The 72,089-nt window shown below is 39.0% G+C and overlaps 3 protein-coding genes and 1 long non-coding RNA gene across 6 annotated transcripts; all 4 read left to right on the forward strand.

The window, feature by feature from the left end:
* The first annotated feature begins 5,562 nt into the window (after positions 1 to 5,562).
* Positions 5,563 to 6,681, forward strand: LOC141706100 (uncharacterized). Its single transcript, XR_012568627.1, has 3 exons — positions 5,563 to 5,724; positions 5,810 to 5,867; positions 6,638 to 6,681. It is a non-coding gene; the product is annotated as an uncharacterized LOC141706100 (long non-coding RNA).
* Positions 6,682 to 42,634: 35,953 nt separating this feature from the next.
* Positions 42,635 to 45,546, forward strand: LOC141707914 (uncharacterized). 3 transcript variants are annotated; one of them, XM_074511359.1, is made up of 7 exons: positions 42,635 to 42,938; positions 43,740 to 43,895; positions 44,003 to 44,135; positions 44,222 to 44,261; positions 44,925 to 45,068; positions 45,177 to 45,259; positions 45,347 to 45,546. In XM_074511359.1, exons 1-5 carry the CDS (start codon positions 42,699 to 42,701, stop codon positions 45,010 to 45,012), a joined length of 657 nt encoding a protein of 218 aa, XP_074367460.1. In that variant the 5' UTR covers positions 42,635 to 42,698; the 3' UTR covers positions 45,013 to 45,068; positions 45,177 to 45,259; positions 45,347 to 45,546. The 3 variants fall into 3 exon arrangements, with proteins under 3 accessions (XP_074367460.1, XP_074367459.1, XP_074367461.1); XM_074511358.1 differs by having other exon boundaries at positions 45,177 to 45,546; XM_074511360.1 differs by having other exon boundaries at positions 43,752 to 43,895; positions 45,177 to 45,546.
* Positions 45,547 to 50,060: 4,514 nt separating this feature from the next.
* Positions 50,061 to 50,741, forward strand: LOC141694408 (uncharacterized). Its single transcript, XM_074499216.1, has one exon. It carries the CDS (start codon positions 50,061 to 50,063, stop codon positions 50,739 to 50,741), a length of 681 nt encoding a protein of 226 aa, XP_074355317.1.
* A 376-nt stretch (positions 50,742 to 51,117) lies between these two features.
* LOC141694424 (uncharacterized) lies at positions 51,118 to 51,735 on the forward strand. The gene has a single exon (XM_074499217.1). It carries the CDS (start codon positions 51,118 to 51,120, stop codon positions 51,733 to 51,735), a length of 618 nt encoding a protein of 205 aa, XP_074355318.1.
* The last annotated feature ends 20,354 nt before the right edge of the window (positions 51,736 to 72,089 follow it).

The raw sequence follows: 72,089 nt of genomic DNA on the forward strand, positions 1-72,089 counted from the left end.
ACGCGGCTTACTCGTAAGACTGAGAAGTTCGAATGGACAGAGAAATGCGAGAACAACTTTTAAGAACCGAAGCAAAGGTTGGTGACGTTCCCTATGTTGGCGTTGCCGGATGGAAAATGAGATTTTGTGATTTGTAAGTGACGCTTCGCATAAGGAATTAGGGTGCTTCTTATATAGCACAGCAAGATAATCGCGTCTGCGTCAAGACAATTAAGGGAATTTAAAATTCGATATCCCCACCCATGAGCTTGGGCTAGTGGCAATAGTTTTGCCCTAAAGATTTGAGGCACTACTTGTATGGAGAGAAGTGTGAGATTCACAAACCATAGGAGCTCTAGTACATTCTTACGTAGAAAGAGCTCAACATACGCCAGAGGAGGCGGTTAGAGCTAATCAAGAATTATGATTGGGAGATTCTTTATCATTCGGGGAAAGCCAATATGGTGGCTGATGCCCTTAGTAAAAAGGAGAGACTCAAGATGATAATGTCTTTTGGAGAGTTTATAAGAGATTTTGAAAAAATGGAAATAGTAGTGAAGGTAACCGGAGCCGGTACCGAAAAGCTGTTTGAGATAGCAATACAGCCCGAAGTATTGGAAAAGAACATATTGTGCCAGTAAAAGTGATGAATGAAGGCAGAGAGCCAACAAATAGGTATGAGATTAATACCGAGAGTGATGATAAGGGAATAATGAGGTATTCCTATAGAATTTGGGTTCCAAAGGTTTAAGAGCTTAAAGATGAAATCTTAGATGAAAGCTAGTTTGAGGAATAAGAGTTAGAGCAAACCCTGAACGTGATAGTCAGGGAGGTTGCCACCAAGACAAAAGGAACCCATAACATCATGAAGTGGAAAATGAGGATTTAAATTATGTAAGATGACCCCAATTATGGGGAGTAGGAAGAAATATTTAGTCTGAGGAAACAAAAGTCGAGTAAGGACAGGAGACCCGAGATGGTACCCCTATACGGCAATTCATGGACCTGTCTAAAGAGAACTTAGACTATTATCCCCAACCACCACCCTGAGGAGACAGTGCGGTGGGAAATTCTTTCATGACCTTTAAGTCGCTAAGCTCTCAGAGTTCCAAGGAACAAGCTGACCCAGTCGAGGCAAGAGCCTGGCTAAAGGAAATAGATGAATCATTTGAGATTCTAAATGATTGACGAACCACAAAAGACTGTTTTGTCACTTACCCTCCTAAGAGAGAGACCACCCGCTGGTGAAAGGCCAAGGAAGGCACGGAGCAAGAGATTATAATAAACTAATTTAAGTTCAGTCAATTATTTTCAGGAAAGTACTTCCCAAGGTTATGGAGATAGTGTAAAAGCTTAAGAGCCAGAACAAAGGCAGACGAGTATGATGAATTATGAATCTAAGTTGTAAAAGTTATCAAGATTCGTTCTGAAGACACGAATCCAGAATGACGGGATGTTTGAAATCAATGCTTATGTTGTGTTGGTTCATGAAATAACGATAAGAGAAAGGAATATAAAGGCAAGAGAGTTTGAGGAATGATAAGGGAGTTGGGTATGAGGAAACCCTAAAGACTCGTAGAAATAGAAATAGAAAAGTAGGTAATCGTCCGGATGAGAGTGATTCACCATGAGTTAAATTGATGGTTGAAGGTATAAGAGATACATATATTTTATCCCCTGTAAGTTGGGAAGATTCGAGGAAACCTTGAGATAATTCGAAGGATAAATAATGAGACGCGGATAGACTGAGGAGACAAGAAAGTAAGAAATTAAGAAAATTGGGTGAAGGAAGTGACCTTCAAGAAGGTAAAGTGTAAGACCGGTGGCATGATACCCAGAAAGGGAGACGCCAGATATGAAAGATATCCCAACATTGAGATGACTGTTGAGATAAACAACAAAAGTAAATAAGGAATTATTAAGAAGAAGTTCACGTTGAACATGACCAATATCTTCCAGAACATCCATGTTATCATTACCAAATCAAGAAAGAAAAGTGGATGACCATTGTTATCTTTTGGAGGCCATATGGATTGACCTCAATTTGAATAAGGATGCTATTATGAAGTTAGGTATAGACTATCGAGGTGGGAATGATTGAATAAGACACCCTTATCTGGGATATATGACTTGATTTATCCATGGAAGGATGCAGGTACCTTTTAAAGGTGGAATTAAGGATAGAACATCGGTAACTTAAAATGAATCCTAGGGGAATGCATAAAGGTTGGAATTTCACCCTTAATAGGGACAATATGAGTTTTGACAGTATGATTTGGAAAGGGTTAATGTAGCAACAACCTTTAAGAATCAGTGGAGAAATTTTTCAGAAGTATATAGATAATGGTTCTAGTAATAGTAAATGGTATTTTAATATGCCCTGTATCTAGGGAATACAGGAGGAACGATTGAAGGATAACCTTACAGGTTTTACAAGGAGAAAGGTAATATTCAAAATTTTCAAGAATAGAAATGTTGATAAAGGAAATATGACGTAATTATAATGTTGCCAAGTGGGGCACGTGTTAAACCACGAGAAAGTATGGATCGAACCAGTAATGGTCGAAATTATTCAGGGCAATTAGGACTTAAGATAAAAGATGTTCTAATTATGATTGAGAGTCAGTCATGACAGTGATTAACCTCTAAAGACTGAGGCAATAACTTATGGAAAAATGGTGATTTTTTTTTTACTCATCAGATTTTAAGGAAAGCATTTTCACATAAGCTGTGATTGAAATAAGGTAGAAAATTTATTTGGAGATGGTTAAAGTGACATTGACTGTAAGGAAATTTTACTATCAGGAAAGGCCAAAGAGGTGGCCGACACTTTAAAGGTAAGAGGATAATTATAGGCGCTTGTGCCAAAAGAATACAGTGATGATGGTTAAAACTGTGAAGGTTGTATTATGGTTTGGAAGATTGACATTCCTTCTGATGACTGTGCAATACCCAGCCGTAATAGTAGTTGGTAAAGGTTTAATTCGTGTAATCGCCATGAGCGGGCTATCTATCTTAGAAGGTACTATCTTGAGAATGAGCCTGGACCATATTTTAAAAGGACTAAACGAACCTTTGAGATCAGGAGTGTTCTTCATGAATCAGAAATGGTGATTATGTTACCTCCTTAGAAGGATTTGATACGACATGTATGGACTCCGTATGGTTAGCTATTAAGATTTCATGGAAAGTGAATGATGACAGTGGGTCAGTGGTGGACCATAGTAAGGCAGCAATGATTCTGCGAGTAACGAGCTGATTACAACCGTGAGAGTTGTATTGGAATGGATGTTAAGATTGAGTACCACTAAACGGGTCGTGGTAGTGTATAAGTTATCATTGATAGACTAATTAAGTAGAGTATCTACCTATTGAATATTTATTCCCTCTTATGAAAAGAGAGTCGTATTACTATATGAGGAAGGTTGCGGTGCAAGCATAGAACTCTAGTAACGGTGATGTCTAAAATGAGATCCCAGGTTCGATTTTCGAAATCGAGGGAGTTTCAAAGGTGATTGTGTATAAGCTCGAGGAAGAGCATGGGTCCATAGAATGATGGACGGAATAGAAATATTTAGGCATGGGAAATACGATGCTATAATACTTGATGTTGATATAAATACATATATGTTTTGTTCTCCTATGACAAACCTCTATAGTTCAGAGGTAGATTCCAAGCCAGATATTTTGTGGCAGTATATTTTTTTTTTCTTCATATATACAATTCTCTTCAGTTCGTTCTTTTCTCTTCTTTTCATTTCATGTAAGCTGAGAAGAACAACCCTTCCAGAAAGGGGAGGTATTGCCGAATGACTATCTATCTGTGTGATAGAAGCCTAGTAGGATACCAGCTATTGTTTAATTGCTTGTCAAGTACTAAAGGCTGGCCACCTTCTGTACTAACTATGCGATATAACAAGTGTTCATGATCTTAGTGATCTCTCAACAAATTCCTTTACTTCTATTTGATTGATCAAATTTTGGAAAATAGAAGCAACTGAAAAAGGAGTAATAAAGTGGTGGTAGTATGCGGAATGGGAACACATTCGTGATACTAAGGTTGACGTGGTTATTAAAAGGTTATAGAACGCTAACGAGCAAAAGTATAACCAGTATAATATTAGGAACGGAAGGTAGTAGCGATTACGAACTGGAAAAGAATGGGTTTTGAGAAGCAGAAGCTCTAATGTTAAAAGCAATAATGAGAGTCTGTGCAATAGACTTGAAAGAATTTGGAATGATCACTTAATTCGGATTGAGTTATCTTACGACAATAGATCATATGTCATTATCGAGATGTCGCCTTATGAGATCATTGAGGGAAGACAATGTCGATCTCCCTTATGTTAGGATGAAGTTGTAGAGCGCAAGATGCTCGGACCCGCAGTAGTCCAAAGGACCAAGAATATGATAGATCTAATCAGAGGACGGCTGGTAGTAGCCCAAGATGGTCATGATAAGTATGTTGATTTGACACGAAAGGATAAAGAGTATGAAATAGGGGACCTAGTAATGTTATAGGTATCCCTTGGAAAGGATTGATGAGGTTCGGAAAGAAAGGAAAGCTAAGTCTACAATTTGTTGGACCCTTGGATATATTAAGACGTTTGGGAAGTTAGCATATGAGCTAGCCCTACCCCCGAACCTGTAGCAAGTTCATAACGTGTTCCACGTATCAATGTTATGGAAGTGTAATTCGGATGCCAGACAAATAGGGGCATATGAGCGCATAGACATGCAACCAGACGTAACCTATATGGAGCAACCAGGAAGGGTATAGAGTAAAAAGGAACGAGTGCTTAGGAGAAGGGTTATCAAACTAGTAAGAGTTTGATGGTAGAACCACAATGTGGGAAAATTTACTCGAGAGTTAGAAAGTGCAATGCTAAGAGAGTATCCCTATTCACTTTCTATCTGATTCCGGGACGGAATCCTTTTAAGGAGGGGAGACTGTAATAACCCCAATTTTTGGGAAATTTTTGAAACCCTTATGAATAGTGTTTTTGCTGAATGAGAAAACTTTTCATGCCACACTATGTAGGGGTTCTGATATGGATATTCTGAGATTTTATTAGTACTTTATATGGGATATAAGTGTATGTAAAGATCGTCAGAATCCAAATCCGAACACTTTGATTTTTCTCGGAAATTCACAAGATACGGAGAGAATTGAGTATAAGGTAACAGGATAAAAAGGATTTAAATTAAAGGATTATAGGAGAGGATCATAAAAGGAATATAATATATTGAGAAAGGTTAAGGGAACCTAAGTAATAAGATCCCGGGTATGATCCCTCAAACGATAAACGAGAACGAAAGATAAGCGAACCGTAAAACAAATAAGTGATCAAGAGACAAGCTTGTATAAGAAGCCAGGGATTGTGACATCATCAAACCACAAGGTGTGGACAAGTGGGAGCATTATGACATGTGCAAGGTGACATAAGCATGACATGGGAAGGAAGGAGGTGTGGTGGCTTTGTAACCACACAAATTCAAGGGCAAGAAGGTAATTGACTAAAGCAAGCACAAAAACCAAGCAACCAAGCCAAGCAAATCATTTTTCATCAAAATCAAAAAGAAACCAAGGCATTGTTCTTCATGCTCTCGGCCAAAACAGAATCAGAATACTAAAACTGCTGTATCTCCTTCATTTCTCACTCAAATATTGTGTTCTATAGCTCATTAGAAAGGTATTGAGATGGCGTACAACTCTTGTTCACAAGTCTCGTCCAAATAATCATGGTAAGACCCTCATTTTTACAGTTCTTTAAATCGGACTTTTAGAAACTTCAAAGCCTAACTTTGTGTTCTTGATTTCTTTGGAAAGATCAAGCTTGTAGGAGGCTCCCTAAGGCTTCCTAGCAACTTAACGCCTCCCAAGGAAGGTATAAACTTCAAACCCTAGCCTTTACTTTATTTGTTAGTAAGTTTAATGGTTGGTGTTGTGAAATGAGAAGCATGGATTGTGATTATTAGTAGTTTGGTTTGATTTGGAAGTGTTTTGGTAATTGAAGCTTGATTATAGTTCATAGGTCTTGATTGTGGTTGTTTGAGTTGAAAACCTTGGAGATTATGGACTGATGTGGTATGGTTTAGGTGAAGTTTTGTTGTATTGATGGTTATGAGTTGGTTGGTGGTTAATTGGAGTAGTTTAAACATTGGTAATCGCGTAAACATAGCCGTCGTAACGTCCGATTTTCTTTGGACTGTTTTTGTGCATAACATTAGGACCCGAGAACCCCCTGCTAGATTATGACCACTGCCATGATTAGATAGCTCATGTTACGAGCTTCGTTTTGATATGTAGTTCGTTCGATTCCGATGCACGGTTTAGGAGAAACGACCGTTTCAAGTAACGGCGTTTCGCGAACGAAACTTTTCCCCTCGCCTTACTTTGAAACATAGGTTAAAGACCAAAAAGGGTTAATTAATGCATGAAACATTTATGGTAAGTGTGTTAGGCAGTTGGTAAGACACTCGCGAAGGAATCGCCTTAAAACTCGTAAAGGTTAAATTATTAAAAATGGTGGAGCCGAGGGTACTCGAGTGACTTAAGAGAATCAGTAAGCGCAAAACGAGCGTTAGAGTCTGAGTTGGTTAGAGTATAGATTTACAAGTGACTTTGGTTTAATTCCAACTTACTTGTTATTTATAGGTTACCAGACTCGTCCCGAGCCATTCGTAACCCCAGTCGCTCAGGCAAGTTTTCTACCCGTTATACTGTTGTTGTGATGTAAATATATGTATATGCATTATCTTGTGATATTGCATGATTGTTATTAGCAAATTTTGTGATATATTGGAGCATGCTAATATGGTATATATGCATGTCTGTTTCGTAATCTGGTTATCTATCTGTTAATTTCAATGCTTATAGTTGCATAATACCTATGCTAGAAATAAGCAAGTAGTTGCGTATACCCTTAGTATAGGGGATAAAAGGTGAACATATTTCTAAACCGGGAGTCGATGTTCCCGAGTATATATATATATATATATATATATATATATTTATTTATTTATATATATATATGGATATAGTTTTTAAAACTATTAATCGAATAAGGTTTGTTCGATAACTTTAACTTTATTTTATTATTGAATATTATTTCAAATATTATTCGAAGGCGTATGACTCCTTTACATTATTTATTGAATATTATTTGAATATTCATTTGAGGATGTATGACTCCTTTATTTTATTTAATGAATATTATTTATAATATTCATTCGAGGTATTATGACTCAGCTTATTTTATTTATTGAATATTATTTGAATATTCATTTGAGGATCTATGACTCCGATTATTTGCTGAGATATATTCTTTATTTTATTAAAGAATAAGGTGTCGATAATCAAACTTATTTTTGATTATTCAAATAAAGATATTACTTTCGTATAAGTATATCTTTGATTATTTGCTATTCATTTCAAGTATAAGTTTTAATACTTCTACTTCAATTATTTTATAAAGATTATCTTTTATGGGAATATTATTTAAATAATAATATTCAGACATTTTCTAAATATTCTGGGGACTGATTTACTTCATTAAATCAGTTTTACTCCAAACACTCTTTAAAGTGTTTTCGAGTCTTTAAAATGATTTTCAAAAGTTAGAGCGGATCCCAAAACTATTTTTATATTTAAGATCTTCCTTTTAAAAAGGGGATTTAAATACTCGCTCAAAACCTGGGGGATCCGGCTCGATGGTGTGTTTTATATTCGCAACAAGGTTGCTGTCTTGGTAAAAGAGTTTTTGATTACTTACCCAATATTCGGGAAGTAAAATTCTTGGAACAAGTTAATCCATTAACAGGCATCGCCTGGGAAATATCGGTGAGTTTTCCTTTCCAACTAGGTACGACTTCTTGGTGGAGCCGTATCAACAAGTTTCTACTTGGGGAAAGGGGGAAACGAGCTTTACGTTTCAGAGTCATGGATTTCATCTGAACTAGGAGTGGCGTAAGTGGTCGAGTAGCGCCGGCCCAGCCTTATTATATTGGCCCAAATGGCCTGGAAGTTCCGCTAAGGCGGTCCATTCCTTAGGAGTTCAGTGTTCGGTTGACAAGTAAATCCGACAGGTTCTCCTCTACATGTAGAAAATGGTGGGGTTGTACTACTACGACTGATCATCGTAAGTGGTCTTCCTGGCGCGGTAAACTCCCGTAATGAGTTCATCATCCAATTGGATATTTCTGCAACACTACCCAAAGCACTTCGATAGAAAGGCTACGGTTGGGCGATTGTTGAGTGTTGGCAGGGTCAAGTTTTCAAAATAATGTTTGCATCAAATGAAGTATCTCATAACTTCATTTTATTTTGATGATATTTTAAATGTTGAATCTATTCAAGTATTATCTTGTAGTCTCGTCTATGTGATGAACTTTTGAAACTGATTATAACTTGAACGGTGGTAGTTCAAGTAGTATTGGGAAAGATATAAGTATATTGGGGTATTTGGTAACCTCATCTTTTAAACTTATATCTAATTAATAATTGTCTTATGTATGACAAAGATTTTCAGAAAAACGTTGAGACAAGGTTAGATATATGAGATCACCTTGCAACGATATTTTTTTCATACAGTTACACACTAGGACTTTGTGTATATTATGCATGGAAGAGGACTTCCAATATTTTGAAAAGTATATATGTATATATACTGAATATTTTGCGACTTCATTGCATTAAGTTATCAACTTGGTTCATTTCTTTTGACCAAGACTTTCATGAGTATTATGAGTAGGCTCATATATTGTAAATCATTATACATATTATTTTGGTGGGCTTGTTGCTCACCCTTGCTTTCTTCTTTCATCACACAACAACAGTTAGGAAAGATGGCCAGACCCCAGCAGACCCAGCGCAAGCGCGTGGGAAGCGTCCCGCGTCTTCCCGTTGATGTTGTAGTTGCTATAGCTGCAGAGGTAGATCTATTGTAGATCAGACCATCTACTTTTGAGAATCAATTATGTATAATTATAACTTGTGGCAGATAATGGCAATTAACTGTAAATTTATCAAGTAATCATTTTGGGTTGTAATAACTTTTAAATTGTGGATTCAAAGACTTGTACTTATTTAAATTTCATCTCTGAGACTATAACGGGTTGTGGTGTGTGTTAGTGTGGGGTCACAGCATAAGGTTATTTATTATTAATTAAGTGAAGTGATATTGTGGAAAGAAAGACCGTGACGACCCGGATCCCCGACCCCGGATCTGGGGGTGTTACATAAATCCTAATTTCAGTTATTGTTCTTGAGCCATAAACCTTATTCTTTCTAGACCATTGATTGTTGTATACCTAAACACAAATCTCAAGTATACGATACTACTCCACAAATACATGCAAACAAAATCCCAAACACTGAACTGAATTACTTGTATATTCAAACATTGTATCCTATACTTTGAAAGCCCAAATCTTTGAAACCCTGAATCGTTGATTCCTTTGTTATTTAATTCTTTCATTACCCAACATCCAAGCTTTTAAATTACCTTATTGATCCTCACAAGGATTAAAACCCTTTCATTATTAAACACTTATTGTTGTTATTGATTCTGGTTATTGTTTATTATTGTATATTCTGTTGTTATGTTAGAATTGGATTGTTTTTATAAAATTGTGGACCAGATTCGTGGTCAGACCATATAATGGTCAAGTTAGGCCAATGTGTGCCTTGGATCCAGTAGTTAGAGCAATGCTGTGTGCCTTGCTCGGGATTAGTGCGTGACTGATCAGCAGCCTAACCTTGGTTTTAAATTAAAAGTATAATATCCAATTCTAAATCATAATCCATTGTTCACTTGATATCATAACCATATTCACCTGATGATCATTATTCTCAGTTTTGTCATTGTGACTTGCTGAGCTAGTTAGCTCATTTGTGCGATGTTGTTTATATTCTTTCCAGTTAAAAAGGAACCATTTGGTAATGAGGATCCCCAGTCCAGCGCGAGAGCTAGGGGTTCAGGTTGAGAAAGCTGAGCTAGTAGGCTTCTTTTGGAATAATTTAAGTTTGTAAAAGTTTGTAATAATGTTTAATACTCAGTTTGAATTTGAAATTGTTGGGATTTGAACGGTTTGTAATATATTAGTGTGTTTGGTTTGTGTGCATACTTTAATCTGTTGCGGTCCGTGGTGGTTGGTAAGTAGGGTCATTGCATATATTATTATTATCTTTATTATTGTTATAAGCAGGTTATAATTAAGGTGCGTGTGTGGACCCCAAACTTCTGACCCGGGTTTGGAGGGCGCCACACTCTTGGTATAAGAGGGTCCCGCTGCTTGACTCGCTTTTTGACTATACGGATTCTGATGGGTTTCATTCTCTAACTTGACTGAAAAACAATGGGAATAACAATAAAAGAGGATGAGCCAAAATTGCTTAACAAGCCTGCAACAATATATATAGTGTAAAGGTTAAAAATAAATGAACTGGTACTCTGATCCTGTAAAGAATATGAATTTGCCATTACTTGCGAGTGCCAAACGAGCAAGACTGGAAACAAGAACCAATATATGCACTATAACCTGCTAATCAGTCAGGATACAGTGCGGATCTATACCAAACTGCATAGACCCAACCAACATAGGGAGTACTCAGGGAACTGTGGCCTATTAATTAAAGGTCTGGGTAAAACCCAGCCCATATCGTAACCATCCAGTCCAAAGCTTAGCATCCGGAATAATCGAAATGCTTTTGATGTATCCCAACATCAGGATATATCATAGTATATGTAACAAGGGGAAAAGTATTGGAATATGAATAGAGGATTCAATAAATTGGGAGAAATCAAGAATCGAAATGAAATAGAAACGAGAATCAATAATTGTGTAACAGTGTATATGAACAAGAATTATCAAAGTGTAACTGATGTGAAAAATGGGATATAATTCACTATTCAGAATTTAGAATAGGGGAAAAACTTGCCTTGTGCGTACTTAACCTGGTTCAACTCACCGCTTCCATCTCCTGCTTAATCTGCCTTGCTGATACTAGATCTATCATAAAAAGATAGTCGTTTAGATAACTTATAACATACGCGTATCTCGAATTGATACCATGTAACCCTAATAATCTACCCATACGTTTCTATCTGACTTGCATATATACACATATAATTATATAGCACATAAGGGTCACATAACCACGTAAAGCACATAGCACATAAGGCACATAATTAATTTTGGACTCATAATTATTTTTAGAATCGATACTAGACTTATACATGTATTAAGTATCCCTATCTGGTTTGATTTATAATTATTCAGGATTTATTAGGCTCAATTTGATTCCTACTAGGGTCTACAAGCAATTAACTATCACAAGACGACTCACTTTCGGAAAAAATTATGATTTATAATTATTTTTAATGGATTCATTTCATTTTTTTGAGTCTAAGGGTCCTCGTTTCACTCAAATCAGACATACGGTTTAATTACTACTAATTAAACAAGATTTAATTTATTAATAATAAATTATAAATAATTTATTATAATTAAATAAACCGTAATTATATTTTTTAAAAATTATTTAATATTTATTATATTTTAAAATAATTAATCCTTAATTATTAAAATTAATTACAAATTATTACAATTACTCGCAAATTATTATCAATTATACGATTAGATTGATTATTTACAAATAAATAATCGATACACCAACCATTACGATATTCATCGAATTAATAGTTACCGCTCGAATAATAATAATTCAACTTATCGAAATACTACTCATATAATTACGAGTTACTCGCATTATTCCACTAATTACCGAATTATTAATCATATTATTCGATTATTTAAGCTTTATTTATTAATTAAAAATAATAAATAAATAATTAGGTTATTAAATAAATAATTAAATAATTAAATAAATAATGATTTTTGATTTTCTAAATTATTATTCTGAAATTATTAATAATATTTTCAGAATTTAAATTTAATTTTATTAGATTTTTAGAATTTTTAAAACTGATTTTTGATTTTTATAAAATAAAAGTAAATAATAGAAAAATCAATAACAGAAATCAGGAAATGGTTTCAGGGGTTTGAGGATCAATCTCGGGTCGAATTCCGGGTTGAAACCGGGTCGAACCCGGGTCCTCAAGAACAGCCACCGACAACGACGCCGGTGGTTTCCCGGCGAGTAAAAACGGCTGAAACACAGCGATTCCAGCGATAGAAACTTCGTTCCTTATGCAGACTCACCTTCCTTCGTTCCCAGGTAACCCCCTTCGTCCTCCTCTCGTCGAAACGCAGCCGGAGACGCGAAGAACACGGCGGCGGCGTTCAAACTCCGGCGACCTCAAAAACAACACCAACATCGATGAAACCATTACGAATCGATTGCAAACAAGATGATTTACTCATTCGTGGTAATAGAAACTGTAAACAATCAACCAAACTAAAAACCCGAATTCATCAATTAAACCCGAATATATGAATTAAAAATCGAGTAATCAAATACTAAAAACGATTGCATAATCAAATATGAAATCAAAAGAGCTTCACAACGGATACTTACATGTTCGATTTGGTAAACAGAAACACCTTCAATTTGTGCTTTGATCCTCAAGAACTCAAAACCCTAATTTCAGAGAATTGGGGATTTTCTTGAATTTTCTGATTTTTTTTATGATTAATTAACTAATTAATTACTAATAATCAACTATTCATAGTTATAAAAAATAATACCCCTAAATGAAATTAAGGAGCTAATTACACATCTAATAAAAATATTTGGCCCCAATTTTTATAATTTTTGGGTATCAATAATGAATTTTTAAATATTCAATAAATACAAAATATATGTCAAAAATTCCCAAAATTGTGAATATTACAAAAATGCAAAGAAAAATGATGTTTGATAATTTCATGATCATATAAAAATAAAAATATGATTTTTGTGGGGTTTTTAACTCCCGAAGGGGTCCGGAAAAGTCATATTTCGCGAAAAAGGTAAATTTGTAAAACGTCTAGGGGTTCAGAATAGTGATATGGCATAGGTCGTTCTTTGGCAAAATAGGGGCAATATTTTTGTTTGAAATACGGGCTTTTAAAATACTGTTTGAGTTGTATGGGCTTTGATATAAAACATATAACTTACGATAAAACACTCAATAAATATCCAAACCATATTCGGATCAAAACAGACAACACGTAGTACATAGCAATTAGGGTTTTACGACTCAACACATTTAATCACATAATAATACACATAATTATCTTTATTATAGTATAATACAAGCGTAATTTTCTCGGTCGTTACAATAACTTTCCATTGTGAATCTGTAATTCTCAAAGATGAACCCATAGATTGGGACAGCCCACCTCTTCCTAATCTAAGCATTCCAATCCAAGTTAAGCCAAGAAAGACAAAGAAAAGAGCTATCAAGAAGGCCAAGCCTATCAAACTTCAATCCAAATCATTGACAACACCCAAACCAACTGTCAACGAGGGAGATAAACTCTTCATCTGTGACATTAAAGATTTCTCAGACATAAATCTTTATCTGGAAGAGGTAGATGAAGTTAGAGCCATTGATGCTTACAGACATCTTCCAGAAATATTAGTTTTCAGGTACAAGGGTGGAAGATAGATGACTTGGCCCCTTCACAGAATTCTCAATGAAGGCTATTCTACTCTGGTGACTATCTTCTCCTTAATCAAGAAGAACTTTGGGTTCAACATAGGTGCCAAGAAAATTGTACTAAACAAGATTGAGGAGATAAGAAATAGCTGGAGAGGACCAAATGCACTCCCAAGAGTAAATCCCTTTTACTGGAGATAGGGTGCATTTGAGGCCATAATGGATAATGGAGTTCAAAGATGAAAAGTGTATCAGAAGATTCTTCAGATTGGAAGATCAGCTAAAGATTTCAAGCAATGAAACTCTCATGAAGATGCAAGAAAAGCTGGATCAGATAAATGAAGATGAATCTGAATTCTACAGGAAACTCCAAAATCAAATTGAGGAAAATAATGTGAGGCTGGGAAAGAAGTTTAGACAGTCAAGAAAATAATCCAAATTTGCTCATTCTAGAGGAGCATCTTGAAAAAGGCTTGTGAGATTCTCTACAAACCTTCCTTTATATATTTGTAAATGCACTTATAAATTGAAGGAATTTACGGATGAGCGGAAGCGTGAGATAACAATTATTCCGTAAAAACCATATACCACACATATAGAAAAACATATAAAAAGGAAAAACTGAGGAATCGAAACCATACCTCGTGAATCGAAGCTTTATAAAATTGGAGTGCTAGCAGTTGTTCCTCAGTGTGTAAAGCACTCTACCGATATCCACCAAGAACGATCCTCTTCGATGAACCTTTTATAAAACTAACCTTTTATAAAAATGGAGTTTTGGGAGAGAGAGAGAGAAGAAGAAGATGGAGGCTAGGGTTTTCACAAAACCAAAGTTGTGTATCTTATCCAAATGAGCCATCCATCTCATTCTATTTATAGGACTCTCCTAGGGTTTTATAATATATCTTTATATATATTAACCCCCACATTTTATCTTCATAAAATGCTTTAATAATAATTAAAACTATTTTAATCATTATTTCTTTTTCTTAACTATTTAGAAAATAATTCTCTCTCTCATTATTTCATCAAAGAAAATATTATTTTATGGTGTGACCCTGTAGGTTCAATATTATGCCGGTAGTAGAAATAAATAATAATAAACTTTTATTAATTATTTATATGAATATTAAAATTCACTAAATATAATTAACTGATTAATTATATTTATTCTACATCGTGAGTGATGCTTCTCAACATATCGCGACTATCCGGATAATATGAATTCACTGCCTAGAATACCAAGAACCTGTCAGTGAATAGTTACCGTACAATTAACTCCTTCTACCCTCCAATGTCCTGATTAAATACAAGGCATAGATCTTGTGTCAAGCCTATCTAATTTAATCATTTGCTTTCCCACTTACTATGCTCAGTTCTATGTAAATTAGAAACTCCATTCTAATTTCATTTACTCTGGCCAAAGATTCCTGAACTAGCATAAGTGGATCAGCTTTGAACATTCTCTTCCTTCACTGGAAGGGGTAGATCCTTTATTGATCATACACTATCTTCGTGTACAAATTCCTATACCCAGTAGAGCCCTAATAATTGTCCCTGGAGACTAAGAACTAAACCAAAGCATAGTTCACTATACACAAGATGACTATGATGACCTCAAGTCTAAGGATACTTGTACAACTATCACTATGTGAACAACTGCTGACACGTGAGTGAACTCCATCAGTTGTTCAGCTGTGCGAGTCATGTTCAGTGAACTTATTCTATAATAAGCACCTACATACTAGCTATAGTGTCACCACACAAATGCCTATGAGAACAGACATCCACCTGAAGGGAGCAAGCATAGTATGTACCAATCTTTGCGGATTATTAATTACCAGTTAGTAATCCTATGACCAGGAACTAATCTCAGCAACAAATCTTGCATTGTACCATAAGGCAGGACTGAATCCAACTTCTCAGAATTATAGGATTTCAGATCAGCAATATCCTTTTTGAGTTCATCCACACTTAAATTCTGTCTGATATGCTGCAACTGCAAGAGATGCAGAGAGTCTAGATGAGCTTGAAGAATAGCCTTTGTACCAGCATTTGTAGTCTCCTGAAGGGCCTTTTGAATAGCCATTACTTGCTTGACCAAAGCTACACCAAATTGTCCTTGTGTAGATTTCTTTGTCCATGCCCATGCAGGTAAATCTGGAACAGAACTTGGGCCTGCATCTCCCCCTAAGTTCATGCTCCCATCCAGAGAAATAGAGTTATCATCATTAGAATTTACTTCAAACTCTTCAGATGGCTCACCAGCTTGAGAAGGCTTCATATTAACAGCAGCTTTATCTCTTTGAAGAGATTATGAAGTGTGCACAATGTTCAAAGTCTGCTCTGCCTCCACATTGCCCTAAGCAGCCAACAGTTGATAGGCTGAAACAGGATGAGTAAAAGTGTCAGCATCCAAGGAAATGTTATCAATCTCAGCTTTGTAATGTTGCTGAAATTGTCTTTCCTTTTCAACATCATCCACAATCATTGACTCACTAGCAATGGCTGGATCCACCCTTATAGCTTTTGTACCTGCTTTTCTCTCATTTTCTCTATATTCTTGCATCAGGGGCTCCCCTTGGCTCACACACACCCTCACCCTCACCTACTAAGGTGGCATTCCCCTCACTTACTTTTGCCATGCTAGAAGAAATAGCATGCATATTTTGACTCTCAACCTCTCCTTTTTCCTGGGAACAACCCAGCCTCTCACTCAAATTATCACTCCCTTCCCTCAATCCTAGAAGTGATTGTACAGTAACCATGTCTTCTACACTTGGAATTGATTCAGTTATATGTGTAGAGACCATCAACGGATAGGGAGTATCCGTTGAAGTGGAAACTGATGATATCAACGGAAAACTACTGTTAAGCTTATCCGTCGAAGAACAACCACTTGTCAACGGATGAGAGATATCCGTTGAAGAAGGAAAAGATGTAGATTTTGAAAGTGACATAATTGTTGAATCTGTGTGAAATGATTTTAAGTAAGGTGACACAGATTCTTCAACTAAGTCTGAAAGAATTGGCTGATGATCCAACAAATCATCTAACAGATGATGATCACCAGGATTTGAGTGGGGCTCCTCCCTGAGTTTTAAAGAGGGAGAATCAGGAATTGATGTGAATATCATATCCACATCCAGAGATGGTGATGGAGAATTTGATGATTGTTGTGTGTCTATTATGAGAGAATGGGGATGTGACTCCACATTTACTGGAGCCACATCAAGCTGAATTTGAGAAGGCAAAGATACAGGTGGATGTATCTGTGCAGTGTGTGCCCCCTGTATGGAAACTAGGGTTTTAGCCTTCTTTCTTCTTGAAAAAGCTTTGACAGGTGAATGTGTGGCTTCAGTGTCCCTCCCTCTTTTGTTCTGTATCCCTGGTTGGGGACTATATTCAATAGCTGCATCCTTTTGGGAGGATGAAACTAGAGATGTGTTTGACTCCTTTTGAACCACCACAGTCTTTTGAAAAACTGTGGCTTGGCTGGCTAGGGTACCACTCACCTCTCCCACCTTATCCTGGGGGTTTTTTTGATGTTCACCCCTCCCCTCACCACTCACACCCTGTTCACTCCCTTCAGGGTTTAAGGTAGATGTTACAACTGTTGTCTTTTAAGAGACAACAGAGGTGGTTTTCTTTGACTTGTGTTTTGGAATTTTAGTTTTGGTGGCTTTGGTAGGAATCTGTTGGGACAAAGACACAGATTCCATTACCACACTAGAAGGCAAAGAAATAATGGGGGTGGAAGATGTAGGAGTTGCAGAAGTATTTACCTCACTTACCTGAGGTGCATTCATTATTGGTAAATATACCAATGGCACCTGGCTGTTGAGGTTAATTCTCAAAAGGTCTGCAAGGACCCTTTTCTCTTGTGTCCAGCATTTGAGTTTATTTCTCTCATTAGTTATGACCAAACCTTCAGCAACATGGTTAGCCAATAACATAAAGAATCTAGCATAGTAGATGTTATGAGGTCTATTAGCTTTGTTACCTAACCTGGATACTAATTCTAGCATGACATAGTTGCTAAAATTAAAGTACCTATCAGAAACTAGCATATAGAGCGTATTAACAAGAGATGAAGTTATGGCATCAAAATTGCTAATCTTCCCAGATAAAACCTTGATAAAGGCATCTCCAAGAAAACTCCATTATTTCCTAAGGCCCTTTCTTCTAATGCTCCCTAAACTAGCAGAATCAAAAGAATAACCTATGGAATCTAACATAGCAGATACATCATTATCAGTGTGTGGTGTCATGGCATTATTCTCAGGTAGCTTAAAGCAAGACTGTATATCATCACAGTTAATACAGTAATTCTTACCTTTGAGAGAGAAAGCAATGGTCATATCTGTGGAGTTGAACACTGCAGTTTTCCAAATCTCCTCAATTACCTCACAATAGATAGTTGGGGCTTCCAGCATTGCATAACTTAGTTTGTAGTTCTTGATGAAGTCCATCATTTTGTGATAATCTGAGTGGGCTTCATTCTTTTGCACCAAGGCTACGAAATTGTTCTTTTCATAAACAAAGCCAGACTGTGACATAATCTTGACTATTGGTGCCATTGTTATGAGTAGAGATTGCAGAGAAAAGATTGAGAGTTTTGGGAGAGAAAGAGAGTAAAAATTGCAAGAAAGCGCAAAGTGAAAATAAGAATTCAATGGCCTTTTATACTTTCTCGAATTAAAACGTAAATAAAATGATTAAATGATACTTTTAAACAAATTACAACCGTTTGAAAATAAAGAAAATTGTAGAAATTCTGAAAACTGCCTTTAATACAAATACATACAACAGTGTATATATGTATCAACGGTTAAGTAAACAAATCAACGGCTGTGACTCACTTAAAGTAACTGATGTGACACTTCAACGGATGAGGTAAATAGTTATCTGTTGAAGGTTAACACTGTTTTATCCGTTGAAGGATAAAATTTCCAGAAATGTATTTGTCTTTCAACGGATAATGAACATCCGTTGATAGAACAATTTTGGCTTTCAACGGATAGGGAATATCCATTGATAGAATAGTCTTTACTTAAAGCCAATTTTGTTCTTGTCACAAATTCATTTCAGGCTACAAAGCAGATTTTAATGAGGACATGAATTTAAGAATAATTAAGCATACCTAGCTCACTTACTAATCTTGTGAATGTTGATTCATCAAGTGGCTTGGTAAATATGTCTGCAATCTGCTTTTCACTTGGAACAAAATGAAGTTCCACTGTACCTTTCATCACATGTTCCCTTATGAAGTGGTACTTGATGTCAATGTTCTTGGTTCTTGAGTGCTGCACTGGATTTTCAGTAATGGCAATGGCACTTGTGTTGTCACAGAATATAGGAATTTTGTCAACAGTTAGTCCATAGTCAAATAGTTGATTTCTCATCCACAGTATCTGTGCACAGCAACTACCAGCAGCAATGTACTCAGCTTCAGCTGTTGATGTTGAAACAGAATTTTGCTTCTTGTTGAACCATGACACAAGCTTATTCCCTAGAAATTGACAGGTGCCAGTTGTGCTTTTTCTGTCTATTTTACAACCTGCATAATCTGCATCTGAGTAGCCAATTAGATCAAAACCAGACTCTCTAGGGTACCAAATTCCTAGATTTGGAGTCCCTTTGAGATATCTGAAAATCCTTTTAATAGACACTAAGTGAGACTCTTTAGGGTCAGCTTGAAATCTAGCACAGAGACATGTAGAAAACATTATATCAGGTCTACTAGCAGTTAAATATAAAAGTGAACCAACCATGCCTCTATAACTTGAAATGTCTACAGACTTTTCAGCCTTGTTTAATTCAAGCTTGGTGGCAGTGGCCGTGGGAGTTTTTGCAGATGAACAATCCATTAAGTCAAACTTCTTTAAAAGATCATAAATATATTTAGTTTGACTAATGAAAATTCCACCACTAACTTGTTTAACTTGTAAACCAAGAAAATAAGTTAGCTCTCCCATCATGCTCATTTCATATTTACTTTGCATTAACTTAGCAAACTTTTTACAAAGCTTATCATCTGTAGAACCAAATATATTATTATCTACATAAATTTGAACAAGTATTGTAGAGCCATTAACATTTCTAAAGAAAACAGTTTTATCAACAGTACCTCTCGTGAAGTGATTATCTAGAAGAAATTTTGACAAAGTCTCATACCAGGCTCTAGGTGCTTGTTTTAGTCCATAGAGTGCTTTCAACAGATAATACACATAGTCTGGAAAATTTGGATCTTCAAATCCTGGAGGTTGGCTTACATAAACTTCTTCCTCCAATTCCCCATTCAGAAATGTACTCTTGACATCCATTTGATAGACCTTGAAATTGGCATGGGCTGCATAGGCTAGAAAGATTCTGATGGCTTCAAGTCTGGCAACTGGAGCAAATGTCTCATAAAAATCTATTCCCTCTTATTGAGAATAGCCTTTAGCAACCAATCTGGCTTTATTCCTTATGACAATGCCATTTTCATCCATCTTGTTTCTGAATACCCATTTTATGTCAATAGAACTCTTGTTCTTTGGCTTGGGTACCAGCTTCCATACTTTGTTCCTTTCAAATTGGTTTAGCTCCTCTTGCATTGCTAAAATCCAATTTGGATCCAATAGAGCTTCTTCCACTCTCTTAGGCTCCTCCTGTGATAGAAAGCTACTATACAGACATTCATCTTGAGTAGCCCTTCTAGTTTGCACTTTAGATGTAGCATCACCAATAATTAGTTCAAAAGGGTAATTCTTGGTCCATTTCCTTTGAGGTGGTAGATTAGCTCTAGATGAGGTTGCCTCAGTATTTTCATGATGTGAGATAGAATGTTGATTGGTTGAAACTCCCCCTGAGTTGCTGATCCTTTGAAAGGAAATGGGAGTTCTATCAACTGATGAAGTGAAATGATTATCCGTTGACAGACTGTGATCAACGGATGCTTCATTATGAACTTCAACGGATGATGCACTTTGTCTTTCAACGGATGCTGCATTGCTTCTATCAACGGAAGCTGAATTATGGCTTTAAACGGATGCATCATTCTGTGCATTATCCAAAGGCAGATTTTGAATTCTTTTCGAGGTGCCTTCTCCATCATTCTCATCTTCACTATCATCACAATATATCTCAATGTTGTCAAATTTGAGTCCTTCATGGTGTCCCTCATCTGTTAGTCCATCAATCTTTTTATCATCAAACACAACATGCACAGATTCCATGACAATGTTGTTTCTTAGATTGTAGACTCTCTATGATTTTCCAGCAGAGTAACCAACAAATATTCCTTCATCAGCCTTTGCATCAAACTTCCCTTTGTGATCAGGTTGATTCCTTAGAATGTAACATTTGCAACCAAAGACATGCAGAAAGTTTAAAGTTGATTTTCTTCTCTTGAACAATTGATAGGGAGTCATGCCTTTTGCCTGATTAATTAGAGAAATATTTTGAGTGTAACATGCACAGTTAACAGCCTCAGCCCAAAAGTATGTTGGGAGTTCTGACTCTTCAAGCATTGTTCTTGCAGCTTCAATTAGTGATCTGTTCTTCCTTTCCACCACACCATTTTCTTATGGAGTCCTTGGAGCTGAGAACTCATGCATGATCCCATTTTCTTCACAGAACAACTTCATGGTTGTATTCTTGAAGTCAGTTTCATTGTCACTCCTGATATTCCTTACTTTGAAATCTGGATGATTGTTGACTTGCTTGATATGATTGATAATGATTTCACTAGCTTCATCCTTAGATCCAAGGAAATAAACCCATGAAAACTTTGAGAAATCATCTACAATCACTAGGCAATATCTTTTCCTTGAAATTGACAATACATTGACTGGTCCAAAAAGATCCATGTGTAGCAGTTGCAATGGTTCATCAATTACAGATTCAAGCTTCTTACTGAATGATGCTTTCTTCTGCTTTCCTTTCTGATAAGCATCACACAGTCCATCCCTTATGAATTCCACTAGAGGAATTCCTCTAACTAAGTCCTTTTTGACTAGATCATTCATTGTCTTGAAATTCAAATGGGATAGCTTCTTGTGCCATAGCCAACTTTTATCTGGACTTGCTTTGCTGAGAAGACAAGTAATTGATTCTGAATCTGTAGAGTTGAAGTCAACTAAGTACACATTCCCTTTTCTAACTCCAGTTAGAACCACTTTGTTATCCTTCTTACTTGTGACAACACAGGCTTCAGAATTGAAGGAAACAGTATTCCCTCTGTCACATAGTTGATTGATGCTCAATAGATTATGTTTGAGACCATCAACTAATGCAACTTCATCAATGATGACATTTTCTTTTGAAATCAAGCCATATCCCATAGTGAACCCTTTGTTGTCATCTCCAAAGGTTATGTTAGGGCCAGCTCTCTCCTTGAACTCTGTGAGCAGGGTGAAATCTCCTGTCATGTGTCTTGAACAGCCACTGTCCAAGTACCATAGATTCCTTCTTTTTCCCTGCACACAACAAAATCAATCAAGTTGATTTTGGTACCCAAGTTTCCTTGGGTCCCGCCTTGTTAGTCTTTTTCCTAGACTTCATTCCTCCTGCATCTTTTGACTTAGGTACTTTGGGTCAACCTTGGTCTCAAATGTAGTTGGTTGAAGTGTAGGGTTAGTCACAGACTCATTTAGCACATTTGATTGAATTTGATAAGGCATGGATTGTGCAAACATATTATTCCACATAGGCATGTTGTATGGCATCTGAGGCATACTGAATGCAGTAAAATAAGGATTATTAACATATGGCATGTTTGTAAAATGTGCATGAGGATTCTGATGAGACATAACAGGCATAGCATGCAGAGGTGACATAGACATGTTAGGCATAGAGGGAGTTAAAGGCATGGGAGCATTCTTAACAGATTTGCAGTTATCAGATAGATGATTAACACTTTTACAATGCACACAGCTTTTTCTAGGAGCATACTTATCAGGTGTGTAATTGTTATATTTGTTAATCCCTACCTTCCCATTTCTATTAGATTTTCTTTTAGTTTCCTTTTTATCCTCAACCAATTTAAGCCTATTTTTCAGCTGATCCAAAGTCATGTGTCCTATATTCACCTTACTGGCATCTTTAGATGTGCTAGCTCCTTCTTTGACAAAGTTCTTGAAAGTTGAACCATCCTTCTTATTGAGATTATTCTTTTTAGAATCACTTGCCTGTTTTAATTGATGAGCTTTCAATGGATGCTCTTTTTCTTCCTTCAACGGATAACTTTCATCATCCGTTGATTCCACATCTGTTGACAATCCATCAATTAATTGTAACTCCTTTTTGTTTTTCTTCTAGGCATTCTCACAAAAAGATTCAATTCCCTGAACCTTAACAATCTGAGCACTAACATCCCTAGATGTTTTCCAGGCCTTGATTACCTCTTGCTCACTTTCTAACTATTTAGAAAGAATTTCTACTTTCTTAACAGCTTCTTCTAGTTCACTTTCAACAGTCAAACATTTAATTTTAATCTTTTCAAGCTCAATTACCTGATTCTCTAACACAGCATTCCTATCACTTAAAAATAAGTTATTCTCTTTGATTCTTGTGTTTTCTTTAGCTAGTGATTTAAGGGAAACACGCAAATGATATAATTCATTGGACATATCATTTATGGATTCATTACATTCAATCTTAGAAAGTTGAGAGAGATCAGTAGTAATTACCTGGTTGCTTGATGAACTAGTTTCATTTTCATCAGAATTAGCCATCAGGGATAGGTTGACATATTCCATATCATCATCTTCATTGGCTCCATCTGTTGCCCAATCCTCTTGAGTCAGAAAAGCTCTTTCCTTTTGTTTGAGCAAATCAAAATACTTCTTTTTGTAATCAACTTGCTCAAATTTCTTCTTATCAGAGGTTGGCTTCCTGCACTCATTTGCAAAGTGTCCACTAATGCCACAGTTATAACATTTTAACTTAGATTTGTCCACCATATTTTTGTTTGGCTTAGTGAATTTTGTATTTTTCCTGAATTTCATCTTTGTAAACCTCCTGGACAGAAAGGCCAGATGTTCATCAACATCATCAGAGTCATCTTGACTGGAATTGTCTTTATCCTCAGCTACTTGCTCCTTTCCCTTGCTTGATTCTGATTTGCTTATGCCAATTTTGAGACTAGGCATTGTATTTTCCTTATTCATGGCTTCAATCTTCTCATTGTCAGCTACAAGTGCAACTGATCCTCCTTTTCTCTTTCCCTTTTCCAACAGCTCATCTTGCTCCATCTCAAGTTCATATGTCTTCAAAATTCCATATAATCTTTCAAGTGTGAAGTCCTTATAATCTTGAGAATTTCTTAGAGAAATAGTCATAGGCTTCCATTCCTTTGGTAGAGACCTCAGAAATTTTAAATTGGAGTCCTTGACTTGGTACACTCTGCCATACAGCTTCAATCCATTCAACAGTTTCTGAAATCTGTTGAAGGTATCATTCAATGATTCTCCTTCTTCAAAATGAAAATATTCATACTGTTGAATGAAAAGTTGCATTTTGTTTTCTCTAACTTGCTCAGTACCTTCACAGATAAGTTGTACAGTATCCCAAATTTCCTTAGCAGTTTGGCTGTTAATGACATTTTCAAACATATCTTGATCTAGGCCATTAAACAGAATGTTCATGGCTTTCTTGTCCTTGTGAACCTCTTTAATATCTTCAACAGTCCATTCTGCTTTTGGCTTGGGAATAGACTGTGCAACAAGAACTGTTGCAGTAGCAGTTGTGGCCACCTTGTGAGGGATGTGAGGACCATTTTCAATGCAGTTGATGTAGCTTTCATCTTGAGAGAGAAGATGTAAATGCATCTTCACTTTCCAGTGATGATAGTTATCTCTTTCCAGGATTGGAATCTTTACACCAATATCCTTCTTACTCATGATGTTAGCAGAATAGATCTTTAAACTCTTTGTATGTTAAGAGCTTGCTCTGATACCAATTGTTATTCCCAGTGAACTAACAATGAGATTTACAGAAGGGGGGTTGAATGTAAATCTCAAAACTTTTTCAAGTTTTGAGCAGTTTCTAGGCTATGTGTTTTGATGAGCAAGTGTGTGTGAATTGCTTTCAGCTAATGCAAACAGATATATATTCAAACACAAATGTAAAGAACACAACAAACTTAAAAACTTTTCTGGTGGATTTGTTGTTCCACCAGAGATGTGTTATTTCAGAAAATCTGTGATTCAAAGAATTAAATCACAGCTGCGTCCTAGTACAAACTAGATGATTTTCTCTCTGGATTTTTCTAAACAGCTCTGGAAAATTCACCACCTAATTACTAGCTGCTACTTAATTTATATATCACCAAGTTTACAAGTGAAGACAAAACTGTAAAATATAATTAAAAGATTCTTCACATGTTTCTTCTTCATTTCTCTATCCAATGCAATTTAGGTTTAGCTATGAATCTTTGAATACTTCCTTATTTACACCAGAATAGAAATGCTGTATTTTCTTGATTCCTCCTACAGGCTGCCACATTCCAGTTTGTCTCTGTCAACCCATATGCCTCTGTCAGCTTATGAATCATCACTATCAACTGCTATTGAACTAAGCATCCATTGAAGCTTTATCCGTTGAAGCTTTATCCTTTGATGCATTAGCAGTTGAAGCTTTATCTGTTGAGACACTCATTCGTTGATGGATGTTATCCATTAAAGCTTTAGAGACATCCGTTGAAGCTTTGTTTCTCATCCGTTGAAGGCCTTTAATATCAGTTGATAATACTTCACTTATACAAAATTACAAGGCATGAAATATTTACAATTAGCCCTCCTATTTGCATATCCACTAATAGTCAACTTGACTGATAATTTCCCACAACATCTAAGAATTATAACTTAAATACAGAGAATGAAATGTGCTACAATACTAAACTTATTTCTAAGTAAAGCTACTCCTTCACGGATAGCCAAAATGGTCTTATCCGTTGAGGCTACAAACACTAGATTTCTACTTAAGTGTTTTGTTTAACTTATCATCAAACTAATACACATATTCCTAACAGTTCCATATTAGATAAATTTGGAAAGTTGGTTCTCACTTGCCCCAGAAATAAAAATGTTTATACATGTGACATGAGCAAGCAAGTGAACGGGTGCCTAATCGCTATAAATGATGATCCATGGTTATGGCATAGAAGATTAGGACATGCCAACATGAAGTTGATATTGAATATATCAACTAAAGACCATGCCCGAGGTATACCAAAACTAAACTATCATAAAGATCATACTTGTGAAGCTTGCGAAGTTGGTAAACAAATTCGAGCTTCTCACAAAGCAAAGTTTATGGTATCTACCTCGAGACCTCTCGAGCTACTACATATGGATCTTATTGGTCCGGTTCCAATACAAAGTCTCGGAGGATGCTCATACACGTTGGTAGTTGTGGATGATTATTCACGATTTATATGGACTGAATTTCTCAAAGCCAAAAGTGATGCTTTTGAATCCTTCTCATCTTTATGTAAAAGGCTTCAAAATCAACAAAATAAAACCATAGTCTATATAAGGACTGATCATGATAAAGAATTTGAGAATTCTAGTTTCACCAACTTTTGTCAATCATTGATGATGACAACCCTGTGACCTATAATGAGGCTATGAGTAGTGTTGACTCAGAGAAATGGCATAGTGCCATGAAATACGAAATGGAATCTATGTATACCAACCAAGTATGGACTCTGGTTAAGGCGCCTGAAGGTGTTAAGCCTATTGGGTGCAAGTGGGTATACAAAAGAAAGATTGGAGCAGATGGCCAGGTGGAGACCTATAAGGCCAGGCTCGTGGCAAAAGGATTCAAACAAAGGCAAGAGATTGGCTTTGATGAAACTTTTTCACCTGTAGCCCTGTTAAAATCAATTTGGATTTTGCTTGTGATTGATGCTTACTACGACTATGAGATCTGGAAAATGGACATGAAAACGACCTTCCTCAATGGGGAACTTGAGGAGGAAGTGTATATGACACAGCCAGAGGGTTTTCTTTCCAAGGGAAATGAACACCTAGTGTGTAAGCTGCTGCGAACCATATATGGTTTAAGGCAAGCTTCTCGTAGATGGAACATACGTTTTGATGAGACAATCAAAGAGTTTGGTTTTATCAAAAACATAGATGAACCATGTGTCTACAAGAAGGTTAGTGGGAGTGCGGTAACATTTCTTGTATTGTATGTGGATGACATACTTCTTATAGGAAATGATATATCGATGCTACAATCAGTCAAAGTATGGCTATCAAAAAAAAAACTTCACCATGAAGGACTTGGGAGAAGCATCCTACATTCTCGGTATGAAGATCTATAGAGATAGATCTAGAAGAATGATAGGTCTTACCCAGGGTACATACATCCAGAAAGTGCTTAAAAGGTTTAACATGGAAAACTCCAAAAGAGGTCTCATACCGATGAGCCATGGAGTGTCCCTTTCCGAAAAAATATCTCCTAAGACACCTGAGGAAAGAGAGCGCATGAGTAAGATTCCTTATGCTTCAACAATAGGATCTATCATGTACATGATGTTGTGTACAAGGCCTGATGTTGCTTATTCAATTAGTGTGACGAGCAGATATCAGTCCAATCCAGGTGAAGACCACTGGAAAGCAGTGAAAAACATCCTTAAGTACTTGCGAAGGACTCAGGACATTTTTCTTGTTTTTGGTGGTGAATCTGAGTTGAAAATAGAGGGTTATACTGACTCTAGTTTTTAATCAAAAAGTGATAGCAAATCCATATCAGGGTAGGTGTTTACTCTGAATGGTGGTGCAATTAGTTGGAAGAGTTCCAAACAGTCAACAACGTAGCAGACCCACTCACAAAGCCACTTTCTCAGAGTCACTTTGATCGTCATAAAGATAAGATGGGTATTAGATACCAGAGTGATTGGCTTTAGTACAAGTGGGAGATTGAAAGAGATATGTCCTAAGTCCAATCATGTATGAGGAGTTAGGAATAACTTTTATGTAATCTGTTTTGATTTCATTGATATTAATAAAAGACTTGTTTTGTTTTTATTGCGGGCTCTATCTATTTAAATGTTTAAATAAGATATACCACAGTTTAGAGTAAAGCTTTTTATGGATATCATAATAATGAGACCTAAAAGATGATAACTCTAAACTTAAATAGTTCCTGGTCGTAGGATTACTAACTGGTAATTAATAATCCGCAAAGATCGGTACATATTATGCTTTCTTCATTATGAAGGATGTCTGTTCTCATAGACATTTGTGTGATGACACTATAGCTAGTATGTAGGTGCTTATTATAGAATAAGTTCATTGAACATGACTCACACAGCTGAACAACTGATGGAGTTCACTCACGTGTCAGAAGTTGTTCACATAGTGATAGTTGTACAAGTATCCTTAGACTTGAGGTCATCATAGTCATCTTGTGTACACTGAACTATGCTTTGGTTTAGTTCTTATTCTCAAGGGACAATTATAAGGGCTCTACTGGGTATAAGAATTTGTACACGAAGATAGTGTATGATCAATAAAGGATCTACCCCTTCCAGTGTTAGAAGAGAATGTTCAATGCTGATCCACTTATGTTAGTTCAGGAATCTCTGGCCAGAGTGAATGAAATTAGAAATGAGTTTCTAATTTACATTAAATAGAACTAAGCATAGTGAATGGGAAAACAAGTGATTAAATAAGATAGGCTTGACACAAGTTCCATGCCTTGTATTTAATCATGACATTGCAGGGTAGAAGGAATTAATTGTACGGTAACTACTCACTGAATAGGTTCTTGGTATTCTAAGCAGTGAATTCGTATTATCCGGATAGTCGCGATATGCTGAGAAGTATCCCTCACGATGTAGAATAAATATGATTAATTAATTAATCATATTTAATGAATTAGAGAATTTATATAAATAATGATAAAATAGTTTTATTATTATTTATTTCTACTACCGGCTTAATATTGAACCTACAGGGTCACACCATAAAAGAAAATGATTTAATGGTGGAGGAATTAATTAATAATGGCTGATAATTATTTATTTATGAAATAAATAATTAATTGCAAAAATTTAATAATTGATTAAATGAGATTTAATTGATTATAAATTAATTAAGAAAAGGTTCTTAATATTATTAATTAAGAATTTAATTTTTGGAAATTAAATCAAGTGAGAGAATTATTTCTAAAGAGTTTAGAAAAAAGATTAATAATTAGAAGGTGTTTTAATTATTAGTGAGAATAATAAAGGGTTAATAATAATAATATTTTATGGGAAAATTTTCAGCTGAAAATTTTGCCTAGAAAATATACTATTATAAACCCTATTTTTGCCTAAAACCAAAAAGATTTACAAAACCCTAATTCTCTTCATCTCCTCCTCCTTCATTACATCATTTTCTTGGTGGATACCGGTGGAGTGCTTCACACTTGAGGAGCAGCTGCTAAGGATCTCCGTTCATCGTTCTTGGATCGTTATTAAAGACCTTTATCTTTTCATTAACGTAAAACTTCTTAAGGTAAACACACTTAACTACGAATTAAATATTATTTTTTCGCATGGATCCTACGAAGGGTTTTGGTTTTTTTAAGATTAAATTTACGTTTTTGCTGCGTTTATGTGCTAAAAACTCTTCCGCTATCAGCTCTTATTCATAGATACGAGGAAAGAAAGTGGATTCATGGAGTTAGAATATGCAATAAAGCTCCAATAATCTCTCACATGCTTCTCGCCGATGATAGTTATGTGTACTGTAAAGCGGATACGAATGAAGCTGACAAGGTGCTGGAACTTTTACAAGTGTATGAAGACGCGTCGGGGCAGAAAATTAATAAGGAAAAGTATTCAATTTTCTTTAGTGGGAATGTTATCCAGTACAACAGAGTTGAAGTAAATCATAAGCTTGGGATGAAGGAAGCAGATGAGCATAGCACGTACTTGGGACTCCCTAACATCTTAGGTCGAAAGAAATCAGTGGTGCTGTCCTACTTAAAAGATAGAGTTCAAAACAGAATTCAGAGTTGGAGGCCGAAGAAATTCTCAAAACCAATGAAGGAGATACTAATCAAAAAAGTTGCTCAGTCCTTGCCAGTATTTGCTATGAATGTGTTTTTATTACCCATCAAAATCACCAAAGAAATTGAAAAGATGCTTGCTAATTTTTGGCGGAGTTCGACTGATTCTGGTAGCCGTACGATCAACTGGATGGCCTGGGATCGTATGACTAAGCACAAACATTCTGGAGGCTTGGGGTTTCGAAGTTTTCGTGACTTCAACCTGGCAATGTTTAGAAAGCATTATTGGAGGCTGATCACGAACCCAAACAGTCTTTCAGCTCAAATTTACAAAGTCATATATTTTAAGGACACGTCGTTCTTGGAAGCTAGCTTGGGTTCTAGTCCGAGCTTCATTTGGCGAAGTCTGTTAGAAGCAAAGAATGTCATCTTAACTGGTTCAAGCTGGAGAGTTGGTACAGGGAATGATATTGATATTATTGGCCAGCCATGGTTGGGAAACAAGGAGAATGCTTTTGTCACGACAGTATCCCCATCAATTATCAATCAAAAAATCAGCTCCCTAATGTGCGCAGGAACAAGAAATTGGGATTGGGAAGTGATTGCAGATATCTTCAATAATAGGGATCAGGAAAGTATACAAGCAACTATCATTGAAGAAGAGTTCGATTCTGATATGCTACAATGGGATTGGGATATCACTGGTCAGTACACGGTGAAAAGTGCATATAACTTATTACAGGTTCAAAAAGGAGCATGGGTAGTTCATGACAATGATAGCTCTTGTAAAGCTCTCTGGAAAATTAAAGCAACCAAGAAGGCTCTAAGTGTGCTATGGCGAGCCTTGACTCATTGTTTACCTACTAAAATGCAGCTTATCCAAAAAAGAGTTCAAGTTGACTCTTTGTGTGAAATTTGTAAGTCTGGTGTCGAAAATACAGCTCATATTTTTCTTCACTGCCCTTTTGCAGTTAGCTGTTGGGAGGTTCTGCAGGTTTCACCAGTATGGGACTCGACTTGGGAATTTTCGAATTGGTTTGAGCAGTGTTTGCTTCACGAATCAAGGGAAAACAAAGTCAAGATGATTATGTTTTGCTGGTCTTTATGGCGTTATAAAAATGATGTGGTGTGGAACAAAAAAATTTCGAGGCCAGAGCGTGTAGTTGCAGCTACTTTAGAATATCTCTCACAATGGAAGATAGCCCAAAATAGATTCTACAAGGTCCCTCTCCAACCGTCGATGCCTGGGGATGGGGCGGAAATTTGGGTGAAGCCTCAATAGTACACAGTGAAAATTTCAGTAAATGCAGCCACATTCAATGACAGACATGCCACAGGGATGGGAATGGTGGCCAGAGACTTTACAGGTGGTCTTGTGAGCGCGAAAACAAAACTTCTGCCCTGCAACCTAGTATGGCACAAGCGGTGGCAATTAAAGAAGCTTTGAGCTGGATAAAGGAAATGAAATGGGACAAGACCGTAGTAGAATCTGACTGCCTAGTGGCGATCCAGAGCATTCGAAGTTCAGTCCAAATGCGCTCAAGATTTGGACGAGTTATTGACGATTGCAGGAGGATAATTAAAGGGTTAAACAACATGGAGTTGTATTTCATTAAACGGTCTGCGAATAGGTCGGCACACGAGCTTGCTCGATTATCACATATGTATCCTGATCGTATATTTGACGGAAGCTCTATTCCGTTCATAGTTAAAGATTGTATTGTGCTTGATTCAGTTGGGAAATAAAACTTCTGCATTTTGGTCCAAAGAAAAAAGCAAGAATAAAATTAACTAAGTGTGCGGAGCGCTGTCAAAATTCCTGGTTTAATGTTGAAAAATCCCTTTTTCTTCTTTGATGACTATCACCCTTTACTCACTAGAAAACAAGGCAGTAAGAGAAATAATAGAAGAAAGTGAGAAGAAACCAAGGTGATTTAGGAAGTGCAAGCAAAATTAGGTAATAAAACTTGTGGTGGTGGTCTAATTGGTTCATGAGATGATTTTTTTTTGTTTCATAGCCTATGGGGTTTATTTTATTTATTTTAAATAAAGTTCAGCTTGTTTAATTGTAATTGTTGGCCATGTGTTTTTTTTCCAGTTTATGGCTGGTAGAAATTTTAATTTTAAATATACTTGTAACTGATTCTATTTTTCAATTCTGCAATATTTTTTATAAGATGGGAATAAAAAAGTTTATGATAGGGATAAATAAATTATGATTGTATAATTAAATACTGCATTAATTGTACAAGCTGTGGGCTGCTAGGCCCAATAAAAAGATATATGACACTCAGACTAGAAAGGTTAAGCCTGATGGACCAGATCAGGCCTGATGGAATAAAAAAGGCCCAAAAGCCCTAATTATTAATTAATTTCGTAATTAATTAATAAGGGAAAAATCAGCTATTGAGAAGAGTCCCGATAAGGATATAAATCCTTATAGATTAGCCTCAAGGGGACCTAAAAGGATAAGGAATCAGCTTCCTACTTCCTAGGACTCCTAAGTCTATCCTAATTCAGAGGCTTGTCCACCAAGTCTCCTATACCAAGTCCAATTCAAGGACTCCCACATCTATATAAGGGGCCTCACCCCACAAATCAGAACTACGTTTTTTGGCTTGATTCTCTAATTCACAGAGATACGTAGGCATCTCGTAAAGGCAGATCGAGTCACGAAACACGAGAGCAGCCATTAAAGGCCTTGAGCTCCCGAATCTTAGTAATAAATACAGCAAATAATAACCTTAGTTTTTTATCCATAACATTTGGCACCGACTGTGGGGATACGGAACAATAACCATGGCGAGAACACGAAGAACAACCAGCACTCTGGAGGAGGGAACACCATCAGGGACAACTCAGGTGATTTCGTCAACCGTGGAGATTCCTCCCCACTCAACTTATGCATCTACTCAAGCGGAGACCCAGATAAGGGCAACTCAATCTCAGCCACAAGGAACGACTCCCCCGACTATTCAAGGTACGAATCCTCGAGTTCAACAAGTACATATACCTGTGAATTCTCGACCCGTCGGGTATGAATATTCAACTGTTGTTACTACTAACCTCCTTTATGGGATGCCCCTTCACCCTGAGGTTGGAGGAAGCAGATATGCTGGGCGAAGCGAAGCACGAGGGCAGTCGCCCCCCTATATACGAGGTCTGGGTCCTATCCCTGAGGATCGGGAATTTTCTGGTCCTTACACTGAGAGAGACTCCGAATCTTCGGATGATGAAGTGGCCCCAAGAAGGAGGCGTCCTGGAAAAGAGCCAATGGCCGATGGAAGGCAACGCCCCCAAAGCACCCCAGGGGCGAATCCCCAAGAAGTGCAGGAAAGGATCAGGGCTCATGAGGCTGAAATCCAAAGGCTGAGGCGTGATTTGGAGGCTCACCAGGCCACCAGACCCCAGATACCTCCTAGGGGGAGAAATCCTCCTCCTGTCATAGACCTGGATGGTCCGGTAAGAAGAAGGGCTGCTGTCCCAAGAACTGATCCAAGCAATCTCCTTCCCCTTGGAGATCCTGATGATCCAACTCCACCCTTCATAGAAGAGATAATGAATGCCCATATCTCAAGGAAATTTAAGATGCCCACTATCAAAGCCTATGATGGCACGGGAGACCCCGCTAATCATGTTAGGACATTCTCTAATGCACTGCTGCTGCAACCCGTGAATGATGCTATAAAGTGTCGGGCCTTCCCTCAAACCCTGTCGGGTATGGCTCAAAGATGGTACAGTCGTCTGCCCCCAAATTCTATTGGATCGTTCAGAGAATTAAGCCAGGCTTTTATTAAGCAATTCATCAGTGGAAGAGTCCATGAAAAAAGTTCAGCATCTCTTATGAGTCTTGTGCAGGGAGCTAAGGAATCCTTGAGAGATTACCTGAATCGTTTTACAAAGGAGGCTTTAAAAGTCCCAGACCTTGATGATAAGGTAGCCATGATAGCACTGCAACAAGGAACCAGGGATGAGTTTTTCAAGATGTCCTTGGCCGAACGTCCCCCTGAAAACATGTTGCAACTCCAAGAGAGGGCAGGGAAGTATATCAAGGTTGAAGAAAGCATGAGGAAGACCGTAGTAAGTAATGAGCCCACTGGAGGCAAGAAGCGAAAAACTGATCTGGAGTATATCGCTAAGGACAAATATCCTAGAACCGAACAAAACCCTGATTCAACCCCCAAGAAGGGAGGACCTGGGCAAAAGTTCACTGAATACGCTAAGCTGAGTGCTCCTAGAAGTCAGATTTTGATGGAGATTGAGAAAGATAGAGATATTCGCTGGCCTAAGCCCTTGAAGGCTGATCCCGCCAAGCTAGATAAGAGCAAGTATTGCAGGTTTCACAAGGATGTTGGCCATGACACCGATGAGTGTAGGCAATTGAAAGATGAAATTGAGTTTTTGATTCGAAAAGGAAGGTTGAACAAGTATACTGGAGATGGAGGGGACATAAATAATAATGGAAGGAAGAACTTTGAAGATCGTAGGAGGGACCAAGATCATCAGGGGCGGAATCCCCAACCCAGAGGGCCGGTTATAAATGCAATTTTTGGAGGACCGCGACGCCCTCGAGGGCCAGTGATAAACACGATCTTTGGAGGTCCAACTGCTGCTGGATTGTCCATAAATTCCAGAAAGGCATATACTAGGGAGGTTATGCATATTGTTGGAGAAGCCCCGAAGAGGGCCAGGACAGAAGTAACATTGGCTTTTGATGATTCCGACCTAGAGGGTGTGAAGTTTCCCCATGACGACCCGCTGGTCATAACACCAATAATAGGAAATAGCCCGGTTAAGAGGGTCCTTGTGGATAATGGTGCTTCTGTGGATATCTTGCTCCACGACACCTTTCTAAGAATGGGATATAACGACTCCCAGTTGACACCAACCGATATGCCGATATATGGATTTGCTGGAGTAGAATGTCCTGTGGAAGGGATAATCAAATTGCCAACCACCATAGGTACGGAACCAAGGCAAGCAACGCAGATGCTGGATTTCGTGGTGGTAAAGGCTAGTTCAACTTATAATGCTATCATGGGGAGAACAGGGATACATGCCTTCAAGGCAGTCCCCTCTTCCTACCATTCAGTCATGAAGTTTCCCACCCGAAACGGGATTGGAGAAGAGAGAGGAGATCAAAAAATGGCTAGAAGCTGTTATGTGGCCTCTTTGAGGGCAGATGGAGTCGGGGGGCAGGTTCTTCCTATTGAAGATATGGATGTTCGAGAAAATGATGAGAATAGAGGAAGGCCAGCAGAAGAATTGGTTTCGGTTCCTTTAGACCCCAAGAATCCTGAGAGGATGACTTTCATTGGAGCCACATTAGAGGAGCCCTTTAGAGGGAAGTTAGTGAAATTTTTGCAAGAAAATAGTGATGTGTTTGCATGGTCAGCAGCTGATATGCCAGGCATAGACCCGGAGTTAATTACTCACAAGCTAAACGTGGATCCAAGCCGGAAGACAGTGAAACAAAAGAAAAGAAATTTTGCCCCGAAAAGACAAGAGGCTATAAAACAGGAAGTAGAAAAGCTCTTAGAGGCTGGTTTCATTGAGGAGATTCAATTTCCGGAGTGGTTAGCAAACCTTGTAATGGTGAAGAAGGCTAATGGAAAGTGGAGGATGTGTATAGACTTCACTGATCTGAATGATGCATGCCCCAAAGACTGTTTCCCGCTGCCTAGAATTGATACTTTGATTGATGCCACTGCTGGACATGAGATGCTGAGTTTCACGGATGGATTTAGCGGATATAACCAGATCAAAATGCATAAGGATGACATTCCAAAGGTATCATTTATCACTGACTTTGGTGTTTATTGTTATCTTGTTATGGCATTTGGTCTCAAGAACGCAGGAGCCACCTATCAAAGGTTGGTGAATAGAATTTTTAAGGATCTTATTGGTAAGACTATGGAAGTCTATGTTGACGACATGTTAGTCAAGAGTCTAGTAAAGACTGATCATATAGCCCATTTAAGGGAAGCTTTTGAGGTCCTGAGGTACCACAAGATGATGTTGAATCCTACGAAGTGTGCTTTCGGAGTAGGATCTGGAAAATTCTTGGGATTGATGGTCTTAAAAAGAGGAATTGAGGCTAACCCCGATAAAATAAAGGCGATCCTGGACATGGAACCACCAAAAACTATCAAAGATGTTCAGAAGCTCACAGGAAGGGTTGCTGCGCTAGGACGATTCATCTCCAAGTCAGGAGACAAGTGCTTGTCATTCTTCAAGTCACTAAAGAACATTAAAGACTTCGTATGGAGTGAGGAAAATCAGAAGGTATTTGAAGAGTTAAAGAAATATATGGGCCAGGCCCCGTTGTTGGCCAAGCCAGTTCTGAGTGAAGTTTTATTCTTGTACTTGGCTGTTTCAGAGAGCGCCTTGAGCGCGGTGTTGGTTAAGGAGGAACTGAAAGTCCAGAAACCCGTATACTATGTCAGCAAAATCTTGCATGGTGCTGAGTTGAATTATTCAACTATTGAGAAATTCGCTTTAGCCTTGGTAATGGCTTCAAGAAAGCTGCGTCCTTATTTTCAAGCTCACCAGATTGAAGTGCTAACAAATCAGCCACTGAGAAACATCATTCACAGTCCCAAGGCAAGTGGGAGACTGATTAAGTGGGCAATAGAGTTGGGAGAGTTCGACCTCAAGTATAAGCCACGTACGGCCATAAAAGCCCAGGCACTAGCTGACTTCGTGGTGGAATGTACCATACCCAACCAAGAAGTCGGGGGGCAGGAAGATACCATACCTCAAGACAAGGGAGTCGACAATGGGGACAAGGAGAAAGAATATTGGGTTCTCTATTTTGATGGAGCATCAAAAACAAATTCCAGTGGAGCAGGGTTGATTTTGCAAAGCCCTGATGGATTCTTAATTGAGTATGCTATGAAGCTAGACTTCCCAACCATAAACAATGAGGCAGAGTATAAAGCCCTGATTGCTGGCCTTGGTCTAGCTGGGACACTTAGAGTCAAAAACTTAAAGGTCCGTGGAGACTCGAAGCTGATCATATCCCAGGTAAAGGGAGAATTTGAGGCAAGGGATGATACGATGGCTAAGTATGTTCGCCTAGTAAGGGCTGTGATGACCCAATTTAATGAATGCCATGTTGAACACATTCCAAGGGAAGAAAATGCTAAAGCAGATGCGCTATCAAAGTTTGCTTCATCTGAGATTGAAGAAAGTTCAGGAAGTGTATACTTCCGTGTTTTGAAGACACGAAGCATAGATGTTAAGCTTGTGGCTCCCATAGGCTTGGGGACGTCATGGAATGATCCCATCAAGGCTCACATTCAGACCGGTTGGTTGCCAAGTGATGCAACTGAGGCACGGAAGTTAACTATTCGAGCACTAAGGTACTCCTTGATAGATGGAATTCTGTATAAGAGATCTTTCATGGTTCCTTACTTGAGGTGTCTCAGGCCCGACGAGGCACGCTTGGCTCTTGAGGAAGTGCATGAAGGTATTTGTGGGCAGCACTTGGGGGGCAGGGCCTTGGCTCATAAGATAACCCGTTTAGGCTTCTATTGGCCAGAAATGATGGCTGATGCCAAAGAATATGTGAAGAAGTGTGATCGCTGTCAGAAGCATGCACCAGTTGTTAGACAACCCCCCGAGATGCTGACCTCTATCAACTCGCCTATTCCCTTTGCCATGTGGGGGATGGATATTCTAGGGCCTTTTCCTATGGCCACGGCACAAAGGAAATTTCTGATTGTAGCCATTGATTATTTCACCAAGTGGATCGAAGCCAAACCCTTGGCCAAAATCACAACTAAGCAGGTTGCACAATTCCTGTGGGAAAATATTATGTGCCGATATGGAATTCCCCGTATCCTCGTCACTGACAATGGAGCACAATTCAACAATGAGGAATTCAAGAAGTATTGTGAAGAAAATGAAATTAAATTACGATTCACCTCTGTGGCTCACCTGCAAGCCAATGGGCAAGCAGAGGTAGCAAATCGGATAATCCTGGATGGACTAAAGAAGAGGATCGAGAAGTCAAGAAATAATTGGGTGGATGAGATACTTCCCATATTATGGGCCTATAGGACTACCTGTAGAGTCACGACAGGAGCAACTCCTTTCATGTTGGCATATGGGGCAGAAGCAGTAGTTCCCGTGGAGATATCACATTCCTCTCCAAGGATTCAGGCTTTCAACGCAGAAGAAAATGAGGAAGGGCAGAGGTTAGCCCTGGATCTGATCGATGAAGTGCGAGATAAAGCACATGCAAAGATAGTAGAATATCAGAAAAAGGCTTCAATCTACTACAACCTAAGGGTTAAAGAGAGGTTTTTCAAACAAGGTGACCTAGTCTTGAGAAAAATAGAGGCTTCTGGTGTCGGACAGAAAGGAAAGCTTGCCCCAAATTGGGAAGGGCCGTATAGAGTCAAGAGCGTTCAGGGTAGAGGAACCTACAAGCTGGAGACTATGGATGGTTTTGAAGTCCCGAGAACCTGGCACGCACAAAACCTGAAGGTTTACTACGTGTAAGATGGTCGAAGTACGATTCTCACTTGTCATTATGACAAGTAGGTTTAAAAGCACCTTGAAGCTTTGTTTGCATAGTATTTTTATTTTTTAGCTATTATAGATCAGGGTCGAACCCATATTATGTAAGGTTTTGGAAAACCAGACTTGAAATTGAAGAGTTCGAAATTATTTCAACCTATGGATGTTTGAGTTGTGATAATACTTGTGTGGCCCATTAAGCCAAGTTTGAATATTAAAGTATCGGAAAAATGAAGGAGAGAATGCAAATAAGGAAAGTAGCATATAAAATAGCCCCGGAGGGTAATAAGTTTTAATACAAACAAAAGTCCAGACATAAGTTAAGGATAAAATTACAGAATAGAAAAACTACTCCTCCATGCGGGAGCCTTCATTCTCTTTCTCCTTATCAGCGCCTTCAGCGTCCTTCGCAGGAGAAGCGGGAGGAGAAGCAGTGTTAGGATCCAAGATGCGATCATCTGGCTGAGGGGAGTTGAAGAGGGCGTCTATGCTGTCCTCCGACTCAGCCTGCTCGGGACTTATAAAGTCCTTAGGGTCGACTAAGCCCGGGTGCTTCTCAGAAACCGCCTTTACGACCGCATCCCATCCCTGAGTAAACTGTAGGGAATAAAGACCATCATCATGAATCTCCATGAGATTCTTAAACTTGTCAGAATCCATGTAGTCATCAATGAGCTTATCCTTATCGCTCCTAAGTTTCACCAGCTCGGAATGAGCCTTAGCCAGCTCCTCTTTCTTCGTGTCCAGCTTCTTCTCCAGGACCTTGGCTCTCTCCTCCCACTTCTTCATCTCCTTTTCAAAATCATCAGAGTTACCCTTCCAGGATCTAGCCTGATGTAGGGCCGCCTGGAAATAGGTATTACTCTGCAAAGAAATATGTATGAGTTAGCACAAATTCATTGGGATACAAGAAAAGTTGAAATTCACAAAAGGAAGAGAAGAAAAAAGAAAATTACCGCAGCTTGGGCTTGAGAACCCAGAAGCTCAATAGTCTCGATATCACTCCCCGTAACAATGTCAGTGAAATCGTGGGGAGTGATGGAATGGTACGACCAATCTTTGGCATGTTTGGTGGATCCAACCACCGTATCGCTCCTCCTGAAGCCCCAGTTAGGCCTGAAGGAATGTGCCTTAAGTGGAGGATCCACATCGTCCCCCAGCTCAACCACCGGGACGTGGGGCTTAAGGAAAGAAGGACCGTCAGGTTTGCTCCTGGGGTCCCTGTTTAACTTGGCCCTCTTCTGGCGGCCAGATTCCCCCTCCTTGGGCCTATTGACATTATTAATAGCCTCACAAGCTGAAAGGAAAAGTAGAAGGAATATTAAAATCCAGAAAAAAGAAAAAGTGCGATTAAAGAGAAGGAAAAATAATTACGCAGGTATAAATTTACCCTTATCACTGGCCTGGGAGAGACCAACTTTCTTCAAGGAAAACTCCTCTAAAAGGGTCCAGGTGTCTGTTTTCCCATCATCTGAAATTAAGGCTTGGTAGGCCACCTCCTCCTCATCAGTTAATCCGATGCTACCAGGACTACCATCTGATACTTTGCAAAATGGCCTACGGAAGAGTGTGGCCCAATCACCCCCAGCCCAGGTCAGCCTGACAAACTCATCCCTCCATTTAGGGTTGTTCTCGACTATAGAGTTACTATCAAAGATATGGGGAATTTTGGGCCGTTGGCGAATTAAAACCCAGCCCGGCTGACTCATGGAACTATTATAGAATTGGAAAACTTTCCTAAAGACAGCTACGGAAAGAGGGAAGCTATTCCTGAGATAAAGGACCATAAAACAGATAATGTTCCTCCAGGCGTTAGGAGGGAGTTGACAAGGGTTGATTCGTACATCGGCTAGTAAACGAGGAATAAATTCATGGAATGGGAACCTAAGACCTGCGGTCAGGGCTCCTCGATAAATGAACAGGGTATCCCCCTCCCAATTACAAGTCCTATCCCCAGGGGCGGCTGGAGTGATCCTAAGGTGGGGTGGAAGTCTGTACAAGGTGTTCATAGACTCTATCCTACCATCTAACTCATGAAAAGTGTTACCATGATTATACGAATCTAACTCAGATAGAGAAGGATATTCATCACCTCTCGAGTTAATCATATCAATGAGGGAAGTATATGGAGATTGAATTTGAATGTTTGTACCTCTTTTAGAGACATTCATCATCTGCAAACGAGCCAGGTCACGGTCCGCCATTGATATGCTTCGGTTGAAGGCTTGAAACCCAGAAATACTTGAAAATGGTGGAGCTGCGGTGGCTTTGGTAGCCGGAAATCGCCTTCTCAAAGGGAGAACTCTAGAGAAAATTGTGAGAGAAAATGAGAAGTGGGAAGTGAAGTGAGGGTTCTCACTCCACACTACACTTATATAGGCGAAAAGCTCGGAATACGAGGCGTTTTTAGGCCCATTTAGCCAGGCCCAACCTAGAGGCCCATCTACAAGAAGTATCAGGAACAATCTAGAAGCTCCTGTGGAATTTAAAAAGTCAAAAATCGACCAGAACCTTAATATGGTTCGATCAGAGTCCTGATTGATGCAAAAGAGGATCCTGATCAATATCTTATTCGAACAGGAGGGAAGAAATCCCCTAAGATCGATCAGAGTCCTGATCGACACAGAAGAGAGTCCTGATCGATATCTTATTCGAACAGGAGGGAAGAAATCCCCTAAGATCGATCAGAGTCCTGATCGACACAGAAGAGAGTCCTGATCGATATCTTATTCGAACATGAGGGAAGAAATCCCCTAAGATCGATCAGAGTCCTGATCGACACAGAAAAGAGTCTTGATCGATATCTTATTCGAACAGGAGGGAAGAAATCCCCTAAGATCGATCAGAGTCCTGATCGACAGAGAAGAGAGTCCTGATCGATATTTCATTCGATCAGAATGGTCGAGAGCCATTTAATTCGATCAGAGTCCTGATCGAAATCGATCAGGAATCCTGGTCGATTAAGCCCGTGTAACAATCGACTAGGGTGTCACTTTGAAGGCCAATTCGGTCAGAATCCTGATCGAAATCGATCAGGAATCCTGTCGACCAGAGTGTAAGATCCTGAGCTAATTCGATCAGGATCCTGATCGATTTTGGCTGCATCCTGATCGATTTTGGCTGCATCCTGATCGATTTTGTCTGCATCCTGATCGATTTCGAATGCATTCTGATCGATTTTAAGCCAGAAAATTAAGGATAAGTCCCGGGAATTTAGGGAAAAATCCAGAAAATTAAGGATAAGTCCCGGGAAATTAGGGAAAAATCCAGAAAATTAAGGATAAGTCCGGGGAAATTAGGGAAAAATCCAGAAAATTAAGGATAAGTCCCGGGAAATTAGGGAAAAATCCAGAAAATTAAGGATAAGTCCCGGGAAATTAGGGAAAAATCCAGAAAATTAAGGATAAGTCCTGGGAAATTAGGGAAAAATCCATAAAATTAAGGATAAATCCCAGAAAATTAGGGAAAAATCCAGAAATTAAAGGAAAAATCCTAGAAAATTAGGGAAAATCCCGGAAATAAGGGAAAAATTCCTGGAATTAAGATAATTCCTGAATAAAAGGAAGATTCATTGTAAATGTGTAGGTCGCTCCACACTTTATGCAAAAACGAAACCCTGTAAGGGAATAAACAGACTTAACTTCTGCGAAACCTAATCAATGTTTCCCAAAAGTTGGGGGGCAAATGATAGGGATAAATAAATTATGATTGTATAATTAAATACTGCATTAATTGTACAAGCTGTGGGCTGCTAGGCCCAATAAAAAGATATATGACACTCAGACCAGAAAGGTTAAGCCTGATGGACCAGATCAGGCCTGATGGAATAAAAAAGGCCCAAAAGCCCTAATTATTAATTAATTATGGCTGCTAGGCCCAATAAAAAGATATATGACACTCAGACCAGAAAGGTTAAGCCTGATGGACCAGATCAGGCCTGATGGAATAAAAAAGGCCCAAAAGCCCTAATTATTAATTAATTTCATAATTAATTAATAAGGGAAAAATCAGCTATTGAGAAGAGTCCCGATAAGGATATAAATCCTTATAGATTAGCCTCAAGGGGACCTAAAAGGATAAGGAATCAGCTTCCTACTTCCTAGAACTCCTAAGTCTATCCTAATTCAGAGGTTTGTCCACCAAGTCTCCTATACCAAGTCCAATTCAAGGACTCCCACATCTATATAAGGGGCCTCACCCCACAAATCAGAACTACGTTTTTTGGCTTGATTCTCTAATTCACAGAGATACGTAGGCATCTCGTAAAGGCAGATCGAGTCACGAAACATGAGAGCAGCCATTAAAGGCCTTGAGCTCCCGAATCTTAGTAATAAATACAGCAAATAATAATCTTAGTTTTTTATCCATAACAGTTTATTAAAATTGTGTAGCATTAAAATTAAGCATGGTTATATTTAATTTTTTTAAAAAATAGAATTTGGGATCTATTAATAATTATGAATAAAATTAGGGTATATTTGTAAAACAGATTTTTAAAATGGGACGGATTATAAAAAATCCTATATATTTTTTTACAAATGTGTGTGTACATAGAAGACGGCGGGTGAGCGGTTTGAGGTTTTCTGAATAAAAATGGAGTCAGTGGGTTTTAATATATGGGGATTATTCCCTCCATCTCATTCTCAGAGAAGAAAACAAAGAAGAAACCCATCTAGTAAAAGTGATTCCTCTGTTGAGTCTACCGGACCACCCGGTTTCCGGTTTCCATTAAAGCAAGCAGCGACTGCCGGTACTCTTGCTGTCACCGGAGACACTCTTGCTCAACTCCGTGAAAGATTCCTCAAATTCAATTCACCTCAACATGATTTCAAGGTCACTTTTTTTATTCCTTTTTTTTAATGTATAACATTTCTTGATTTTTTTTTTGTTTTATGTTGTTCTTACATTTTATGGTGTGTTTTATAAATCATTAGGCTATTTTATCACTTCAATGAACTGCCCACAACACCAGTTTCGGCATTACAATGCTAATTGGTGATAGTGTTTTAGGGCTTGGTTATATGATTCACTAAAAATTTGGGTGTCTTTCTCTTGAGTGGCCATTGGATGGGTGGGGGTTTAAGCGGAAATAAAGGGCCAGGTGAGAGCAAATGTTATGATACTATATTGTTTATACGTGTTGCAGTTGTAGAATAGTTCACTAGTTCACGTTATATGTGGCTTGCGAAATTAGGCCCGCCAATTGAATTGAATAGTGTTGTTTATCAGTGTAATTTCTCAAGTATGTGTCATGTTGATGGCTTCAAACTTCTAACCAGTTACTTCCTCCTTGTGCTTTTATAAAAATTTTAGTAGGATTATAGGATACTTGGAAGAAGGTTTTTTAGGTTCTGGCTCTGGAAACCCAAGGAGTAGTCTTATTCCAAGTGCAGACGATTTAGACCTTGTACGCGAATAGGCAGGTTGCAGGTCCATTATTGTCAGTCGTTCTAACTTGACTTATTGTAAAGTTGTATTTATTGAAACAGACTTGCGGCAGGTCTGGGTCATGATCCAACTATTCTTGCCTATTTGCATCAGTAACATGCTTTGAGTTCATGATTTTGTTATTCTCGTTACCTTCCAAATCTCGAGATTACCTATGGCTTAATTTTACTAAACCTGTCCTCTTAGGATGATATTCAGACTCTCATTTCAGACCATAACTGGCTTCGATCGCTCCGAATGGCTTCATATGGCTTTCTTTTGTATGGCCCTGGTTCTTTTGCTTGGTACCAGTTTCTTGAACGGTGCATGCCAAAGCAAACAGTCCAAAACATAGTGATAAAGGTACACATTCCATGGGATTCTGCATTCAACTTGTTAAAATAAGTAGATATCTTGTGTAAGCAGAATTATATCTGAAGTACTAATAATAATATGTTCTGTTCTTGCAGGTTTTGTTGAACCAAATCGTACTTGGTCCATGTGTAATTGCTGTTGTTTTTGCTTGGAATAATCTATGGCTAGGAAAGCTCTCTGAGCTTCCCAATAAGTACCAAAAAGATGCGCTTCGTACACTTTTATTCGGTACAAACTTGTTTTTTATGGCCTTTGTACTGCAATGGTTCCTATGATATTGTATATTAACATAATATTTTCTGGGATTTATGCAGGATTTAGGTTTTGGATCCCTGTCAGTGCATTGAATTTCTGGTCTCTCTCTCAATTTGAATTTCTTGATTGAACACAAACATAGACATATTTATATATGTATATAATTATATATACTTCCATATCTGTTTGCAGTCATTGGCATAAGTATGTTGCATTAGGCTCTCCTTTAATGTATCTGCATTTAATTCTTTAATATTTGAAGAAACTGTTAACACAGGGTGCTGCATGTTACTGTTCTTCTGGTATGTAGTATTAGTGTGTCTTCAGAGACCTGAATCACTCATAGGCTTCATGTCATAAAAAAAATTGAGATGTACTCTCCACTGAGGTTATAAAAGATATCCTCATATCTATATAAATATATAGTAATTTACTAAGACAGTTAGTACAGTATTGTATCTTTTCCACTGCAAATCAAGCGTTAGTTGGGATTAGGGAATGACTACTTTATCAGAAGTTCCATCAATTTGCAGATGATTGCTTCAGTTCCTTAATCTAATTGTGCATAAGTTGGCACAGATATCTACCCAGCTTGTCTCTAATCAAAGTGCAGTATACTACTGAATTTCCATCACAGCAATCTTGGCGACTCTTGTTGCCTTGTGCTTACATTTTATTTTGTTTAATTTAATAAACTTTCTCATATTATCTGCAATGGTACTACTTTATAACATATTTTGGTAATTTCATCGCATACCGTAGGGTGGTTCCACTTCAAGCACGTGTAGCTTTCATGTCTACGGGGTCTATATTTTGGAACTTCTGGTTATCTTCAACAATGATCAAGTAAATCACCTTTGGTTCATGAAATATGTTTAGCTACTACCATGCAGGATTTAGCATCAGGTACTTTATAATTGCCAAACTGTGTTTCCTGAATTGAACTGTTTCGTGTTAATTACATTTAAATAATTCGCTTTCCTGGTATTAATTGACTACACACTTCGTTTTCAGAATCAGAATATTGGTGTTCTGGAGGAAACTGCTTTCCCAATATCAGGAATTTTCTCCATGATCTGATGAATGTTCAAACTGGAGTAATTTTGGCCCATATAGTATTTTCCGTTTTCTACCCTTTGAGTTCTACAGAAGGAATAAACAAAAGTTTTTTCATTTGTATGCAGCTCATCGAACTGAAGTCTTTTTCTCATTACTCTATGAATTATTTAGAAGGAATAAACAAAAGTTGTCAGCACGGTATTGGGAATGTGGCGTTCCCAATCATCCTGAATGTTTGTGTGCCCTGGTGGATCAGGGTTGCCCTTTATGTTTTTCATTCAGTTGCTAACTTCTAAATGGAAGCAGAAGCTAGCTTATCATTTAATGGTTATGCTCTATTGTTTTATCTTGTTATAGTTCACTTAAAGCTGTTCAGTGGTAAGTTCATATTTTGTTTAAATTTTGTAAACGTTGTTGGTAAAACTAATAAAGCTTTAGATTGAAATGGTACTTAGCAACGCAAATTAGGAAATTTCCAAGATCCTGTCCTCATCAGGGGTCAAGCATATGCCAAATTCTGAGAAGAATCATACCTCAACAGTAATATGCAGATACATGATAAGCATTAATTTCTAAGGTTAAGTTGTAGACCATCTTTAATCTAAGCATTGGTCTCAAGCTAGTATATCTTCATGTTGGTTATGGGCCCGATACGACCCATCGAACGAAGGTCCATCTGACATTTTTGCTATTGGGCCGAAGGACCACCAAGCCTAGGCCCACAAAATGCCATAAGCTGTGGCCCATTTCTTCCTCCCAACCGTTGGAAAGCATAAGAGGCACAACGCCCCCTTTCACTCCCTCCTTAATAATGAGTAACGTAAGAACATTTATGGCAGAAATGGGTATAAAATCCCCTGAAAAGTAAGACATGCCCAGGACATTCATTCTCTCAAACACTCTATTTTTCTTGTATTTTCTACGCACTTTACAACCAGATTCTTATTCTCACGCCGGAGGTGAATCGGGGCAACAATCCCTCGCATTCTCTTCACTTTCAGGTCAAACCGAAGGCATCATCACGGAGTTCGAAGCCTGTTCATCCATTTGAAGGAATTCGGGCGTAACATTTGGCGCCGTATGTGGGAAATACAAGAATCACAAGACGAGATATCGAGACAATGACAGAAATAATTCATGAGCATTCACCGCCACCAGGCTTTACCGATAATGGGCAGCTGTCCATGGTGAACGCCGATGGAGTCATCACATTAACTCCTGAAGAAGAAGCCTTGCTTCTAAAGATCCGAGCAGAGAAACTAGCTGCGGAGAAGGGCAAGGCCAAAAATGACCAAGCAGAAAAAGAGGCAGAGGCCCACGCAAAACGAAAAGAAGCTGATGCGTTACGGTTAATAGCCTTACAGCTGCAGAGAGAAGAAATTGAGTTGCAAGAAAAGACATTGCGTAAAGCGTTGCCATTCGACGAGCCAGAAAGAATGAATAAGCACAAGAAATACCGTAGGGAGCATGACGAAGAAGATGAGTCCGACTCTGATTCGCATCCCCGGAGAAAGAGGACGAAGCAACCCTTTTCATCTGATTCGGACGAAGAGCCCGACGGTTTCCGACTCAGGCTCACTCGCCTAGAAAAGGCCTTGTTCGGAGATAGGAGGGCCGACCGAGAGCCGATCGTGACAGAAGAAATTGAACAGTCTCGGCCCCCTCCAGGCGAGGAAAGGAAGTTCCCCAAGATGAGTGAGTTTAACGGAAAGGGGGACCCTGAGGACCATTGCGAAAAGTACGAGTTGCTGATGATTGGGATGGGGCATAATGATATCATGCTCTGCAAAATGTTCAAGACCTATCGGAAGGGATCATCCTCGATGTGGTACAAGTCTCTCAAACCTAGGTCCATCAGGTCTTATGAACAGTTGAAAAGAAAGTTTCTGAAGTACTATTCGCACCTATGCCGGAAGGCGAAGGATACTAAAGCCCTGGTCCACTGCAGACAGAGGGCGAACGAAGAATTGGGGGATTATCTGGCTCATTTTAAAGAAGAAGCTGGAATGGTCACAACTCTAGACAAGATCAAAGCAATGGGCTTTTTGACGGCGGGGCTAAACCCCTATAAAGGTAAAAAGCTTCGCTCCTCTCTTTATGATTTTCCCCCGAAGTCCCTAAATGATATATATGTGAGGGGCGAGAACATTCGCCGAAAAATGGAAAGTATTGGGGGATGCAAGGACTCCCGAAGGGACGACCTCGAAGCGAGCTGATAGATATGAAGGCTCAAGATCAGGCTCTGACCGAAGGGACGGTCAGAAAGAAGGGAGAAAGGAGACGGATCGTGGGGCCGAACGACGCCGAGATAGAGATTCGACGGTATTCACCCCTCTGAATGCGCCCATCTCCAAGATTCTCCATGAGATCAAGGGCAAGCCTGGGTTCGTTCGGCCGACCAAGATGAAGGTCCCAAATCTTAAGAAGAACCCCGACAAATACTACGACTATCACAGGGACAAAGGACATAATACTGATGAATGCTACCACCTCAAAAAGCTGATTGAGCTAATGATCAAAGAAGGCGAACTTAATCAGTTCGTCCGAGATCTGAGGGACAGACTAGGGCCGAAGGAGAACCAAGAAGAAGAAGTAGAATCCGAAGAGCCAGAGCGAAGGGACAGGATAAGGGGCGAAGTAAAGACTATATCTAGGGGCAGTATCCTAGGCAAGGATAGCAAGATAACAAAGAAAAAGTACGCCCGACAAGTGTACAATCTCTATCAGTTCGGACAGGCGAAGCCCCACATGCCCATGACATTCAGCACCGAGGACTACGAGGACGTCATTCGTCCATATGAAAACCCCCTCATCATTAACCCTATCATTGGGAAGAACAAAATCTGGAAGGTGATGGTAGATACCGGAAGTTCGGCCAACATACTGTTCCACAACACCTACTGCAAGATGAACTTGGCTAGAGAGCAGTTGGAGCCCTGCAACGAAACTCCTCTTTACACCATCGGAGGACACCCCATACAGTTTGAGGGCACAATCGCTATCCCCGTCCTCGTAGGTAAACTGCCATATACTGTGGAAAAGCCGGTGAAGTTTTATGTGGTTCGGATTAACAGCCCATACAATGCCATTTTCGGAAGACCATTCTTGTCAACCTTTGAAGCGGTGGAATCTATACCCCACCTCAAGCTCAAGTTCCCAACCGAGAAAGGGGTAGGAGAAATGAGGGGCGATCAAAAAACTGCCCGAATTATAATGTTGGAAGACTTGGAAAAAGATCAAGAATATGAGAAGCCGGACGAAATCGAAAAAAGAAAAAGGGCCAAGGTAGAGCACAATGGAAGCAGAGAAACACTGAATATTGAGTTGGAAAAGTTTAGAGCAGACCTTTCAAGTCCGATCGCCGAACCCGCGGCAGAAACCGAAGAGGTAGAGCTATACGCAGGCCATTTGGGAAAAATGGTTCCTATAGGGAAAAACATGGAATCAGATCTGAAGGAGAAGGTGATAACTGTAATTAGGTAGTACCATGATGTATTCTCCTGGGGGCCGGAAGACATGTCCGGTTTGGACCCCAAGACGGCTAAGCACTGCTTGAACGTGCAGTCCGAGGCCAAACCGGTGAAACAGAAGGAGAGGACATTTGCAGTCGAACGACAGAAGGTAATAGAAACCGGAGTAGAAAAACTGTTAGAGGCCAAGTTTATAGAGGATTGAATACCTAGACTGTTTAGCCAATGTAGTGGTCTTCATAAAATCAAACGGGAAGTAGAGGATGTGCGTAGATTACACGGGACTTCAATAAGTCCTGTCCGAAGGACCACTACCTCCTGCCCAACATCAATCAACTGATAAACGCAACGGCTGGCTACCGGGTACTTGGTTTTTTGGATGCTTTTTCTGGCTATCATCAAATTGCTATGAATGACAAGGATGTGCCCAAGATAGCGTACTAACTCCGAAGGGGACTTATGCTTACATTAAAATGCCCTTCGGACTAAAGAACGCTGGAACCACATTCTAGCGAATGGTGAATAAAGTATTTAAAGAGCAGATCAGTCGGAACATGGAAGCGTATGTGGATGACATAGTTATAAAGTCACTGTTCCAAGATCATGCCGAAGACTTGAAAGAGTGCTTCGAGATGCTTTGAAGAAACAACATGAGGATCAATCCGAACAAATGCACATTCGGAATGTCCAGTGGCAAATTCCTGGGCTATACGGTCAGCGCTCGGGGGATAGAGGCGAGCGCTGAGAAGATCGAAGCAGTCATTAACATGGGAGCCCCTAAATGCATCAGAGACATCCAAAAGCTGACCGCCCGACTCACCGCCCGATCAGCTGAGAAGGCACTCATTTTCTTCGCCGTACTTAAAGGGTCAAATTTTTTGAATGGGGCTCCGAAAGTCAGAAGGCATTCGAAGAAGTGAAAGAATACCTCACTAAGGTACCACTCTTGATGAGGCATGATCCGAAGGAAACTCTTCAACATTACCTGGCTGTGTCAGATAGAACGCTAGGGGCGGTTCTTGTGAAAATCACGAAGGTAATCAACACCCTGTGTTCTATGTGTCTCATATCCTGAAGGATGCAGAAACAAGATATCCCAACGCTGAAAAATTCGCATATGGGTTGGTCATGGCCTCCCGAAAATTGGGACCTTACTTCCAAAGCTGAACGATTCAAGTTGTCACTAGTCAACCCTTAAAGAAGATTTTGAAATGGCCTGAAGCCTCGGGAAGAGTGGTAGCCTGGTCCATCGAACTTGGGGAGTTTGATCTTAAATACGTCCCCAGAACGACGATTAAGGCCTAATTCTTGGCTGACTTTATGGTCGAATTCACATTTTCGGGGGCGCAGGATCTCAACCCCCCGGGAAATGGAAACTCTTTGTAGATGGATTGGTCGCTGGAAAAAGTGTGGAGCCAGCTTAATACTTTCCAGCCCCGAAGGGTTTGAGATATGCCAGGCTATAGGGTTCTGTTTTCCTCTAACGAACAATGAAGCAGAGTACGAAGCACTCCTCGCAGAAATGGAGTTGGCACGAAGCCTTGTGGCGAAGCACCTAAGGGCCTTTAGCGATTCTATGCTGGTAGTGAAGCACTTCTCAAGAGAATATGAGCAAAGGGACCCACGGATGAAGGATTACGCCATCAAGGTAAAAGATGCTTCTCTGTCATTTGAAACTTTTGAGCTAAGTCAAATTGGCAGGGAGAATAATAGACGGGCAGACGCCCTTTTCAGGCTAGCTTCGGCTGAGACACAGTGCCTAACTGGTTCTATCTACCTCACTGAAGCCAAGACGCCTTCGATCGAGAAGAAAGAATGTATGGAAATTCACCAAGGAGCTGATTGGATGACCCCACTAAGAAATTTTCTGGAGAAAGGTATCCTGCCTCCAGATCGAAGAGAAGCACTCAAGGTGAAATACAAAGCATCGAGCTACACCATCATTAATGGAAGAATATATCGCCTGTCTGTCAGCCAACCCCTCCTCAGATGCTTAAATACCGAGGAACAATACCAAGCCCTTGAAGTAGTACATGAAGGAATCTGCTGAGGGCATTTGGCTGGTCGGTCCCTCGCCTTCAAAATCCTTCGTAAAGAATACTTTTGCCCAACTCTGAAAGTCGACGCCATTGAATATGCCAAGAAGCGTGTACAATGTCAGTTGTTCGCCACTGTTCCGAAGCAACCCCATGAAGAAATGACTTCAGTTCTCAACCCTATTCCATTCGCCATGTGGGCTGTCGACATAGTTGGAATTCTCCCAAATAGCACAAAACAAGCAAAATACTGCATAATTTACATTGACTACATGACTAAGTGCGTCAAAGCCCGACTATTATCGACTATAACTGAAGAAACAGCAAAAAAATTCTTTCTAGAACAAATTATTCTCCGATTTAGAATTTCGAAGATTTGCATCTCTGATAATGAGACTCAATTTATTGGAAACAAGTTCCGAAGATTTCTGCACCACTTCGGGATCGAACAAAGAATCAGCTCAGTCGCACACCCGCAAGGGAATGGGGGCAATCGAAGCCGCAAATAAAATAATTTTTCAAGGGATAAAGAAGAGGCTGGGCGAAGCTAAAGGCAGGTGGTCGGAAGAACTCCCCTGGATCTTGTGGGCTTACCGAACGACCCCTGGGTCTTCAACAGGGGAAACTCCCTTCAGGATAGCCTACGGGACCGAAGCCCTAGTTCCAGTTGAAGTAGAATTGGAATCATACCGAACTGAGGTCTACAATGTGAAAACTAACAACTTCGGGCTAAAGGCGAACGTGGACTTGTTGGAAGAAGAAACAAAGGCTGCCCACCAAAGAAACATGAAATATTTGCTACAGGCAGCCCAACACTATGACTCCGGCATTAAGAAGAGGTCGTTCGGAATAGGAGATCTAGTCCTAAGGGAGCTGGCTTCTTCTATGCCAACAAAACAAGGGAAGTTTCAGCCGAATTGGGAAGGGCCGTACAAGGTGATTGAAGTCGTTCGCACAGGAACATACAAACTTGAAACGTTAGCAGGCGAAGCAATCAAAAACACATGACACGTTAGTCGTCTTTGAAAGTTCTATCAATAAGAAATTTCCTTTAGTCAATTTGTACTTTGAATTTTGTATAAAAAGTGTAAGGAGTTTAATAGTGAATAAGAATGCACTTTTCGTCACATTTCTTTTTATTAAATGCAAATTGAGTGGCCAAAGAAGTATTATCTAAGGTAGATCCCGAAGAAGATAAACCCTTCGGCCAACACCTTTGTTTTTCCAACAAGCGAAGGATGAATGGATAAAATTCTAGGGGCAATCCTACAAAAATCAAACATCCTTCCCTCTACCAATATTATTTAATTTGCAATGAACACGTGGCAAGGACGAATGAACAGTCTTTAGGGGTAATCCTGAGATAAGACCTTCTCATTCGTCCTTCCCTTATAGTTCATAGACGATATTAAAGAAGCCCAAAGGAAACCCTGTCTAGGGGCGATCCCAAAGAAGACAGGGCCCTTCGGCCACCATCATGCATATACTTGCTACATATACAAAACGATGACGGCCTGATCTAGGGGCGATCCCAAAGAAGACCAACACATCCTCTTTTTGGATTATTAACAACACGTTTTACAGGTACCAGTATTGACCGAATGAACGAAGTCATGCTGGTCCCTTCGTAGTGTCAACCACCCGAGGTTCCCTTCAGACTTGGACCTCGGCCTTTTAGAAGTAGCATGAAGTAGGCGAAAAGATAAAGCCCAAGATGCGATTAAAATTGTTAAAATTGCTAAGGAAAAAAGATAAAGCTGAAGATGCGATTAAAATTGTTAAAATTTCTAAGGCAAAAGTTAAAGTCGAAGATGCAATAAAATACAGAGATACAGTAAAAACAATGTTGACAAAAGATGAAAGATTCATTAAAATATAAAAGCCCGAAGGCTAATAAAATTATAAAAGCTCGAAAGCAGGAGTACCAAAAATAACAATTAAATATACAATTAGAAAATATGAACGAAGGAAGCAGCTGCAAGAGTTGGGTATGACCATGGAAACACCATCAGCAAACTTCGCAACAAGATCATCTTCAGTCATGTCAAGCACCTCAGGGCTGAAAGCTTAGGCCTGAGGGTCTTTATCCGAGAGCTCTTCATCTTCGCCGGAGGAGACGGGAGGGGCTTCGACTGTTGTACGGCCGATAGGATCCTCCAGGCTATTGTCTAGCAACTGCTTATAATCCCAGTTAAGGTCGTGAGCCTTCTCCAGGACATAATCAGCGTTGAACTGGAAGCAGCACTCCTACGTCAAGTCCCGCTGTTTCTTCATCTTCCGAAGCTCCTTACGGGACTTCTTCAATTGGATGTTTCGGTGGCCAATCCTCTTGTTCACCCTTTCAAGGTCCCCTTCCAGCCTCTCCTTGTCGGCCTTTAGCACCTTGGCCTGACCATCGAGCACCCCGTTCTGGGTATTCACCCTTTCGAGTTCCTGCTCGGCCACCGTGGCCCTCCTCTCCAACTCCTTTACCTCGACCATCCGAGTCTCCATATCCCTAACCTTGTCGTCCACGGCCGCAGCCCAAGGAGCAGCCTGCAAAAATACAATAGTCAAAAGTGTCAGACGAATAAGAGAAATATGCACAAGGATAGATGAATAAATATAACTTCACATATCAGGGATAGAAAGGACATAAGCTCGGTACAAGCTTCGGTCGCGAAGGCCGATGCGAAGGTTGGGAGATCAGCAGGAAGCTGGAGACAGTGGCATAGGTCCGAGGCCACCTCCTTCGTCGACTGCCTTGTCGGGTAGACGGTGTGGTCGGACGTCAGGACACCCCACCCAGGGAGATAAGATTGAACGGCCTCCTCTCGGCTTCGGGTCCTCTTGGAAGGGTTTTCTTCCCCAATGAACTCCGGCTCATCCCCTTCACCGCCTTCCGAAGCAAGCGAGACTTGGCGAAGCGGCGAGACCCTCTCAGCCTGGGGCCTCTCCTCCGTCTCCTCGGGGGTGTTCGGGACAACCCTCTTCTCAGCAGCCTTGTCCCTCACCGCCTCCTCCGCGGCCCTCCTTTCGGCCGCCCTGGCCTTCTTCCTCTCAATCAAAGCCTCCCTTGAAGACACTGAAAAACATGACAAAGTACAAGTCAGACCCAATATATGCAGAAGCAAGTAAATAAGGAAGACAGAATGAAGGTGTGGGTGTGCGAACAAAGGAAAGCAACTATGCAAATTAAAAGTAAAACTACAAGGAAATAGACGAAGGAGAAAGTTTGTTACCCCCACCCCACAAACTCAAGAGCCAGTCTCTGTCCCGAAATTCTTCGGGACCAAGCTTGCTCCCGCGGACATCAACCAGAGCCGCATAACTATCCTTCTCATCTTCCGTCAAATTCGGCATGAGGAGTAACGAAGCATTCACATCACGCTAGACAGACATCGCGGCCAGCTTCGGCCCACTCACGAAGTACCAGTGAGTATGGGTGGTCTTGTTGCTGGAGTTGGTGGCAGTCCAATCCGCTCGGCCAGCCCGATGAGCGATGGTGTAAAAACTCGGGCTCTTCGGATTCTTTAGGAAATCATAGTGATACCAGAATAGCCGAGTGTTGGGAGTAATTCCGGTGTGAAGACACCTATTCTGGAAGCAGTTGATGTGGATGAACCCGTTGGGGTCCATCTTAACTATGACAATCCCCATCTGGCTGAAGAGTTGCTTCAAAATCCTCAGCGTCGGCACTCTGAAGCTGCATTTGAACGCCACTTCCAAAACTCCAACTACACAGTCGCCATATCCCTTCGGCACTCCTGGAGTGTCATAAATCCGTTCATTCTCCTAGGCAGCATAAAGCCAGAAGAAGCCCCGGGGAACGAAGAAGTCAGAGTACATTTGACCTACCCGCTCGTTCGACAACTCCGATCGGTTGTTCGCCGCCGGGTAGTTCAACGCGGAACCGAAGAGATCTCGCCTCATCCTCTCTGGACGGATAGAAGATGTCCCAGCCAAACTATTTGACCTTGGGTCCCAAGTCTCTGCCGACGGTTCGCTCGGTCCATGTCCCTGAATTCGGAAATAGAGAGACATTAGTCCATATACTCGGATTAAACCAAAAAGAAAAGTAAAAAAGACAAAGGACCGAGTACATGTCCTAGAATGGAGCGAACAGAGAAAGAGCCTGGAGTCGGCTCCCGAAGGATGTTCCAACAGACAAGTTTCCCGAAGGAAGTTCTTGCCCCCAGAAACCCTTCGCCTGCCATCTTTAAACTCTAGATCAAACACCTACACCCTGGGTTGACTCCCGAAGGATGTTCTAATGCCAAGAACCCCCCGAAGAGAGTTCTTGACCGGAGAATACCTCGCATGCCATCTTTAAACCCGTAGGGCGCCCCTAAAATAAACAAAACCCCAGAAAACTCCTAGTAACTACCCAGAAATATCCCATAAACAAAAAACCCCAATACACAACCGCAAAACACACACAAAAGCCCAGAAAAGAGCCTCCGGACTTACATGCAAAAACAACAAAACTGATAAACTTGCATGGAAGTGTAAAATGCACTAAAAGGGAAAAGGGGACTTACTGATTTGAAGATATTCTTGGATTGAAATGGGATGATCTAGGAAAAGTGGAGTTGTTGCTGCCCGTGATTGGAAAACTTAGGAAAAATTGCTGTTGCTTGAATACTGGACGCCGAAAAATGTTAAAAAGGAAAAGGAGTGAACTGTGATCCTTTATATAGGCGCTCAAAAATGAGTTTAGGTGCCAAAAGGGGAGATGTTTTGGGGGTTTTGAAATGGACGTTCCAGATTGCCACGATTGAGATTCAATGGCTGAGATTGAGCCATGAAACGACGTGCCCACAGTTGTCCCATTAATGCATCCACAAGTTTCTACGAACTTGCCACGTGTACGAACAAAGATCGAGGCGAAACAGAAGCAGTCGCCCTAGGGTTTATTCGCCCCAATATGGGCCAAACTGATGTCCATCGGCCCGACCGAAGTACAGGGACATGTTGGTTATGGGCCCGATACGGCCCATCGAACGAAGGCCTATCTGACATTTTCGCTATTGGGCCGAAGGACCACCAGGCCCATGAGCCGAAGGCCCATAAAATACCATAGGCTGTGGCCCACTTCGTCCTCCCAACCGTTGGAAGGCATAATAGGCATAACTCCCCTTTTTCACTCCCTCCTTAATGATGAGTAACGTAAGAACATTTATGGCAGAAATGGGTATAAAATCCCCTGAAAAGTAAGACATGCCCGGGACACTCATTCTCTCAAAAACTTTACTTTTCTTGTATTTTCTACCCACTTTACAACCAGATTCTTATTCTCACGCCGGAGGTGAATCGAGGAAACAATCCCTCGCGTCACTTTCAGTTAAAACCGAAGGCATCATCACGGAGTCCGAAGCATGTTAATCCATTTGAAGGAATCTGGACATAACACTTCATAAAACAAAATATAAGGAAAATAATCTTATACCTTAGGTTTTCTGTTTCTTTCGAGAGGTTGTTTTCACAGAAACTTCAAGATAGTTTATTTGAGACTTTGTTCTGTTTAACAACAAAAGGAAACCGTCCCTTGCGGGGCAAAACCTGGTTAATGTTGCCAGGGAAAATATTAGGGGTACAAAAATAATTTTCAAGATAGTTATAAATGTTATGTGTCAGATATTTATTTACTAAATATAAATAAACTCTCCCTGTATTTATAATAATAGCACCAATTAAATTATTTTATATTACCACATCATTCATATCATGTTATTTTGTAATAATTTTTTGTAACTGTTTTTTTCCTCTAAAATTACCCAATTAATAATCTATATATCTATACATTTGCATATAAAAAAGAAAAAATAACATATTGTTTGAATTTATTCTGAGAATTGAAGGTAGGTTGACACAAACTGAGTCAGGTGACCTTTAATTTGTTGAAGTCAATGCTTTCTCCGAGCCACAACTTTTTTTACTTATCGGATTACATGACACGGTCGAACATCGAGTATATCATGTGTGTTCAATTAATATCACGAATAAAACGTTACATAAATATCAACTTATCCTATTCTTTCGAGAATACAATTTCACCATTGTTACTATAAAAAAAAATGTGTATTGTGTGCCTACCATTAATAATGATCATGTTGTTAGAGACGATCAATCCCTACCTGCCGGCCAAAATTAAATGGATCTCACTTATTTATTACCTTGTATTATAAAATCTCGATAAATTAATATTTGATAAATTAATAATCTCGCTTAACGTTTTTTTATTATAAATTAAAAATTCGTTAAATTTATAAGATAATATTCTTTTATTAAAACATATAAGTTCCATGTGATATATAAATTAATAATTTCATCTTACATCAAAATTATATATTTATTCCAAGATACACTTTTAAAATAAAATATAACTTGTTTTTTTAAATTGATTTGTCCATCTACTTTATCTTGTATCTATCTCATGTATTGTGGAGCTTGGGTGTACTATTTTAATATTACAAGAGAAAATTATGCCATGGCATTGTTGTTTTAAGAACATCATTTCTACTTTAAGAATGTTGCTTAATTTGTAAGTTTTCTTTAATATATATAAATATAGAAAGACAATATAAATGTATTACAATTGTTCATATATGTTAAAAAATTATTAATTATATAAATATATAAATAGAGGACTACTCTAATATAAACCAATTTTAGAAAAAAAAAACTGATAAAAAATATTTTTTTTAAAATTACTTCGAAATATATCACATATGGTATGTAAATTGATCATTAAGAGATGGAGAAAAATACAGTTATGTAGGATTTTAAAAAAACTTACCGGAAAATTTCAATTAAAAATAGAGTAAAAAACTGAGATTATGTGTGTGAGGGTGCAGATTAGTTGAGGGTGTTGCTTTTAGAGGAGCTATTACATTAGATTGATCTAATGACTTAGATTTGTTTATAGTTTTTATTTTAAGTTTAGTTTATATTCGATCATTTGCCTATCTCCCTCTCTGTATATATATATATATATATATATATATATATATATATATATATATATATATATATATATATATATATATATATATACAGGGGGCTATTCAAACAGAAACTGCCTTAAAATAAAAACTAGAAATTAAGGCACAACCCACCTCACTTTAGTACTATCCACCCACCTTACTTTTACTTTCCTGTACCTGACTCCCCGACTCTTCCCCCAAAATCCCTCACTTCAAACTTAACTCATTATTCCACCCTACCACCATCGTCACCTCTACCACCACCACCACCCCCTCGTTACTACCATCATCCATGTTCGTTACTTTTTTTTTACCACATATATTCCTCCATTCATATTTTCTGAACTTTTTTTATGAGCTTTTTCTTTTTCTCACCTCTCTACATATGGTAATTATCGTATTAACAGTTAAAGTTAGTGATTTATGTTTGATATTATGGTTGTTACAGTTATGGTGATGACTGTGAGATAGATGATGGTGTTATAATGATTATTTTTAATGATCAGTATAAATACCGTATTTTCTATATTCCGGCGATAAATCACTAATTATACTTACAAGAATCACTAAAATTTAGCTAATTTAACTAATAATATAAAAGGAACAGAGAGATATATTGAACATTATTGGGTCTGGTCCACTTATGTGGGCTATGATTTTATAAAACCTAAATAAATAAATAAATAAATAAATAAATAAATAATACATGAAAAGGTCCGAGAGCAGAAAAATAAATTAAAAAGAGGGAGACAAAGAGTTGCTGTGAGTATGGTATTCATACTGATATGCTCTTAAATCACTAAATCATATGACGACAATCACTAAACTGTACATAATAATCACCAAATTACACATAGTAATCACTATATTGTACATAGAAATCACTGTTTACATGGTCTGTTTCTAGGGTTTAGGGCCGAAATTACTATTTACATGGTCTGGTTTCTAGGGTTTAGGGCCTAAAGGCCCTAAATTCTAGACTAAATTAGGGTTTAGGCTCTAGGGTTTAGGGCCTTTAGGCCCTAAAACCTACACCCTAAACCCTAAATAGATGGAATATTTATCAACTGATTTTTTATTATTAGAAAGAGCTAATTATTTTTGAAACCTATTTAAGGAATTGGTAAACCCTAAAAAATTAACAACTATTAAATTAAGTTCCAATTTAAATTTTGGATAGTAATTTCGAGATCTTGAATTATTAAATTTTGTAAACAGACAAAACACACTATTTAAAAGAATGTTGAAAAGAAAATAGAATTTGAAGAAACTAAAATACAAGAAAGTCAAGATCAATTTCAAGAGGAAGAACCAAACAAGAAACCAAAAATGAACAAGTGGAAGAAGAGGACAGTGAAAAGATAAAAAATTACTATATTACACATGTTATCCACTAAACCAGTAGTTTGTGTGTAAAAGGTAAAAATGTATAGTGGGATATTAATGGTGTATGATGGGGGAGAGAGATGAGATACCAGGAGAAAGGCGTGGTACATGAGAAAGGCGATAAATCACTAATTATGCTTACGAGAATCACTAAAATTAAGAAAGTTCTGAAATTATAGTTGTTAGGAATATATTGTGTACTTGATGATAACTTGAACAAAATACTAAGTAGATTTTATTTAAGTGAATTTGTAGCTTTCAATGGATGATCATTTCAACATCCGTTGAAAGAGTAGCTTATGTAACAATAAGACTACTATCATATTTCTGCATACTTGAATGGCTTAGTGAACTAGATGTTGTAGACTGTTCAAGTCATGTTAACTACTAGATTGATATGCAAGATAGGATGGTTAATTATAAATATTAGATGCCTTGTAATCTTGTGTAAATGAAGTAGAGTTAACTATCAAGAAGATAGTCTCAACGGATGATTTACAAAGTTTCAACGGATGATCAACATAAGTCTCGACGGATGATCAGCCAGAGTTCCAACGGATGATCAAGCAAAGTTCCAACGGGTGATCAATCTGAGTTTCAATGGATGTTCAATTAAAAAGAGCAGTTGATAGTGACTTAACAGTCACATGCGTTGGTTGTATGCAAATAGAATGTGGCATCCTCTTTGAAGGATTTAGAGAATAGATAAGTATTTCCATTTCCATGCTAAACAGATGATATTCAAAGATGCTGGAAAGAGAAGTGTAGCAGTATGAAGTTAGACTAGATATAATTTATCTTATTATCTTGTCTTTTTATCATGTAACTTGGTGATATATAAACCAAGGGTAGCAAGTTGAATTATATCCAAGTAAGTAAGCAATTACCTAAGAAATAGAAAAAGCAAAATCTGTAAAGAATTTCTCAGTTCTTGTATTTTCAACTTGTAAGCAGCTGTGAACAATTTTGTTACACATAGTTCTCAACTTAATATATATCTCTGGGGGAAAAGTTCAATCCACCAGAAAGTTTTTAAATACTTATATTTGATTACTTCATGATTTGATTTCTTTACTACTTTCATTTCGCACCATTGCTAAATCAAACACAGTTATATATTTATAGTAGAATTGTTCTTAAAATCAAATTCAACCCCCTTCTGTAATTCTTGTTTATATTTTTTGGGAATAATAATTGGTATCAGAGCAAGCTCTTGAAGAACTAAGAGTTTAAAGATCACAACAACTAACAAGATGAGTGATAAGTGGCATTTTATACCACTTAGAACGTCTTATAATAGCTTGAATTGGTGTCTTAAAATCAAGTATTTTGTGTATTTGATGCGTTTTTCTAGTGTTTGTGCATTTCAGGGTATTAATTACATTTCAGAAGAGATTTCATCAATAATAAGCCTTGGCATGTGTTTAGCATTGCAAGTGGGAAGATAGGAGCAGATTGAAGTGAAGAAATAGGAGAAAAACAGATCAGTTTCCAGTAAGGGGCTGAGCGCCTGCTCAGCTCTGCTGAGCGACCGCTCAGGAAGCTGAGCGCCCGCTCAGGAATGTTGAGCGGCCGCGCAGGGACGGATTTTCAGAATTAATATTTTAGACTCCTATTTATGTTTGACTTCCAACTTCTGAGTTAGCTGGGCTTTATGGGAGTTCTATATAAGTAGATTTCAGAGACGTTTCACATAGGTTGGATCGTAGTATTAATCGAAGAGCGTGGAGATAAGGAAGAAGACCGTTTTAGCACACCGCAACGAAGATGAAGCATATTTTTTTGTGATTCTTTATTTCGTTATAACGTGGGATGCTAGTTTTTTTTACTTGAACCTATTTACTCTTGTGACGTACTCTGGTTTAATATAAGTAGTTTTAGTTATTATTTTCGTATGTTATTATCATGTTTTCATATGAACCCATGATGACGATGAGTGCTATCATGGGCTAATCGTGATCATGGGGTCGTAACGAATTTACTATGGAATTCTTTAGTTAGTTGTTTAATACCTTAGTGTGTGATGATTGTATGATATCTAGTATTGGTTGTGCGTATTCATCTTATGTGCGTCGCGAACATATAAGATAGGGTGTTAATCTCTTGTGAAGCGACGGTGGATCTTGAGATTTAGAACTTGCCATGCTAGCATAGGTTCATGTAAGAGTATGCATGATTAGTGGGTAACTCTAACCGTTTTATTCGCCCTGTGTAATCAAAAGGAATAACTTGTGCTTAAATCGTTATGTTGTAAATTTCTGTAGACATATAGGAACTCAACATAATTGATGCCTATTCAACTTCTATCTTAATTGTGGATGCTTGGTAGAATGGTATTAGTACAATGAAAGTTGGCTTTTATCAGTTTCGTGTTATTCGATTAATATCATCACCGTTGCATGGTAAGGGTAATAACAATAGCTATTGAAGGAAGTAGTAATGAAGTTGTGATCTCATGAGTGTTTTAATATTGTTAATTCAAGTGTTAATTAAGTGCTCAATTCTAGTCGTTAATTGTAGTTAATACTTAGTTAATCAAATCTAAGTGTTATTGTCTTAAGATTGAGAAGTAATCATACATTGGCGAGTGAGTTTAATTGAACATAATTAGTCTGAGTCTCTGTGGGAATGAACTAGAAAGTATTCTATATTACTTGCGAACGCGTATACTTGCGTGTGTTATTAGCGCGTATTTTCGCCCTAACAAGTTTTTGGCACCGCTGCCGGGGACTCGGCATATTTGTTTAGTTTATGTACTTACCATCATTGGTCATTATGACTCAGTGATTAAGACGTGTTACTTATTATTTCCGGTTGTGTTTCAGGTACTTTAGCGAGCGTTTATGCAAACACGTTCTCGTGCTCGCAAGAGGACTTTAGATACGGATGAGGAGACAAACGAAGTTCTTGATATTCCGGAGAAGATAGATTTTGAAGATTCGTATTCAGGAAGTGAGCAGAAAGAGCCAGTAACCATGGGTGATCGTTTAGTTCCGGCAGATCCATCTCTTCTGGACTTTTCTCGGCCCAAAATTGATGACATTTAGTCCAACATTCTTCATCCGGCCATTCAGGCTAACACCTTTGAAATCAAGATGGGCACTATTCATATCCTCAACAAGGAGGTGCAGCTCCACCCTCTTGTGCTGATTTTGAGGAACTTAAGCTGTTGTGCAAGAGTCAGGCGATTTCTATCAAGACCTTGGAAAATCAAATTGGTCAAATAGCCAATGCAGTGCCCAATCGTCAACCTGGCACACTTCCCAGTGATACTGAAGTGCCAGGCAGGAAGGAAGCTAAAGAGCAAGTCAAGGCTATTACCTTAAGGTCTGGAGAAGTTGTTGATGCTGAAAAAGCAAAAGAAGGAGAAGCTGAAGCTGGTGATGAAGAAGCTAAGCCAAAGGAGAAAGCGGTGGAACAAAGGAAGACTACTGTCGAACACAGTCTGCCTGAGGGTAATACAGGGGAGAAACAACTCTATCCTCCACCACCTTTCCCTAAGAGATTGCAACAACAAAAGTTGGACAAGCAGTTCGGTAAGTTTCTCGAGGTGTTCAAGAAATTTCACATCAATATACCTTTCGCTGAGGCTCTGGAGCAAATGCCTAGTTATGCGAAATTTATGAAGAGTATTCTTTCAAGGAAGGTGAAACTGGATGATCTTGAGACCATTGCTCTAACGGAAGAATGCAGTGTTGTGCTGCAATAAAAGTTACCTCCAAAGCTTAAAGATCCAGGTAGCTTCACCATTCCTTGCACCATTGGCAAGTTGTCTTTTGACAAGTGCCTTTGTGATTTGGGAGCAAGCATCAATCTGATGCCATTGTCGATCTTTAAAAAGTTGAATTTTCCTGATCCAAAGCCCACCTACATGTCTCTACAATTGGCTGATCGTTCTAATACTTACCCACGAGGCATAGTGGAGGATGTGCTAGTAAAGGTGGAAAAGCTCTTCTTTCCTGCAGACTTTGTTATTCTGGATTTCGAGGTTGATAAGAAGATTCCCATAATCTTGGGAAGTCCTTTCTTGGCTACACGCCGTACCTTGATGGATGTGCAGAAAGGTGAACTTACTATGAGGGTGCAGGATCAGGATGTGACATTCAATGTATTCAAAGCAATGAAATTCTCTACAGAAGATGAGGAGTGCTTAAAAGTGGATTTGATTGATTCTGCGGTTACTTCAGAACTTGATCATATGCTAATGTCTGATGCATTAGAGAAGGCCTTAGTGGGGGATTTTGACAGTGATGATAAGGATGGCAATGAGCAACTACACTATCTAAATGCTTCTCCCTAGAGGCGAAAGCTAGACATGCCATTTGAATCTCTTGGTACTTCTGACCTCCAAAATGCTGAAGGAAAGCTTAAATTATCGATTGAGGAAGCACCTACCTTGGAGCTTAAACCATTGCCTGAACACTTGAGGTATGATTTTTTAGGTGATGCATCTACTTTACCTGTTATTATTGCATCTGACCTTTCAGGTAGTGAGGAGAACAAGCTATTAAGGATTTTGAGAGAATTTAAATCGGCTATCGGATGGACTATAGCAGACATCAAATGGATCAGCCCTTTATACTGCATGCATAAGATTCTGCTAGAAGAGGGTAGTAAGCCGACTGTTGAGCAACAGTGCAGAATTAATCCTATCATGAAAGAAGTGGTGAAGAAAGAAATTCTGAAGTGGCTGGATGCAGGAATCATTTATCCTATTTCTGACAGTTCTTGGGTGAGCCCCGTGCAATATGTACTTAAGAAAGGAGGTATCACTATGGTAGAAAATGAGAAGAACGAGCTCATCCCCACGAGAACAGTCACATGATGGAGGGTATGCATGGACTACAGAAAGTTGAACAAGGCCACAAGGAAGGATCACTTCCCTCTTCCGTTTATTGATCAGATGCTTGACAGGTTGGCCGGTCATGAGTATTATTGTCTTCTGGATGGCTATTCAGGGTATAATCAGATTTTTATTGCACCAGAGGATCAAGAAAAGACTACCTTCACTTGTCTATTTGGCATGTTTGCTTTTCGCAGAGTTTCGTTTGGGTTATGTGGCGCACCGACCACTTTTCAGAGATGTATGATGGCTATATTCTCTGACATGATTGGAAATAATATCGAGGTGTTCATGGACGACTTCTCCGTCTTTGGACATTCGTATGATGAATGTTTGAATAATCTTCGTGCAGTACTCAAAAGGTGTGTGGAAACTAATTTGGTGCTCAATTGAGAAAAATGTCATTTTATGGTGCGTGAAGGAATTATTCTTGGGCATAAGGTCTCTAGCAAGGGTCTTAAGGTGGACAAAGCCAAGGTGGGAGTATTTGAAAATCCTACACCACCTATTTTGGTGAAAGGAATCCGTAGTTTTCTTGGTCATGCGTGTTTTTATCGGCATTTTATCAAGGACTTTTCGAAGATATCTAAACCGTTGTGCAACTTGCTTGAGAAGGATGTGCCTTTTAAATTTGATGATGACTGCTTTACGGCATTCGAGACTCTCAAGAAGAGTTTGATAACTGCACCAGTTATTACAGCACCTGATTGGACAGAGCCTTTTGAGATGATGTGTGATGCGAGTGATTATGCGGTGGGCGCAGTTCTTGGGCAGCGCAAGAATAATCTCTTTCATGTGGTCTACTATGCTAGCAAGACCTTAAATGGGGCCCAAATGAATTACACCACTACTGAGAAGGAGCTCTTGGCTATAGTCTTTGGGTTCGAAAAATTTCGATCTTATTTGCTTGGGATAAAGGTGACAGTATTCACGGATCATGCGGCCATTCGCTATTTGGTTTCCAAGAGGATTCGAAGCCGAGACTCATTCGCTGGGTGCTCTTGCTACAGGAATTTAAGTTAGAGATCAAGGATCGGAAAAGGTACCGAGAATCAAGTAGTTGACCATCTCTCTAGATTGGAGAATCCCGAGTCTACTTCACATGATAAGACATTGATCAACGAATCTTTTCCGGATGAGCAATTGTTCGCAGTTCAGGAGGAAGAGCCATGATTCGTAGATATTGTGAATTATCTTGTCAGCAATATAATGCCTCCTAATTTGACCACAACTCAAAAGAAGAAGTTTTTGCATGAGGTGAAGTGGTATATGTGGGATGAACCGTATTTATTTAGACAGGGAGCTGACCAGATCAGCAGGAGATGTATCCCATTCTGTGAGATGGAGGGGATATTACGAGACTGCCACTCCACAGTTTATGGTGGACACTATGGTGGTGAGAAGACGGCAGCTCATATTCTAAAAGCAGGTTTTTTATGGCCTACTTTGTTTAAGGATGCTCATTAGTTCGTTTTAAGGTGTGATCATTGCCAAATAGTGGGAAATGTTACGAGAAAGGATGAGATGCCGTTAAATGTGATGCTTGAGGTCGAGGTCTTTGATACTTGGGGAATCAATTTCATGGGGTCTTTTGTCTCGTCCTGCAATAATCAGTACATCTTTCTGGCAGTCGATTATGTCTCAAAATGGGTAGAAGTCAAAGCTCTATCGACGAATGATGCAAAGGCGGTGTTGAATTTTCTTCATAAGCAGATTTTTACAAGGTTTGGAACGCTACAAGTAATCATAAGTGATGAAGGGTCGCATTTCTGCAACCGTAAGTTTGCTTCTATGATGCAGCGCTACAATGTAAATCATCGTGTTGCTACTGCCTATCATCCGCAAACAAATGATCAAGCGGAAGTGTGTAACAGAGAGATCAAGCGCATTTTAGAGAAGGTTGTTTGTCCGTCAAGGAAGGATTGGTCTTTAAAGCTTGATGAAGCTGTTTGGGCTTATAGAACAGCATATAAGACTCCACTTGGGGTGTCCCCGTTTCAACTTGTGTATGGTAAGGGATGTCATTTACCTGCGGAGCTTGAGCATAAGGCCTATTGGGCATTGAAGAAGTTGAACCTGGATCTAGATGCAGCTGGAAAGAAGCGAATGCTTCAGCTTAATGAACTTGATGAATTTCGACTCCAAGCGTACGAGAACAATAAAATGTACAAGGAAAAAGTGAAAAGGTGTCACGACAGGAAGCTTCATCCTAAGTTATTTGTGCCGGGGCAGCAAGTTCTTTTATTCAACTCTCGTCTCCGACTTTTTCCTGGGAAGTTGAAATCAAGGTGGTCTGGACCTTTTATTGTCAAAACTGTGTTTCCACATGGAGCGGTGGAGATTTTTGAGAATGATCCGGACCAAGCATTCAAGGTTAATGGTCAGCGTTTGAAGCACTACTATGGGGACACGGCAAACCGGGAAGTGGTTAGTGCCATTTTATTGTCAACTTGAGTAAGGTACGCTACGTCAAGCTAATGACGAAAAAGAAGCGCTTCTTGGGAGGCAACCCATGATTTGTTGTTACAGGAACCCTTAGAAGTTAGTAACCTATCCAAAACCACAAAAAAATCAAAAAAACAGGGCAAGGAATTTTTTTTTCCAGAAGACCCCTGAGCGCCCGCTCAGCTCTGCTGAGCGACCGCTCAGGGGCCAACTGGGAGAAATTTTTTTAAGTCCAATAAAAATCCAAAAAAATTTGAAAAATAAAAAAACAAAATACAGCCCATTACCCATGACCTATTTCCCCATTATTCCATATTTTTAACCCTCAACCCCACTCCTAATCAAATTTTACCCTAATCCATACCCTATATATACATGTTAGTCCCTTAACAATGAAGCAAGAATTACAGAAGGGGGGTTGAATGGAATTCTTGAACCTTTTTCTTGAAATAAAAATGTTCAACTCGATTATTGATATATTTGTTTTGATTAGCACAATGCGGAATATAAACTTGAATGAATCAAAACACAAGTAATTAAAAACAAGAGTCTTTAAAAACTTTCTGGTGGATTTAAACAATTCCATCAGAGATATATATAATATATCGAGAGGACTCTGTGTGCAGAAATGCCCACAGCTGCTTACAAATTGAACTGCTGAGAAAACAGGAAATGCTAAAGATTATGCTTACAAAGATTTCTCTGTTTTTGTGTTTTTCAACTATCTCAGTTATATTTCTATTTGCTACTCTCTTGGTTCATATAATACCAAGATTACAAAGTCAAAAAGACTGAACAAATATAAAATCTAACAGTCTTAATCTTTGCTGCTTTTTGTCCTCTATTACCCAGTTAATGGGCTTCCAGAATGTGTTTGTATCCAACTCGACGGCTGTGTGTCAGCTTTCACTGTTCAACTGATGTTTGAATTCTTGATATGATCATCCGTCGACTTTCAGATCATCCGTCGATGACTTGATTGATCATCCGTCGACTGCTATGTTAAACATCCATTGATAGTCATTTGATCATCCGTCGAAGGCTTTGTTAATCATCCGTCGGTAGCTATTTTGGCACTTGACTTCATTTCACTTATACAAAATTACAAGACATTACTTATGTACAATTAATCAACCTATTCTGCATATCTAGTTAAAGTCAACATGACTTATATGCTACTACAGATTCTATACAAAGGTGCATACATCACTGTGCTACAAACTTATTATTACATAAGATACTCACTCGATGGATAATAAGTTAATCATCCGTCGAGACTATAATGAGTTATCCGTCGGGACTATAATTCTTATCCGTCGAGTGCTACATTATTTCACTAAGTAAAATCTACTTAGATGTTTTGTTTAAGTGATCATCAAGTACACAACATATTCACAACAATCTCCCCCAATTTATGTCTACTGGAATTGTAGCCATAAATTAAGAGACACTTGATGATAACAAAACATCCTAAACATATATCTTTAAAGATAAGTAGATAAAACTGAAAGTGCTTCAATTAAACAAAATGTACAAGGTTTGGCTCACAGTCAGTTCAAGATGCTCCTCTAGCCTGAGCAGATTTTTTTAATTTCTTGAAGGTCTGGATCTTCTTCCAAGCTTTCTGTTGTTTTCTTCAATTTGATTCTGGAGCTGCCTGTGGAATTCTAGTTCATCAGATTCTGAGAGATCTAGCATTTCTTGCATCTCCAAGAGAGTCTCATTGCTAGAGATACTCAATTGGTCTTCTAGTCTGAAGAATCTTCTCACACCCTTGTCATCCATGATTTCCATCAGCCAGTAGGGTCTTAGATGCACTCTTCACCCTGTGTATGGGATGATTAGAGTCTTTGGGAGTGCATCTTTAGCTCTAACACTCCTCAGATCTTCAATCTTCTTCAATACTAGTCTTCTTGCAGTTATATTGAACCCAAAGTTTTTCTTGAAGGATGAATAGACTTTGATCAACACAGCTTGGCTTTCTTGAAGTATCCTGTGAAGAGGCTACTGAATCTCCCTTCCTCCTTTGTACTTAAACACCAACCTTTCAGGTAGGTTTCTGTATGCATCAATTGCCCTTACTTCATCCAGTTCATCCAGATAAAGGTTTAGATCTGAGAATTCTTTGATGTCACACAAGTACAAGTAGTCTCCCCTGTTGACCTTGGGTTGAGCTTTGACTACTGACTTGGATTTGAGAGGTGACAGCTTCACTTTCTTGACTGCCCTTGATTTTGTCCTTCTTGGCTTAGTAAGAATTGGCTAATTGAAGTCAGGAATTGGTAATTTATCCCACTCTATTGGCTCATCCTTTGGCACAATAGGCTCTCCATGTATGTTCCTGTAGGGGTCCACCACCCTTATGTCTTCAAATACCACAGAGGGCTTTGATGCTAGAGTTTTAGCTTGAGTGGATTCCTTAGGAAATTGATCTTCCAATTCCTTGTCAACAACATCCAGTTTCCTTTTTGTTCTTCTAGCCAATTCCTTCTTTCTTGGGGATTTCTTCTGTTCTTCAATCTTCTTCTTTGATTCAGCAGCTTCAGATGGTTGAGAGGGAATTTATTGAGAAGAGTTCACAGCCTGTAGTTTGGCTAAGATGGCAATCTGCTCTTTCTTTTGTTTAGATTTCTTTGCATCTTGAGCAGCTTGCCTCTTTTCCTTCTTTAATCTTGCTTTCTCTTCTTTCTTTGCTTGAGCAAATTGTGGATGTCCAGCTACCACACAAATTTCCTTTCCATTTCTGAATATCTTAGCAATTCTCCTTTTTGAGGCTGAATCAGCTGGATCTTTATAGAAGACAATGGATCTTGACAGAAGCTTCTTTTCATCAGGCTTGGGTGTCTCATACACAGTATCCAAGGGATTCTTCAAAGATGACTTTGGATAATTTGCCCTTGGTTTGAGAACTATTTCAGCCTTTTGTGATTTGATGCAGGAAGATTGTCCTTTCTCCAGATAGTTCATGCTCATCTCATTCACACTGATTGGCTTGACATGAGAGTGATGGATGGCTGACTTAACTGGCTCCTTGACTAGTTCAAACTTTTTCTGAATTTCTTCATCAATCTTTTCCCAGTTGATTAAACTCAACTTTCCTTTTTCAGCAACTTTCAAATTTGCTGCTGCAGCTTCAATTAGATCTATACCATCTGCAACTGGTGGTTTAGAGATAGTAATTGAAGGTACAATTACTTTGCTGATTTGTACTAGAAGTTTCTCCCCCTCTGTTGGTCCTTTCTCCCCCTTACTTGATTCTCTCTCCCCCTTTTTGTTATCATCAAGTTGAGGAGTTAGGCCTTGTGCTTTAGCCAGTTGCATGAGAAGATTGGTCTGAGTCTGTTGATTTTGAAGAAGAATAGCCACTGAATCTTCAATAACTTGAACTCTGTTTTCCATCTTGGCTAGCTTCTTTTCAGAGTCTGATTCTCTCCTCAATCTTAGTAGTAGATCTTGCATGGTACCATATGGCATTACTGAATCCAGCTTCTCAGAGTTATAGATCTTCAAGTCAGCTATATCACTTTTCAATTCATCCACACTGAGATTCTGTCTTAAGTGCTGGATCTTCATTAGATGTAGAGAGTCTAGATGAGCTTGAAGAACAGCCTTGGTACCAGCATCTGAAGTTTCCTGAATGGCCTGTTGAATAGCCGTTACTTGTTTGACCAAAGACACCTCAAATTGTCCTGGTGTAGATTCCTTTGCCCATGCCCATTCAGGTAAACTTAAAGCAAAACTTGGGCCTTCAGCTCCCCCTAAGTTTATACTTCCATCCAAAGAACCAGAGTCATCATCATTAGAATTTACTCCAAATTCTTCAGATGGCTCTCCAGCTTGAGAAGGCATCCTGTTAACAGCAGCTTTATCTCTTTGAAGAGATTCTGTGGTGTGCACCAAATTCAAAGTCTGCCCTTACTCCACATTGCCCTGAGCAGCCAACAGTTGATAGGCTGATACAGGATGAGTAAAAGTGTCAGCATCCAAGGAAATGTTATCAATTACAGCTTTGTAATGTTGCTGAAATTGTCTTTCCTTTTCAGCATTATCCACAATCATTGACTCACTAGCAATGGCTGGAACCACCCTTATTTCTCCTGTACCTGCCTATCTCTCATATTCTCTCTTTTGTTACATCAGGGTCTCACCCTGGCTCCCACCCTCACACCCTCACCTTCACCTACTAAGGTGGGACTCCTCTCACTCACTTTTGCCAATCCTGAAGAAATGGATTGCTGAGATTCACTCTTTTCCTCTCCTTTTGCCTGGGAGCAACCCAGCCTCTCACTGAATGCACTCTCCTCTCTCAGTCCTAAGAGTGATTGTATTACCACTAAATCTTCTGCACTTGAAATTATTGAAGTTTGAAGTTGTGCAGAGACACTCGACGGATAAGTGATATCCGTCGGGTGAGTGGTAAAGCTATCCGACGGATAACTGCTGTTAAGCTTATCCGTTGGGATACAGTCACTACTCGACGGATGAGCAATATCCATCGAGAGAGTAGAAATGAATGAGGTAGGAAGAGAAACTATTGTAGACTCTGTGTTGATTGAAGTTATTTGAGGCACATAAGTCACAATAGAATCTGAAAGAATTGACAAGTGAGCCAACAAATCATCTAAAAGATGATGCTCACTTGCACTAGATTTTGGCTTCCCCAACAGAGTTAAAGAAGGGGAATCAGGAATTGAAATGTTTATCATGTCCACTTCCAGTGAGTTAGTTGGTGAGTATGGTGTTTCAATGGCTTCTATAATGAGAGATTTTGGCTGTGACTCCACATTTGTTGGAGCCACATCAATCTGAATTTGAGAAGGTGCAGGGACTGTGTCTTTAGTACCAGTTTGCACTGTGTGTGTACCCTGTGCATCCCCAGTTGTTTTGGATTTTTTCTTTCTAGTGTAAGTTTGGGGTGAGCTTGTGTCCCTAACCCTTTTGGCCTGTGCTCTTGGATGAGAGCTTTGTTCAATAGCCACATCCTTTTGGGAGGATGCAGCTAGAAATGAGCTTTTGTCCTTTTTAAGCACTGCAGTTTGTTGGGAAACTGCAGTGTGGCTAGGCTGGGATTCACTCAACTCTCCAACCTTATCCTTGGGGTTTCTTTGATGTTCACCCCTTCCCTCACCTATCTGACCCTCCTTCACACTCCCCTCTTTGGCTTTGGTAGATTTTTCAACTGGTACCTTTTGAGAGATACCAGAGAGGGTTTTCTTTGATTTGGATTTGGAAATTACAGTTGATTTGGCAGCTTTGGTAGGCAACTGTTTGGTCATTGTCACAGTTGCCATAGCTATGCCTGAAGTCAAAGAAATAGAGGAGATTGGAATAGTTGAGGGTATGGATGAACATACCTCACTTACCTGAGGTGTTAGCATTACAGTGAAATAGAACATTGGCACATCCCTATGGTGGTTGGCTCTGTTCAAATCTGCAATGGTTCTTCTCTCTTGAACCCAACAAGCTAATTTGTTGTTTGGGTTCTCTAGTGTAATCTCTTGACAAAGATGGTTAACCAATAGCATAAAAAATCTAGCATAATATATGTTCTTTCCCCTTTTGGCTAACTCACCTAGTTTAAAACCTAACTCATATATGACAAGGTCACTGAAATTGTAAAATTTGTCTGTAACTAGCATGTATAGCATGTTAAGCATGGAAATGTTCACAGAATCAAAATTATTGACTTTTCCAGAGAAAACTTTAGTTACAACATCACACAT

The sequence above is a fragment of the Apium graveolens genome, chromosome 2 (assembly GCF_009905375.1).
Source record: "Apium graveolens cultivar Ventura chromosome 2, ASM990537v1, whole genome shotgun sequence".
Classification (NCBI taxonomy): Eukaryota; Viridiplantae; Streptophyta; class Magnoliopsida; order Apiales; family Apiaceae; genus Apium; species Apium graveolens.

Coding starts and splice junctions, on each gene's coding strand:
- LOC141707914 (XM_074511358.1), top strand. CDS start 42,699: ATGGAGTCAGTGGGTTTTAATATATGGGGATTATTCCCTCCATCTCAT. Junction 42,939..43,739: donor CACCTCAACATGATTTCAAG/GTCACTTTTTTT, acceptor CTGTCCTCTTAG/GATGATATTCAGACTCTCAT. Junction 43,896..44,002: donor TCCAAAACATAGTGATAAAG/GTACACATTCCA, acceptor CTGTTCTTGCAG/GTTTTGTTGAACCAAATCGT.
- LOC141694424 (XM_074499217.1), top strand. CDS start 51,118: ATGAGACTCAATTTATTGGAAACAAGTTCCGAAGATTTCTGCACCACT.
- LOC141694408 (XM_074499216.1), top strand. CDS start 50,061: ATGGAAACTCTTTGTAGATGGATTGGTCGCTGGAAAAAGTGTGGAGCC.